Raw genomic sequence first — 65,178 nt, 5'->3', positions numbered from 1 at the left:
AAGACAACTCAGCTGCCAGCATGACTAACACAGAAACATGTCAGGTTTACTGTCAATGCCCAAGATTCCTCTGCTCCCAAGATTTCTCTGCGTTCTGTGAAGTTAGTGGGGTTTGCAGGATGTCCTAGTTAAAGTTCAGGATCTACTATATTAAAATTAAGGACGTAAACTAACTCAAAATTCAATTACCCCTTACAAAATATGTTTAGTATTGACAGTTCACAAATCAAACTCCCCTAATGCATTGCTAAGCTGCAAACATGACATCTGCATGTGCAAAACTGTAGGCTTAATTCAGAACTATCAAAAGCAAGAGCACAACAAAGTTTTTGGGCACAATAGCAGCACAACAGTAATCAGTACAGAGAAAACTGTGGAACTTACACTGTACCTTGCCTTTTTGTAAGAGAAGGAAGGCAGCTCATCTTTTCTTAGTTGAAACTCATTTCTGGAAGTGTGTAATTTTTCACTTTTAAAAATATAAATGTAAGGATTTTTTAAAAAAATAATCTTAACAATTTAACTAAAGTGTTTATGTGCTTGCTTAGTATTAAACACCTGCGTTGACTCACACATTGATGTTTTCTGGGGGTCTTACCCTAAGCAAATTGATTCCCATGACTACTCCCATTTAGGAAGCTCAGCTAAAATCCCTTTTTTTTTTTTGTTAAAAAGGAAGAGACAAATTTGTAACTGTAATTTTATTTGTGTCGGAAAATCATGACAGTAGTGCTAAGGGTCTTTCTTTTGTGTGTATTGGGCATGGTACAAGCAGTAAACTCTGTTTAAGAGAGCTGGGATTTCACATATAGATTTTTGTACTTAGTACAGGAGTGAAGTTACTGACTCCTCCCTGCTAGATTTAGAAGGTAAGAATGCCACAGAATATGAACAGGTAAAGCATACTGACCAAAGAAGGAACTGTAACTTCTACTATAATTTTACTCTGTATCCAAGGTTGCAGAAGTGCTCCCTCCCTGCAACTTTGTGGTAGCCAAAAGAAATAATGTGAATTAATTATAAATTGCAATATCTTTCAAATGAAGTAGTTCAGCCACAACCTCAAAGAAAAAAAAAAATCCTAGTGGCAGTGAACCTTCTTGAAACAATGAAGCTGTAAGAGCTGCTTGTTTGTACTAATATTTCTTGAGGCTGAAGTGAAGACATTCCTTTCTGCATTCACAAATCTCTCCCTGAAGAACACCTCTTTTAAAACAAGAAGCCACCCTCTGCTTGATGATTCAAAATTCTGAAAATAAATGGTTTTGGAGGGTACTTAAAAAAGAAAAACAAAAGAAAAGCAAAACATGCCAGCAAAATCCACATTTATCTGTTATTTGAAGACCAGATATTGCAACACTGGGAACAAAATCAAGTCTACAAAACAACTTTGCTTATAGTTCCAGACTACAAATATGAAGTTTGTGACAAATATAATTATCATTCCAGAGTTTTACTTTCTAGAACAGAGAAGTTGAATTAGGTTTTAAGAATCTTCAAGTTGTTCATAAACCTTTCAAAGAAAAGCACGAGGTGCTTGAGACTCGGAAAGTAAGAACCTACTTCAACAAAGAGCTTTGCTTCTCCAACGGTGCCTTAAAGAACTACATAGAACTGCATTGTTACATATTTGAGCAACCTTTTCTTGGCTTTTGTTCTCTTTCACATACACAGGCAAAACAAAAGCTATAAATTGAAGTACAGCCTAATGCTGTTGGGACAGCAGTTTAACACTGGACAAAAAGCTTTCCTCTACGCTGGTATTTGGCTGCATCTTCGTATTACAATTTGAACTGTAAGTGCTGCAGACAGTATATAGAGAGTATATAGTGCTGTATATAGACTACTATTTTTGACCATTCACATCTGGAAATAACTTTCTATTGTTGATATGTCTAAACTGAAATCTATCTACAATTAGTACAGCATTGTGGCAAAATTTCTCCCCCTCTTAAGTTATTCCCAAAACTGACAAAGATCAGAAAACTTTGGAAAAAAAAAGAAGCTCATCAAGTTTGATTTATCCATACACCAAAAAACAAAGAAAATATGCACAGTTTAATCCAAATTCCAGTGGGATTCTTCTCCCACCTCCCCTTTCTAGCATCGCAGCATCAGTACATAATATGAAACAAACCTAATATCTAACTCTACAATACTTTTCCAGAAGTTACATTCTCTTATGCAGAAGAGCAATATGAATTTGAGTTTACAGTGCATTTGTTTGGGCATCTTGCAAAGTCTCAAAATATTCTTTTAAGTTATGCAAGCAGACATTCATTTCGCAGAATGATTTGAGAATGAAAAAGGGCATTAGTAACAAGGTAAGGCATAAGAAAAATTTATACTGCAAGGAAACAGTCCTAACAGGACAAGTGCAATTCCATTAAATAATACTTCTATATTTCAGGACATTAACATGACTTTTTCCATAGAAAGCTCAGGCATTTAAATACTGACATACACCAATTTCAGATTAGGGTGGAAATAAAGCAGTCGCAACCTTTGTGTGCACTGAAAGCATAAGCTAACTTTACAAGCAGTAATACATGTGTATTAACACTAATTTGGAAAATTACTGCATTAGTTCTTAAAGTATGATTTACACGTTTTCATCCAAAGCTTTATGAGAAGTGTTCTGTTCCTGTACAAGTAGTCAAGCATGAACTTCTTAAGCACTGGTACACAAAGCAGTTATCATGAAGATATGTAAAAGTTTGTTCAAAACTTTCAGCAGACAGGATTCTTTTCTAGAATTGGTAACTGCTTACATAGTTCCAATCCCTGTGGGGAACCGGATGTTCACTTCCTCAGTGGGAACAGCTTCTTAAGCAGCAATCACTTAGATACGAAGAAAATTTTTTTTGTATGTTTTTTTCCTTATGCTTCATGTCCATCATTTCCTCAGCATAATTTTGCCATGCATCTTCCCTTTAACAACTGTGATACTGCTCCCTTGAAGCCTGCCTAAGTTTTCAAGGAGAAAAATACTGTTTTTTAGGTATTACATAGGTTATGATGTGTTGATTTTACAAATCTGGCCTTAGTTCTAAATATACGAGGCGGGTGGGGGGGCAGGAGGGGAAGCGTGTTTCCCTTTTTTAGCAATCTTTAGATAGTAAAGCATGGAGTTTCTAAAAATTTAACTTTCCTGGGGTTTGATGAAACTGACTACCTCAGTGCTGAGGAACTGTACACTTACTATTTCACAGAGGAACCAAGAATGCCTCAGTACAGAGCTTTCAGGACAAAGCCTGATGTTCCCTGTAATCGGCACTCTTCAGCTGGACACTTGAGATCAGACTAGGGGCCCCTCTCTGATGTTATCAAAGAATTTTCTCTCCCTCCCACCCAATACCATCTGTACAGCTGCCTGGAAAAGAAACACATTAAAGAGAACACAGATAAAAGGACAATTGGGACATAAAAGAGTTATAAGACCTGAATAAGCAGAGGTTGAAAGTGAAGGGAGGAAAAATACTGATCAGCTCATGGAGGAAGGTACCTAGTGAAAAATGAACTAGAGTATCCAGTGCTCCAGTCTCACCTACTCTAGGGACCAATCAGGATGCAGAGAGTAAAGAGATATTTATGGGTATTATCAACCACACGCTCTGGTTTCTAATGATAAACTAAAATGAATTTCAGTCTTAACTCTGACTCTGCACAGTGAAAGAGTGTATTACCTCCATTAAACAATGGTGATGACTGATTAAATTACCAGCAGGAAGGATCAGCTAGGCTCCTTAATTCACTTTGGGCAACATAAACTATCTCAAAGCTTACCGGTATTAGCTAACCTAATCTGATTGAATTTGCAGGAATGGATTAGAACAAGCTCTGATAATTCTGTGCCAGAGAAACCAGAGGTACCAAGTATTTGGGTGTGACATAAATTTTCAGCAGCACAGCCAAGATCAGGAAATCTTCCACAGTCTATGCATTCCACTTCACAGTCCAATACTGTTAACAGATATTTAAAGTCTGCAAAACTCTACAGTCAATACTGCAGGAATGCTCCTCTGCATATTTCTTTGAGACTAAACAAATATGGTTTAATCATGCAGGGGAAAAAAAAAAAAATCATATTTTCTTCCAAGCCAACTTTTTTTTTTTTAGCTATACCAAGTCAATTTTAACAATGAAGTCTCCCAGCAAAGAAGGAAAATAGTAGGCAACATATTTTTCAAGTTCCCAAAAAAGCCACTGATAGCCTGACCTTTGAAGATAGGCATTTTTCTGTTAGACTCTCCCTTACGTTAGAACTTGGAATATTCCAAGTTCAAAAATGTAAATGGAATTTCAGTCAGACATTCATCCACCCTAGCACATGGGATGCTATTAGAAGAAATATCCATGGTGTATATTTGTCATAAGACAAATTCATAATGGTTCCTTTTTGTCCTAAGATGTATGAAATCTGCACTATGCAAGAGATTTAAAATCACTATTTACTAGCACTACTAAAACACAAGACATTCAAGTAGTATATAACTGTAATGCAAGCCCTTGCATGGCAATCCAAATTTATTGAACTACTGATGCTAAGTCATACAAAATTGCACCACTTTTAATTAAGGCTTTTAGTTTACATTTGGCCACCTCAAAGCAGTTGTAACATTAGGTTGGTCAATTTAAATACTGTGGCTCCCTGTTGGATATACACACAATCTTTACACCCAAACGTTAATGCATACAAAGCAACAAGGCATTGTTAAATAAATCAGCAAAAGTTAATTACTGCAACTTAGGCCCTGTGACCAATTACACATGATTAAAATTACTTCCCACATTCACATCCACAGTACTCTTCCACCATTTAACATCTCAACCAAAACGTTACACATGTAAAACAATCACTAACAGGCAAAAGTACTAAACCTGTATATTTGGTATTGCAAATACACTTATGCATGAGCAAGCAAGGGAATTCACAGTGAGAATCTACAGCTGCAGAAGCCCGAGAATGATTTACAAAAAATTGTTAAATCATTAAAAAATCGTTTTAAAATATACACTTCTTGTTGTAGACCCCCACTGTACACACAACTATAAACATTGTTCCCTATGTAAACAAGGAAAAGGAAACATACAATAAAAGGTTGAAAAGTCTGGACATTTCCTTCCCAACAGGTATTAAAGGCCATGTCTTTAGTCAGACATTATACTGAAAGGACTCTTAAAGACTAGATCACTGTCTCCACAGGTTTTTCCTAAAATTAAAAAACTATATAGCTGTTGTGTTAATCAAAGCGCTTTTGTACAATACGATGATGATGATCCTGTATTTCTTTAAAAAAGTTACAATAAGCTACAAATACCGATGAAGCAAAGTTATCTGGAGTAGTCTATATAGGAGCTCTTTGGACTTTCTTTTATTATGCTAAAATAGTGGTGCTTTTAGGATTTACATTATTGTACTCTCCAATAGAAAGTGGGGATTGTTGAAGTATACAGTACACAGTTTTCATACATGTACAACATTGGTGGATGAACAATGTCTCTTATCAGTAATACTGGATGTAGGCTCTGGTTTTACCAGTTGCATACACTTAGAATATTTATAAGTAAAAATCTCTCGTGACACTGGAAAGTGATTAGAATGTGCAAACTGATGTAGTAGCTTTCATCCATTTCTTAAAGGGTACCACCACAGGAAAGTCCATTTAAGATGTTGGTAGGTTTAATAAAGTTGGAATGCTGGCACTGTTGAATTGGGCAACAGTTCTTCAGACCTGTAACAACAAAACAAGAGGTGAGTATTGGTAACAAGTATTTGTCATTGCTCTTTACTTAGAGATAAAGCAGGAACTAGCAAAGTTCTTAGCAAACAGAAAATAACATTATCACTTTTCTTCTACTAATATAATTGCTACTGTACACATACAAATAATACATTCTCAATTAGTAAAATTGAATTGGGATACATATGGTAATCCAGACTGAACTGTGGAAATAATATTTGACGGGTGGGACTAGTTTTGCTTACGGTATGACAGTTCCAGTGGCTTTAAAAAACAAACACATTTGGAGAATCAAAAGCCCTGTTAAGGAAACACAGCAGCCATTTCTGCCATCCTCAGCTAATGCTTTTGGAATCCTCTCAGTGTTACTTTGAACTGATTCAAGTTGTTCAAATCAAGTAAGTTTTAATATCGATACCAAAAAGAGTTAAACATGGCACTATCTGAATATTAATAAAAGTCTACGACAGTGAAATGTCCTACCAGGATCCTCCAGTATATCAAATAGGTCTACTGGATGACAGAATAATGGATATTAGCACTGAAGCAATCAAACCACCGTATGTCCAGTAAAACTGAAGGTAGAGATGAACAGGCAACTTGCATAATGTCAGATCAATCAAGAGAGACCTCAGTCCATACCAAGGCTCAGAGGTGGAAAAAGGGGAAACAATCTGCCCAAGAACAACTTGCAGAAAAAAAAAAATTCATGCTTGCTGACTAACTTCTGAAAAAGGCTTGCTAAAGAGCAGGCTGGAGTTTGCTTGAGCCTTCAGCAGCATTCTTAAAAGCATGGATTTAGTCATGTAGAACATTATCCAACTGCCAACGAGTAAGAAATTGATCTAGTAACCAATAGCTCCAGGTCAAATATTTGGAGTGTGACAACGACCAGTTCAGCATTCTCTTCCAAATGTACTAATTACAGTGCAGCCTATAAAATATCCATACAGTCCACAGAAAGAAAGCTAAATTCTTATGACATCATGCAAATAGATGCAGGAGTTCAAAGAAGGAAGTGACATTTTAGCAGGCAAACTGCAATACTTCACAGTGTCCATTCCCGATAATTGAGCTCTTGCAGTATACTCTATCAACCTTTAAAAAAGAAAGCCTTGTTTCCAAAAGTTAAAGTTTTGAAGTATCAGAACAAACATCCTTAATTTGAGCTCTACCAGCACCTTAAAGCTTGAAAAAAATTTATACTAGTGTGAACAGTGTATCTTGCGCATATTTGTAGTTCTGACTTTGGAATGGCAAAATAAAGACCATAAAAATTTCTATTATAATGTAAATCAAGAATTTTCATTGCTGTTCTACATCAACAGTTACCACAGTTGTTTAGGTTTTTTTTGTTGTTTTGTTTGTTTCTAATAGCCACAATACACAGAAAATTTTAAAAAGGTTTACCTGGCTCAGAGCTACAGTACAGCTATGTATTAAAGTAGCTGACATGATGACTTTTTGCGTGCTTTTCCAGGCACTGGAGTTTTTCTGTTAATTTGTCGCACAAGGTCATAAAAGATCTGAGAATATAAAAATCAATTGGTTACTGGAATTAAGAGGCTGCTCCCATAACCTTAAGCCTTGAATCTTCACATAGATTCTTCACATACCCAAGAATCCCTGTAAATATTTAGTTATCACAAAGCCAAAAAGTTTAATTGTATACTTAAACAGAAAGTAAACAGGTATTAATTAAGATAATTGTCTGTCAAGGCTTTTCTACTTTCAACTAAGCAAACTGGAAAGGCATCTATGATCTGCAGCTGTTTAATCTCTAGGTCAAATTTATCTGAACACACACGATATGCCACAGTGATCAACTACCAGATGCTACTACTTTGCAATTTAGCACTGAGGTTAAGAAAGAGGCCACAGCTTGCTTTTACACAAGTCATTATTTCTTTAAAAGAAAGTTCTTGTAAGTTTTAACTCCCCATTTTCATAGTAACTCAAGAACACTGCATATTCTGTAAGTCTCTTGTATTCAAATGAGAACATGCTTTTCTAGATACTTTAAAAATACTAAAGTATAGAGAATTAATTCAGCACCCTCTCTAGGTCTACAGCATGACATAAGCGTAACATCTCCTAGAAGACTAATGCACAAATGAGACACTCTCACACTTTGAAACTCCTAGAATTCTAATTAGAACATGATTTTGTTGAAAGGCTAGTTTAATACAAGTATACATACTACAATTAAACAGCATCTGTTTCATTCAGAACTGACATTGTTCCAATTATTTCTGCATTTCCTAAATCAAGGAAATCCTCATACTAAAAGCCATCCTAGCAGTTTCCTAAGCAGTGGCTGCAAAGCAAACATTCCAACAAAGGCTTTTAGTATTTGATGGAAGTAAGTTCTAGTTTATTAAACATATGACTTTTACATAGTTAAGCTGATTGATTTGTATTTAAGAAAAACGGAATAGTTTCTAGAAATTCCCAAGTAATTAAACACACAGTACTCATTTTAAAAATCAGCTGCGCTTAAAACCACCATACTAATTTGATTACATACAAGCCTTGCACAGAGAACCTTTCAACTTGACTAATGCTGCCAACGACATTTTCCAGAAGACACAATGAATTGCAGGGTTTATCATAACAGTCAAGCTGCTTCAGAAATGTACACACTAACATAGCTTCTTTTTCTAAAAAAATTTTGCATTATTTTCTTTATGCTGGCACTCCCACTGGATAAAAAGGCATGGCACACACTATGGCAAGTCCCCAAAATGCATGTGTTTAATCAGTCACCTACCTCCTGCTAAAGAAATAAGCAGCTAAATACTAAATAGGCTTTTGCCTCTCTTTCTTTACAGAGCAATTATTTCGGTGTCTTCTTCAATCAGCTGCTAATTTTGACAAAATCCTTAGGAGTTTTTGTTCTTACCGTCTCAAATAATTTAATACCAAGTAACTTAAATCAAATAGTTTTAAGGACTTAACTCTCTTAAAGGTCTTAAAAAAACCCAGTTGCCTAGCAGTACATTATCAGTTGATAGAGATTGTACCAACTACAGAATGTAACACGAAAAACGTATTTATCCCGAATTCACATGAATATAATTTGAAAACTAATTACACTAAAATTAATGTAATTTGAAAAAGTCCCAAGTCAGAGCTAAATACATGCCTTAATATAACCATCTCTCAAATTCTCACAATAGTAGGGTACAGTATTGTCCATTGTAGTGGATGTTACTTGTAATTTTGTTATTTTTTTTCTTGACAAACAGTAATGTTTGGTTACCAGACCACAGCACCCCATCCTTCTCTCCCTGCCAGCCCTCCCCTCATAGATAGTGTGCCTTACCTCGTTAACATTTATCTTTGATTTTGCAGAAGACTCTAAGAATGCACAGTTATTCCATTGCCTTGCTAGGTTCTGACCTTGTTCCTTTCCCACAACTCTTTCATCTTCCAAGTCACATTTATTGCCAACCAGAATCATAGGTACCTAAAACCAATTTAATACCAGCAAAGAATTCATTAAAATTTTGGGAATGTAAATGCACACGTAAAACCTTATCTGAATCCTTAGAGGATCCTGATCTCCAAAATAATCAAGCTGTACTATAACAGAAACTTAATTTTACAGTTGTGTAAGACTTTAATCTTCAAATCAAAGTGACTGCATTTTTTGCCTGGTGTTGGCAGGCAGTGGGAGAAATAGTTTGAGGATTCGATACACTGCCAATTGAGAAAATTTTGTACCTTCTAGAAGACCTAATGAGATTTCATTTTTAGATGTTTAAGGTACGAAGAAGTCCACTGAAGAGTCTGCTACAAGATTCTTACATGTTCAGAAATCATGGGAAAAGTGGCGTGTACTGGGTAGCATGATAAAGGATGCTATATCTCCCTCCACCATTCCTCTGCTTCCAGCATGTCCGCACTCCTTTCAAGAGCAGTTTGCTCACACAGTACTTAGTAAGCTGATGCACACAGAGGAAAGAAACATGCTAGCATGCTAGCTCATCAAAATTACTAACTACAGAAAATGCTGAATTGACTTTCGTGGCAAGAAAAGGTAATCATACAAAGTTGTGGTTTTTTTTTTTTTTTTCCTTCCTTTTACTAATTTAAGGACATAGCTAAGTTTCTCACAAATTCAAGTGCTGAAGAAAGGTTTACAACATTTTAATTCATTTAATTTCCCCCACTGAGAAAGCAAGTAAAGCCTAAACCTTAGCACAGGAAAAACTTGATGTAAATTTTGTGAGAACTAAAGTTGCAACTTGAAGGTCATTATCTTTCTCCTGACACTATGAAATGGCTTTCAAGACTGAAGGGAGTGTTCTAAAGAGAACTAAAATTCCAAGGAAATACTACCAAAGAAAGCTTATGCGAATCAGCATAAATATACCATGTAAACTAAGGTTTCAAATATTGTCACACTTATCTTGATTTTAGTGTACAAAATTAATTTGATGCTAAACAGTGCTATAACTTGGTAGGTTCTGGATGGCACAGACACATGCAGCTTGCAATACGTAAAATATTACACTTTTGAGGTACATTTGTGATAATGAGTAATAAATCACTTCTAGAAGAAATCTGCTGAACATAGGCAAGATTTGCAAATCCTTACACTTAAGTGCAAGGGGGTTTGTACTACAAGTCACAATGAACTTCCTTGAAATTGAAACATTTAATACATTCTTGTGTCTGCTGTCAGCAGAAGCATATGTATATACATGTAGTAAGGAAGGGATCAAGCTTCCATGAGCACCGTTTAAATGAGATGAGCAGTGAGCAAGAACTGTTCATTGGTTACTTTTTTTCCCAAGGAAGATTTTCTGTCTGATGGCTACAACCTACAAGGTGTTTCTGTTAAAAGCACACCTTTACTGCGGTTTCACATTTGAAATACCTTTGTTCCTTTTATTAAGGGATTAAGTATTCACTTCATAGAACTGTAGTTAAGTTTTTTTTTTTAATTAATTATAAACTGGAATGTTTTAACCTCACTTCATAGCTTTAATAATGCCAAGAGGTGCATATTGAAATTGTGTGGAAGTAGTATGACTAAATTTACTTGCAAGCACACACACAAAATATAAAAGCTATGTAACATCCAAGTTTAAAGCTTACAGTAGCTTCTTCTGTAAGAACTTAGAATTTTGTGCTTTTAAAATACCATAAACGGTACGCATATTGAAGAGAAAAAGGAAGTTGTCGGCTTTTTTTAAACCTTCATTGAGATAGTAGCTGAGGTTAAGAATAGAGTTGCTTTAGAAGTGTTTTCTGCAGTACTAGTGAACAAGGTTATACACAGTTTCAAACAGAGTATTTTAAAGGAAGAGATTAAAAAGACAATAGTCTTTATATACCACATGAGAATTTACAATTTCTTCAGTCTGCCTTAAGAGTTGCATTTCTGTATTACACATCTACTGGTTGATTTGTCTCTTCATTTAAAGCTTGGAAGCTATATGATCACAGTGTATACATTACAACATCTGTAATGAAAACTTGTAAATACAAGTATTAAGCATTTTTAGAGATCCTTACATCATCAGTGTCTTTGACTCGAAGAATCTGTTCTCTTAGATCCTGTAAATCATTAAACGTGGACTGTGCTGTAATGGAATATACTAATGCAAAACCTTGTCCATTCTTCATGTATAGGTCTCTCATTGCTGTAAACTGTTCCTGTAATTACAAAAAAAACCCAAACACACAAAAAACAGATGCTGCATTCAGTTTGCACTTTCCTTGCACAAATTGCCATATGCTTCAGGTCACAAATGGATCACAGGTACAATGCATTTGTACAACTCCCCCAAATTGACCAATATTTTACTGTTTGACTATAAACATTTAGCAAAATGAAATGTTTTTGAAGAAATCTGAAGTTTGGTACATTATCTGGTGTGGTTGAGCAACATCTAGAAATTTCCATGGTCTATACCCTGGGAAAAAGTCACAGAAACTAATTTCATAAGAGAGAAGAGGTACAGTAGAAGGTAAAGCATAATCTGTAGATTACAGAAGTTATGTTCCTCCTGAATCTCTTGTTACATACCAACTTCTTCCCATCTCTTGACCGTTCTTTAGAACACATCACAAAGTAAACGCATCCCTCTTCAGACTCCATCTTGTAGTCCTGACACTTTGCTATTTTAAATTCTACTTTAATTTCCAAGGAGATTGACTAAAGGATGGAGACACTCAATAGACTTGTCACATTTCCTAGACTTCAGTGACAACTATGATATTGCATATGAAGAACTGCTGGCGCACTGCACAGCAGCATTAGGACTTCTCCCTGTTTGAAAACTCTCACTAGTATGCCTGCGGAACGATATTTGCCTTTCTCGCATTTGTAACTCTGCTATCTTGCGACTGATCAATCACTCACCAGGTTCCTTGCCGTATGTCAGATGAAAAGTATAATATATTTCAAGAGAAGAGCCACTCCATCTTTCTGTAGTTTTACATAGCCTTACTCTAATATGGAATTTAAATTATTATTGGACCAGATTACTACAATAGTTTAGAGAACACATGCAACACTCCAAAGGTCTTGAGCTTGCACTCACTGGAATCAATGAAGGAAATTACTGCTTTAAGCAGGTTTTGGAACAAGTCAGAGCAAAACCTGACCAGTATGCAAAGGGTCAGCATAAACCCTGCGCTTTGAGTTCACATAAGCTGACTAAAGTGATACTATTTTTATCCCAATGTCAGAGTACATCTCGCACACAAAAGAAAAAGGAGATGAGAAGAAAGCACGTGTCCTCTACGGCAAAAGAAATCAAATCCAAGTAACTATCGGGCCTAAATTTTCCTCTGGGCAATACAAACTTAAAATAGCAGCACAACCTCTTTTAAAATTCTCAGTCTCATGTTTCCCCTATTATAGAGCATGAGCTTACAGGAAACTTGCAATTCATTTTCTGCTGCAATACTCAAGTTTTGTTTAAATACTAGTGTGTTAACATCTTTTAATCCAACACACTGACCACAGTTGCTGTTTAGAGAACAGGGAAGGAAATGCGTGATCATTTACATCCCTACAGCTTTTGATGGTTTTAACACTGTACATCAGTATTTAGGAAAGTTGGTTTTACATACCGTTCCTGCAGTATCTAAGATTTCAAGCATACACTGTTGTGCATCTACTTCAACTTGCTGTCAAAAAGAGAAAAATGTGGTTAGAGATTTTCCTGTGGCAACTCTCCCCTCTGAAGACACCAGGAATTGTATGATTTTATAAGCAAATTCATAATGCATAAAGCAACATAATGGCTTAAGAAGTTTATATGGATATACACTTTGAAAACAGCAGGAAGAAGCTTTTCAAGGAGCCCTAGTGACATTTTCAAAAGCAGCATCAGCAGCCAAGTACCACTTTGCAAAGTGATTAGGGATTTTTGATTATTTAAAAGGAGGCTGCTAAATTTGTAATGATGGTTATCAGCAACTAGCACAACTAATTTCTGCTTGTTTCAGGGATCATTCACAGACTGAAAGAAAAGTACAGGTGAAAGCTAGAAAGTTGGATTGGCATACTAATACTCATTTCATAGTAATTCAGATCAACAAGAGAATAAGTAGTATACAGCAAACAATAAACCAAGCAAACCACTGAAAGTGGTGTCCCCAAAACAAGCCTTTAGTGACAGTAATTAGGAAACTGATCAAGCTTAGAAAAATTAGCAAAAAAAAAAAAATCAAAAAACACCACAACCCAAAACGAGAAGGTTTAAGCAGCCAGATCAGTTTCTGTATCTATTTCAGAGTTCCTCTATCTAGTTTCTACCTAAAAAAAAGTGGCCTTGTGGGTAAAGGACATGAAAGTGCCCTCAAGCTTTTTCAAACAGGCTATCCACGTTTTTTTTTTTCCTTTCACACTACTGGTACACTTCCCTTGTTTCCATTTGCATTTAAAATTCCTAGTTGGCAGATGAGCACTCAGAAAGAACTTTGCATCCCCGATCTGCATTATCACTAGTTTAACTTTGAACTTTTATTTTGTAACTAGATCTGAGCTTGAAAGGTGGAGGAGTATTTCCACTCCTCTTACATCTCCCCCATGTCCTCTAGCGGTGGGGATTCCTTCAATAGCCACTATTTTAGAATTTATTGCTGACAAAGTTATTCAGATAATTAAGCAGCATCTATTCTCTTTATGAAGAAATATTTGGGGAGTAAACTAAGGCGCTGAGTTTCAAGACTTCAAGCTCAAATTATTTAGTTCCAGACAAACATAAAAACATTCACATACTCTCAACTTCAAATATCATAAAATTATATTTAAGATTAACAGTACAGCATTACAACTGCAAAACCAATACATTTTAAAGTTACCCAAGTCAAGCAGCAAGTTAGAATTGTAACTAGCAATGAGGGGGAAGAAAACAACTGGATAAAGTGTTATTCAGACTTAAGCTAAGACTTCAACAATCTGGCTGATTTGAAAAGAACACAGAGATATTCCTAGTCATTTCAGGATCAAACCTGAAAGAAACATTATAAGGTCTTCGCAAAAAAAAAAAAAAAAAAGGAATAAAAAAAACCCTAATTTGCAAAAGGCAAAATTTCTTGAGATGGCTTTACTTTTTCAGGCTCCATGGAAACAGCCTTTGGAAAAACTCATCCAGTAAACATCATGAATCTAGCATGACCTGAAGAATGTAAATAGATAACAGAGGAAACATGTCACTGTAGTACAGCTTGTGAATATTTTTTGGAATCATTTATTGGGCCTGACCCAGCAAAGGTCTGCACTGAACATCGGGACAGGATCCAAAATTCCTGCTCCTCTAATACAGAAAAAGTAAATGGCTGTATAGAATTTTTGGTTGCTGTTGCCTCTTTAATAAGAGTTCTAGCTTTGGCTGGAAGCCCACACGCTTAAGACACACTAGGATTTTTCCAACATATAGATTTCTATGAGGTGAAAGAAAACAAGTGTGAAATTATCATTTTTCTCTCATGAAGTCCTCTTCTGTTCAGAAGAGATTCTGGTAACTATAGGCTGCAATGGCTATTAACGCAGCCTCTTTATTCCAATTCAAATGTAGCCCAGTGCTGAAAGAAGAGGTCCTGCATTTTCTGCCCATTCACTAGGGTTTGTGCGTCTTGCCTCCCTTGTATAGACACTTTTTTTGGCCACATGGTGAGCTGCATCAGAGTACCAATGCATCTGAAAAGTAATTCAGCTAAAAAAAAGAAAAATTAAGAAATTGACACAGCTGAAAATAATCTGTTTCAGCAAATGGTTAACACTTCTGGTAGCAGTCCAGATGTAAACTATCTTAGCCTGGAATATTAATCATGCTCTCAGCTGAAATTGAAGAGTGAGCAATATGGAGATTCAAGATGATGCAAGCAGAGTCAGACCTTTCAGCCTGTCATGCTGAAGATGGGAAGAGAGAAACTAACAGGCCACTGTAAGTGTTTGTTCGTTTATGAGAGGTTTGTGTTAACTTATTAATAAAACAACAACCCATCTAAATGAAAGCATATCAAGCTATCAGTTAAATTATTAGGAATACAGTACAATGCCCCCAGTGTTCTAAAGCTGAGCGTGAAGTGGTTTTTAGCAGGTTCTCCTGGTAGCAAAGAAGCTTAGAATCTCCAACACGCAAGCCCAAATCTACCTGCAGATACTAACACAAATATAAACTGATAATAAATGTTATTTTTAAAAAGTGGTAGCGGATTTTACTTAAAAAAAAAAAAGAAAAAAAATCAACATTCCCAATTCTGACAACTGACTTAACTGACTAGCTAGTAAGTTACTATGCTCAAACACAAAAAAAGCTAGTCTTGAATTATTCCTTTTAGACAGACTTTAAGAGCACCTTCACATTTCAAATTTAAGGCACCTGGTATTACACGGCATGACCAGGTATACCCTTTATCAAGCAATGACTCAAATATTTGACAATATGTCAAAGCTTTAAGTTTCTGTAACATTACAGAGGTCTTTACATATACCTTTCTGTAGGAGTCTTCTATCGTAGGATCGTATTTTTCAACAAATATTCCTTGAACAAACTGTACAGTCTGCAACACAAAAGTTCTTGTAAGATTCTTGTTGAATAGCAACATTTTGTAAACATTGTACACAAATTACTGTTCTAGGTGTATACTCAGTTATCCATTACATTTTTGACAGCAAATTATTTGATATAACTATAAGCTGTAAGAAACAACAGGAAGTTAGATGCATATGCCTATTTGACCAAGTACTGTTAAAGGACGCAATGCTACACCTTCCTTTTTCCACTCTCACTTCAGGCATAACAATTAAAGCATGCATTGATTTAAGGTTTGTCTAACTGTTGGAATCATTATTAGTTTTTAGTTTAACAGGATACTGCTGGCTGCATGGCTTTTACATTTGCATTTAGAACTACTGCATCTTCTGCTACTTATCTGCCAGCACAGGATTTAGTAAAAAAATGACTGCCAGCATTTACTAGTCTTAGCTAGACTCAGTAGGATATTCCTCTGTACCTAGCACGTCGGACATTTTTAGCACAAGTCAAGTGAAACTTTAAGACTCAATGGCCAAGTCAGAGCAGACAGGTTCAAATCCAGAAATGCTGCAGTAAGATAAGGAATTCAGAGGTGAAGGAAAAAGTTCTTCTATAACCTAATTCGATTTGTCATTCAAGTTTTCCTTTTGGAACTGCTTTGTAAGAAAACAGCCCTTACCTGATAGAGTGGACCTCTAGACCTTACTTTACTATAAGGTACACAATTAAACTGAAAATGTAAAGCTTGCAGGTGGGCTGAGAACATCCTATAGTGAACTTTTTCAGTGCTAGTCTAGGTCAGACTAGACTTTTCTGTAACCATTTAACTAAAACGCATCAGCTCTTTGGTTTAAAAGCATCTACTTGCTGCAGCTATACACTTACCTACAGGGAAAGATGTTGAAAACATGCTAAGCATCCTGCAAACATATATTTGTATAAGTAAAAATATTAGTGCTTTAGAGACTGTTATCAAACATTAAGCAAACAACAGCCTGAAGACCTTTCTAGAAGGAGTTACCAAGCCCAGACACTGGCAACAGAGTTGACTGTGTGAGTTTCATGAAGCAGCTTGATTTCCTACACCTGTGGCTGGGTTACCCAGTAAAGCCAGAGACCTTCGTAATGCTGTGCCTATGCAGTTCACTGTGTAAGACAAGTAAAGATCTGACCAAGCACCAACCAACCCCATACAAAAATATTAGCACGTGAGAGCACAAAGGATGTGGATACACCCTGTAAAAGATATACCTATTCTAGCCAGGAACCCTCAGCAGTCAAGCAATCATTACTTAGATTTATATTCATCTGTGCATACTTAAATAAAATAAATATGGGTTAGTAGAGAGCATTTTAGATGGAGGAGGAAAAAAAAAAAAAAAAAAAAAGAGACATGAAGCCTAAGAAAATGTACTTAAACTGTGAACTGTCTCAGAGTACTTACCAGAGCAGACTTTCCAACACCTCCAGAACCAAGAACCACTAGCTTGTATTCACGCATGATGCAAGAGATAAATCACCCTCAATACCTAAAACACACAATAAATTATTCACCATTTTGATAAACAGGACACCTATTTTAGCATTACTACAGCCACTCCAACATTTCCTATCTAACAATACATGACCAGTTAAATATTGATATCAACTGATAAATGCAGGAGATATACCATTATAACCACGCATAACCTAAGTAAGATGCCACTGTAATTATTACACAATATGAAAATTATGGACAGTTATTCCAGACACAGTAACTGCTGAACGATGCTACTTTTTCATTTAGCACAAATAAAGTACCTCCAAGCTTTTCTTGCTACCAAGATTTTAACACTTAAAGAACCACCATTACTCATGTGTCATCTAGCCTAATTTCGTAGTCAAGATAGTACAGACTTGGAAACTTTTTTAAAATGGCGATTTTCATATCTCATTAAACAGTAATTTTGAGAAAAGGCAAAACCAGATTAAATATCTCTGTAATAAAGACCTCAGTATCATGATCTTGCCAAAATTTCAAAGATGTTTCAAAGAAAGTGCACAAGTATCTGGAAGAGCTGCTCACACCTATGTGCACATATCACTTTTTCAGAGCCCTCTAGATGGATTAATCTCCTTTATTTACAACAAGGAGGAATCAGGCATAGAAATTAACTTCCTCCAATTGATACACCAGTTACTTGGATTACATCCAGTGAGATGTGTTCATCTCGTAACATTTTTCAGAAACCTACAAAATCTCTTCTAGTCATACAAACAAGTCCATAGCACATCTCAGCTACAGTCACAGCAAGCACTGAGGTATTTCACAGGTTTCTCAAGATCTTTAATTCACAAGAAGTTGCTTGCACTGGGTATTTTGCAACAACAGACCAAAACCAGTATTCTCAAGAGCCATACAGATGCATAAAGAGCTTGCCGTTTTACAACCACTATATTCACAGTATTGAATAGGTTTATCGGATCAACAGCCGCTGATGTTCACCGATACAGTAACTCTAAAAACATGTTGAACTTCACAGCTACTACATCCTCTCCTCATCCATCCCCCAAACTTACTTCACAGCACAAAGGTTTTTGTAATTTCATATACATACACACATGTGTAAATGGTTTTGCTCATACAAGCTGACATGCAGTCAGTCTCCTGAAGAATCGAAAGCATCAGCATGCTGACAAAGAAAAGGAATGGGAAGCTTCTTTAGGCAACAGCATCTCTTTATTTGTATCATCATTTACTTGAAATAACATCCAAAGTTTGTATCTACTGACCAAAGTTTGATCTGTACGCAGAAAGTACAACCATGACACTACAATCCAGTTCACCAAGCAGGGTTTGATAAAAGGGCTTAGTTAATTTTTTTTTAATACAGCGGCTATTCTCAAACTATCAACTCCTAATGCAGCTACAAGAAAATGCTGCATGCTATCAGATATAGTATTTCCTCTACCTCATTACTGTTCTCTCAAAGAAATATTTAATAAATCCTTCTATAGTAAAGCTAACAGTTACTACTGATAAGAAACAATTATCCAAGAGGAGATAGAATGCATTTTCTCATTCTGAAACACTTAAATGCTAAACAAAAAGAGAAACTTGTATAAGAAAATTAAACCCATCTCTTCCCAGGAAACTAACATTTCTCAAAAAGAGCAGCAGGATCTCAGAAGCTAGTATTCCAAAAAAATGCCTGTAAGTTCGAAAGCTGTGTTTTGCTAGATATCGAACCACAGTTATGATTACTAGTTTCATGAATAACTAACTAGAGGCAACTAAAATATTATTTTGAGACCATTCCGCTCCTACAAGCTAGATCTGTTCTTCTGTTTCACACTAGCGAGTGTGTCTGCCAGATCTGCTTGCTCATCTTTGCTGAAAACCGACCCAGCAAAAAGAAATCAAGGCAACAGATTTTGGGACATGTCTTTGGGTCATACTGCTCAAGAAAACACATCTCAAGTCCTGCTAGCAACTGAGCTAACAAGACTATTACTGCTGCCCTGGGAGGAAGGTCTTGGTTCCTCTCCTGTACTGGCTCTAGCACTTATCAGATTGAGTAATGTGTTTTCTCCTCTCTCCACCCCCTCAGAAAGATGAAACCCTCCTAAGCGGACAAATAGTTTGGGGGTTGGGGGAAAGGAGGAGTGCAGGGAATCCAAGACAGGTGCTTGTACAAGGTAAGTAGCAAAAGCAAGGTAAGAAAGATGCTTCTAATCAGCCGTAATCTCACAGCATCTCTAGGAGTCGCACCATCTGTTAGGTGTTTATCACAAAATACCAAGATGATTTGCATAGAAATTAGAGCACCTCCATGTTAGCGCCCATCTTTGCCATCACTGATCAACTCCACATTGTCAGAAGAGTTGAGAAATCAAGAGGGCAGGTCCTATTTAATTTTCTTCTTGCAAACACATAAGCAACCTTTCACTTACCTAAACCATTTCTTGCAATCAGCCCTGCATTTCACCTTAAGCAAGCAACAGATATGCAAGGAGAAAGCCATAAGGAAATAACATTGACCTGATGCCCAGCGAAGCAGGTCTCTCCACAGGCTTCTGTTACCAATAACTTTTGAGACTCTTCAGTTGATTTTCACACCTAATAGAACATTTTTTCACTCCTGACTTTAAAAACTGCGTTTCCTTCCCTACATGGATTTTTTTTTTCAAACATGGACCACCAGAACCATTCACACCACAAGTTTAATCTGTTTGGCACCACTGTAAATGATCAGTTAGATCCACAAATCTGCAAGTTGTCCAGTCTTTCTACAACCAATAGGAAAAAGGATTGTCTCAAACTGTACTGAAATGCACCTTTAAAACTCATGACAAGTTAAGCCTGTAACTACATTACCTGTCATTTCTTTAAAACAAACATTCACTTATGCCTTTACTTTTGGAAGGGTGTCACTAGAATGACATAAATGTAGTAGGTGTAGGGGAAATCCCAGTACAGTAATCTGAGCAAACTGCAGCAATTTCAGTGTCTTGAAAAGAACAGTTTCAGCTGAATTTTTCAGTCTTCACTCTGAAGTTCACAACTAAATATGGAGATGTCAATAACAAAGGCTGACAGTAATTTAGAAGTAACCGAATTTAAGCGGCAGCTACCAAATACCTGTTTTTCTCTAGTGTTTTGAATACTTTGTGACCTTTTCCTTACTGAATGATCTACAATTCCTTAAAGAAAATTCCTAATCCTGAATTAAGAAGCTAACAACTTTGTTTCAGTGGCAATTCCATTTTGGCTTTCAAATAGGGATTCAGGAATTTAACGTAAACAAAGGCTTCTTTCAGCATCCAGATTTGAAAGTTCAGCCCTAAATATCCAATTGCTGTACAACACTCTGGAGCCAATTTAATTACTTTAACTGGCGGTACATAATTAAAGCATATATATACTTACACACACTATTACAGCTTGGTTAGCCAATCTTAATCTCTGAGACAGCTAAGCAAAAAACTTTAAGATCTCTGAAGACGTGACAAAGCCAGACCGTAGTACACTCAAACGTTTCTCTGACCTTGCCTCCAAACTTGGGCAATGAGCAATGTAAGTACTAATTTCCTCTTTCTAGGTGAGAACTGTTTTGGCATTTGTACAGTTACTCCTTAACCCACAGCGAGCACACAGTAATCCTTTAAATATACACACACCTATCCAGTATAGAGGCAACTCGGCATCTCTGCTCTGGTCTACCATCAGGTAGTCTGGCCATGACATCTTGGAACACAACACAGAACAACACATTCTCCAAAATGCTGTAAGAAAGCTAATTTGGACATCTCTAACACAGCACGCAGCAGAAGCGCCATCTATTGCCTGCTCCCACTTCGATCTACTACCCCACTGGCTTTGAGTAGTAGTCCTGATGTCACTTCACCTTCTCTCACTGTTTTCTAACAGAAAAGAAAAAAATAAATTCCTAGCTAGGAGCTCTCCTAAGAAAATTCTCCTGGTTACAGGTCTCTGCCTCCTTCTCAATGAAGGAACTATCAGCCCACAGAGCTAGGAGTTGCTTTAGGACACTGTGACCTACCACACTACTTAGAGTAAAAGGCTAGCACAAACTTTTTCACTGATCAGTATGCCCAGTGACTGCAAGCATGCCCCAGATTGAGTTAGGGCTCTGATCCTGCCTGAATTGGCTTTGCAGTGATTCCCAACTAGCCTGACCTGATGGTGCTCTAGCTCAAACCTATTTTTCCATATCATGTGTTGTACAGACTGCTTGCATCCTTAACTTCGATCTTGCTCTTACTTTACTTTTCAAATTGATACAACGTTTGACTCCGAACTCAGCTCCATCCACTGCCAACACATTTCCTTTTGACTCATTTATGACAAATGAGTTGGGGCAAAGGAGGAAGACAACAAAGTGTAACAGAGGAGGTATAAGTCATAAAGCACCCTTTCAGTTACCTGATAGCACTTGAAATAACAGAAACCATCAAGCTTCAAGCAAGAGATTAAAGTAACAAATTTAACTGCTGAAAAAGATGTAAATTATAAAACCTGAGATAAAACCTCAAACTTATGGTGGATTTCCTTTTCTGCCTTAAAAAGCAAAACAAAACAAATAAACCAACCACCCCCACTTCTTTAGCCATTCTAAAACAGATACTGCACTTGGTGCATGCAATCTCTTTATACAAAAAGTCTGTGCCTTGCATTTTGCATATTGTCATCCCTTTCCATCGCAGAAGAAAAAAAAAAGGTTACTGGAAGAACTCTGGAAGAATATGTAATTATGAAACCATTTGTACAGCCAAGACAGAGCTAAGTGTAGCACCTTAAGAATAATTTTCAGCAGTCTGCACTAACCAGTCATTGAAATTCTAAATTGAAATTCAGTTCTAAAGCTATCAGAAAGCAATTGTATTAACTGGAAAGGAGGAAAAAGGATCATTAGATGACATGATCTCAGTCGTTCAAATAAGGAGACAGGTTTACGTGTTTCCTCATCTTGTGAGAAATATCCACCAAATTACCCAAAAATTAGGTACAAATAAGTTTAAACTTATTCCTACCAAATAAACCAAGTAACCTATTTGAATCCCTCTTCATTTAGTGCAGCCTATTTTAAGAGAGAAATTTTGCTTTGAAGGTTGGCTACCTTGAAGGGGACAGACGTGCAAGGAGTGAGAGCAATGCCAACTTCCTTTGCTTTTTCATTTTTCTGCTCCTCCATCTTTAGGCAGCAAAATACTGTCAACTGTGGTCTCTATGCAGGTGCTAAAGAACAAGAAGACAGGAAGCATGCAAAAAATAAGGCTTTTTCCTGTCTTAATTGGAGCGGGTAGTGGCTTTGAACAGCTGAGTCAAATATTTATAAGCACAGCTATTTGACATGACTATGAACTCTGGAGATGTCTAATGCAAGATTTAGCTAGAAAGACAAAAACAAGTGAAGCTATGCTTCTTCAAGAATTAGCGTTTTCACACAAACCAGATTTTAATGCTGTCTCAAGCATACAATCTCTCGAAAGTACAGAGGTCAGTTTCAGACTGCCTCTATTAACTGCAGGTGGCACTTCAGTAATGGCCTTGCATACTTCCCCAAATGTAACAGTCCATAAAGCCATTATGTCTGTGCAGTCTCTCTCATTACTTTGTTCATATTATTTTTTCTAATTAATGCAGGTATTAATGCATTAGTGTAGTGTATTAAAGTAACTGCTTAATTCTGCCTCTGAATGGCACACTTCTTAGAGTACTTGATAAATGAGAGGAGCAAGAGCTTTATATGCACATGGACACTTTTTTCAATAAACATTCTCTTTGAAGGATGAACAGATCTTTGAATAAACTCTATTTGAACAGAAGGAAGAAAGGTTAACCAAGACAACACACTAGAACTGTATTTTAAAAGCTTCACATCTGTCAAAAACTGTGAACATGGAACTTGCTTTCAGTTTCTGCCCTCGTCAGATAAACCAGCAAGAAGTGCCTCCTGAACATTTTCTTGAACAATTTCTTTAAGTATGTCTCCAGTAAAATGCAAATCAAGGTGATGATGCTAAGGAAGTTGAGGAATAAGAAACTACTTTATCAGTGAATGAAGACACTGCACACTTAGTTGCTTGTAAAGCTTTCTAAAAAGCAACCACACAATGAAGAATTCATCAAGGTTCAAATACCGCTGGTAATCAGGCTTGATACAATATTTATGAAAGTGGGCTTTTTTTTGGCGGGGGGACGGAGGAGGTACAATTTAGTTTGCTAGTTTTCTTTCAGTTCCTTCAGTTTCAAATTTTGGTTTCTGATGCCACTTTGTTACCTGTCTGAGGAATGGGAAAGAGAATAATCCAATCTTTCCAAGTGATGTTAAACCAAACGAAGCTGTAACTGGAGCTCAGCCCTAGGCTAAAGACATGAACTAAATACAGTCACTACTTGAAGATATCCCTGAGACTGGCTTTTGTGAACTAGTTGTTCAGGTCTGGAATTAAACAAATAGTCCCTCCCAGAGGCATTATCATTTTCAGAAGGGATCATGATTATTCAACACTTTACAGACACCATGATTCTTGTTCAGACCCTGACATTCTGGTTGTATTGTGAAGTTGCAGTGTAGTCACTAAGATTTTCATAATGCTTCTGCCCCAGCATGTTTAACTCTCGAAGAGATGCTCTGTTAGAACCACCTTGGGAACAGCACTCCTAAATTAGTCTCAACTGTTTGCAGGAGGAAAAAAAGTTTCAAACACTAGAATGACAATGAAGCAAATTGACTGGTTTACCTGCTTAAAATTTGCAGTGGAGGGGAAAAAAGCCAAGAAAGAAAAACTTGCTTCTCAGAGCAGATACTGGCCCTGATATGGAACAAGATGACAATGGTCAGATATTTGGAAAAATAGCTCTAGTTCAGTCACAGGACCAACCAAGGTCACAGGATTAAGTATTCCCAGACAAGATGTTTCCCACTTCTGGCACTGGAGCAGTCTCAGAAGGCCAAACCTAAATCTCTCTAATTGTCTGTGCCATCCAGAACCCACTAAGTTTTGAGTCTCTTGGTTTAGAACCCCTTCTTCTGCGAAGCAACTAACTAGAGAGGATGTGTGCTGTTCTTAATATTCCCCAAATACTTACATGTAAAGGGAAGTCCTAAATTCTTATCCCTCAACTCCAAGGAGTTTTTTTTTTTTTGTTTTTCAGAATAATTCAATGCCTAAGCAGCACCTTGACAACAGAATCCAAAGTGAAAGTCTGTTCATTTTCACCAATTTTTAGACACTTTAGGAATTAAAGCAACTCAGATAATCCTTACTCAACAGGCTAAGTGGTATCTCTTATAAAAGAGAAATTAAAATACTTCTGAGTTGACTTTCACACTTATTTATAGAAAACATTATTCAGAAATCAATTCTGAAGAAAAGATACACTGAAAAGCTGATCAGGTCTAAATTAAAGACTTTTATACTCAAGACTCCTGGAAGTAGGGCTATTTCATTACTAATGTAGACTCTTTGGAAATGAGTCAACTCTTCAATAAACAAATGTAGAAGCTATTTTTATTTCTAGTTTTTACCTGGTTTCGATAGCTTCTTGACTTGACAAACAAGTACTTTCTTCTGGTCACTAATAGAGTAATTTTTCTTGGACAAAAATATTTCTTCAGTTATGTTCAAATATTTTTAAGTGATGCCAAAGAATCTTCAGAGGACTTTCAAAAAGCTGTCTGGGTGATTAAGCTTATCCAGTGACATGAACTCATACTAGCCATGTCAGAAAAAAAACCAAACCAAACAACAGAGGCTTGAGAACAAGTTGCTGCAGCACAAACAAGGTACTGAGGTTTAAGCTGCTCCTTGAACTGCCCACAGGGCCACCTACCCACAGAGAGAGCTTAACCAAGTGTTCCTCCTTCCTCCTACCTTGTTTAACACTGCACACAGGGATAATTTCTGCAAAGCAGTTAATGTGAGCTTACCTTGTGAGACTAGTTATGCTGTCTATAATTAGTATAGCTGAATAAAGTCTGGTTTGGTTTTTTTTTTTCCCCCTTAAGTCAAAGTTAACTCCCAGCTAGATCCTAAATCTGTACACAAGCTTAATGTATATTCTGAGGATGAAAACTCATCTGCTCGAAGGCACTGGTATCTCAAGATGGAAGCTTCCTAATCGGAGAGACTAAGCAGCACACGCAATACACTTTGCAGTAGCTCATACAAAGTGTAAAAAAGTACTTTCAAAGCAAGTGATGTAATGAACATTCTTAAGCTACTAAAAAATATGCTATGTTTCAACACTTACTGAGTTCATGTTTCAATTGTCTGCAAAAATTCAAATATGTCAATTCAATTTTGGAGTTCCTTATAAAACCTAAGCTATAGAGTCTATTTAAGCCTCAATTGGAGTTTGTAACATTTATTAAATATATGCTTATTTTTGGTGACTTTTTGCCATGGTTTTGTATTTTCTCCCTACTTCTGTAAATTAGTCACCATCCCCCATGAAAGTTGTTTGTGCATGTTCTACCAGTCAGACTTCCAGCTAAAATGATGATCTCAGAATTCCTGAAGAAACTGAACTGCAAGTGTCTTTTTTTTTTTTACACCTGCAAAGCAAATCCAGGCAAACAATACATAGAAAGAACCCCCCTCAAATTTTTAAGAATACTACAAGTATATTAAATTCAGAAAACACATAATTACCACATTATGGTACCTTGCTAGGCATAAGCTAAGCATTAAACCATATAGCAAGTTTTGAAAACTGAGACAGCAATTTACTGCTGTGAATTTACTCTACTGTCACCACAGAGAAAGATGACTATTTAGCACTAAAACTTTTTATTAACGGATTGACACATTGTGGTATATCCAACATGCTTTACCTGATATGCATCCTTCTGATTAAAAGCAGATATAATTATGCAGAGAAACAAATGCTTGTCACAGTAAATTTTATCTTTCAAGTTACAAAAACAGTTAAAAACACAAGGACTACAAGTAAGGCATGGAAATTTTCAGTCAAGATACTTCTCTTGTAAAAATGCACTCGTGCAGTTTGAAAGTCACTTCAAGAATAAACTTGCCAGTTGGCTTAGATACTCTACTTTGGAAAAAGGCAGCTTAACTTCTGTTGCAGAAACAAGACCTGGCCTCAAATTCCATGTGTTATCTGCTTAACATCTGGCAATCCTAGCTCTACTCTGATTGTGACACTGGCTGCTGAACCAGTAAAGCGTTGTATAGAGTTTCCTTCTACTGACATAAGACAATGCCCAGTTCAACTGCAATTCCAACACCACCTGTATTTTTGTCCCTCCTGTTTATCTCTCCTCTATAACCCACACATCATATACATCCCTGGCAATGCCAGAGCTTGCATACCAAGGTATCATTACTTGCACTGACTTCAGTATGAAAAGTTTGGTTTCAGTTCAGGTTTTTTTAGACTACTAACACATCATCAAGGCACAGATATAAAGATTTCCTTCATTATATGATCTTTTGTTACTGGCCATTTAAGGCTGGCTAGTGTAGGCCCTTTACATAAAAAGTATTGTTCCGTAGTACAATTTACGGTAATTCTATTACAAATCAGGTTGGTAGCCTGACAGAAGTCTTCCAAATTCCCATACGTCATTTTAATTAAGATTAGAAGTTTTATCTATTGAAAGGACACTGATTCTATGCAAACTGAGAATACTAGCCACCAGCATTCATTAACAGGAATAAAATTAGCTCTTCCATGATAAATGAACCATACCAGCCAAGTCCCAAGTAATTGTAGCTCATGTCCGTTTTGACCTCCCAATCAATTCTTCCCTAATAGAAAAACAGTATTTGAACATGAGCAGCAAGGTCAAAGCTACCCAAATTATATGTAATTTCACAATCAGTTATTTTCTTAAAGCTTGAGACATCTGTCCTGAGCTTAAGTTGGAAAAAGGCATACACAAACACCCAGCAATAACTACCATCTTCTGCCACACGGTTTTGCTACCTCTACAATAATGGAGGTGCAACCTTAACCACTTCTTTTCACGGTTAACTTTATTAGCTGAATCCACTGATGAAGGTGGGTCTGTAAAAGGTCTGAAATGCTTAATTAAAGTGGCTGAAACTTGGGCAGAACATCCTGTTCTGCTTCTGGCAGCGAGGCAGTAGCATCTTGAACCTGAGAATGGTAGGTCCTCAGGAAATGTCCAGCTCACAAACATATCTTGACTAGCAGGTAACAACTGTAGAAATTGACCTCTGCACCTCTGCCCATACGCAGACTGCAGAAGAGTCTATTTGAATCTTTTTAAGATCACTGTAGTTCTTGTCTAGACCATACTTTTTAGTTCCTCTGCTTCTTCAAAGCTTGCAATTTTCTGGAGAAATCTGTCATACCTTAAGACTCACTTTGCTGTTAAGTCAAATCAAACATGTACTTTGATAAGGTAGCAGAAGATGTCCAAAGCGTACGGAAACTTAAAGTCACCTCCAGAGGTTTGGATGGGAAGACCTTTCTAAATACAAATCAGCATGTCTGGTCTTCTAAAAGTCACCTTATTTAGACTATGAAAATCACCAAGGCATTTGAACACATCCTCAATCTTTTACTGAAGAAGAATTTTACTTCCAGCAAGTTAAATATGTGCATCTCAAAATAAGCTGTATTTTAAGCAAAGCCCAAGTGAAAGAACCACTTTTCAGTCCACCCTGACTGTTACAGTGAAGCAAGTTTATCCTTCCTGAAACCACAGTCTTGTATTTCCACATTGCTTAGGGTGCTCCAAGTTTACTCAGTGCATCCTCTGTTTATGTTCTTGGGATCTATGACTTCAACCTTCTGTTGATAAGGCTGTGAATGGCTCCTTATTTTCACTTCTATTATCACAGCAGATGCAGCATTCAGCTTGGAAAAGAGGCTTCAGTTTTCCTCTTCGAAAAGAAATTTGGTGCTGTAAGTTTTTCAAAGAAGTAGTCCACAATAAGATTAAGTAATGGAAGAATTACATTACCTGAAAATAATTTTTTTTTCTCCCCAAAGACAAATATATCAACTTGAAAATATCTGTATTTGCAAACTGCATCTTAAGATCTTGCCTCTGGCTAGAAGCAGGATGTGCTTTCAGTTAGCAAGACTGGACATTGTTCAAAAAACTGGTTACTGTAGTTAAATTAAGTTCCAAACTGATGTGCACTTAATGTTGCTTCTTCAATTTCCTGGTTAGACAGGACCCAGATTTCTAGCAGAAAAGGAAGAGGGAGCATCAGGACTTTTGTTCATCAAGCATAAAACTGTACAACCTACCTGACCTTTTCATTCTAGGCTCCACATGAAATATTATTTTCTCACTCTAATTCCTACTTAGATGGATACAGCACTTTGCTTCTGAGATTACTCTTACGAGTTTGATGAAAAGTAACACACAGATCAAAAGGATGCCAAACACTAGCACATACAGTGGCCTAAAGCACTTAATTGTAAAACCTTGTTTTCAGATACTGCTTTTGCAGAACTTCAGCTTTCACTCTTAAGTTTTCTATGCAAGGTCTCTGGCTGAATCTCAATCTAGCTTAGGGCGTTTCCTGAAATAAAAGGGTTAGGGAGATCAGAAAAAAAAAAAAACAAACAAAACAAAACACAACACAACAGGATAATTTGGGTTAAAAAAAAAAAAACAAACAAAAAACCCACCAACAAAAAAAACCCCAAACAATGGATTTGCTCAAATATAAAGAAAGGTGAAAAGGTAACAAGAAACTGTAGGAACATACAATGAGCAGAAATAGGTATCATTCAGAAACACTTGTTTCTCTCTAGTATTCAGATATAACAAGCAAGTAGAAAATTGTACACCAAAAGTAAGAACATTCAAGGATCAAGCACCCGGTTAAGACTGAGAGTTATGTATGTCTGTTTATTATATTATCACAGACTTCTCTTTACTGGCCTCCAAACTTACTCAATGTGCAGAATGATCTATATCAAGTAACAGGGTGTCTCTTCTTTGGCGAGATTCCACCTAATCTGCTACTTAAGTAAAAAAAGATATATCGGAAAAATGGAAGAGTGATTCTCCAGCATGACAGTTAGCTATTCTTGCCTCTTCTAGTGCTCCTTCTTGACATCACAGGGTTACTACACAATCTCTTATGTTCCACCAAGTGCTAAGATAACAATTTGACATCAATTTCTAGAAGTATGGCATATTCTCAAATAACCAATATCAGCAGAAGTTGGATTTTGAACACAGCATTTCACAGCACACTAAAAACACAAGTCCAAGGCATCTCAAATTGTATACTTGTATTCAGCGAATACAGTTGACATAAAACCACCTTGGAAATTCATCTTCGGACTGGTGTAATATGTGCAAGAACTCTGAAAGGGAAGTCACACTTGCCAAGAACTCATTTCTGATGCCGCTCATCATAAAATCCATAAAACACACAGCATTTTCTGTACACTTGCACCAATATAAACAATAGGCAGTAAATAACAAAAGGAGCATTCCCTGAATGGGAATAAAACCACTATGCTCACAGACTGCCTACTGCCCATCAATTCTCCATTTTAAACAAGTCAGAGGACCACAGAAAGACAGCATGATATATCCTTATACATACTAACTATATAAAAACAAATCCAGAGGTGTAAGAGTCAAGATTATGCATGCAGCATTAATTTATACACTTTATCAACCCCAAGAAAATTCTTCGACAATATTGTATGCAAAAAGCAATCACATGAAGCCAAGTGGGCTATGCTTATGGGTCATGTTGTACATTAAGCTTGCAGGACATTATCTTGTAAGGAGATTCACAGTGAAAGACCAGAGGATGGTCACTGACTGCATCTTACAACATCTAACAATTCACCTTAACTGCTTCACATTTGCAAGACTAATGAAAGAGGTTCCTGCACTATACGTCACTGGGCTGCCTCCACACTTAACTAACCACATAAGCCTGGATACACAGCCACACACAGTTCAGTCTCGACTGTAAATGTCACATCATAAACAAATAATCTAGTCCTAAATACTGTACTGCAGAGAATAAGATTCTTGGATAACTTCACTTAACTTCCATTCCATGTTTCAGTTTACCCTTCTCCACATCCAGAACATGTTACAACTTTCCACTGGTCTTCTAATGAATCACTTTTGAGGGAAGTATCAGATCAGATGTTATAGAAGTTTTATTAACTGCAAGCAAGGATTGTATATACAACTGCACAACTTATCTATCCATATTGGCTGGGTTCTGATGCAGCCCAAGCACTGTTCAGCATACTAGCTTCATCTTAAATGAAAAATACTGACCATACACTAAATCTTTCGAAAAAATAAAAGTACTTGGTCTGGCCCTGCAACTACCAAAACCACTTTGATTTCAGTAGTGCTGAAGTGCCACAGCTAGCAATGCACAGGTCCTATCTCCTGTACCTCCCCTCTCAAACTCCGTGCAGGTAACTCACATCTGCAGTTCATCTTTAATAGAGATGTGGTGGTACTCTTTTTGCTTCTTCCTGATAAATGAACAGTGCTTTAAAGACATTTCCCTTAGTTGCAGTAAAAAAAAAAAAAAAAGCACAACTGGTTAGGTTGCAGAAACAGAGACTATGAGTGGAAAAAATAAGACAAGACTTCAAAAGCTAAGACAACTAATACAGAGAAACAAAACAAACAATTGAAGGGACTATCTGTATTCACAAATTATTTTAAATTAACTGAAGAGAGGACCAGCCAACACACATTATTTGGGACACAGATAGCAAATTCATTTAAGGAAAAACTTTCACCGTCTAATTTCACATAACGTTACAAAGTAAACCACAGTAAAGGAAATATTGTTAAACTGCATCTTTTCCTTTAATCCAGATTACCTAATCAAATAACAATAAGTGTTATAATTAAAGCAAGTAACATTCACCTCAATGGCAACAAATTTTGATGCAAAGAGCACATTGTCCTCAGAGTTTCTATGAAAAAAAGACAAGAATTATAACTACAGATCCTTGCTTTAAGTTTCTCTTAAGAAAATAAACTGTTCTCCTGTTCCAGTTCCTCAATACTGTCCAGAAATGTAATGATATAAAGTTTCTCACAGCTCTACATTTAGAGTTATATTGAAAATTACGTCATGAATGAGTAACAGTGGCACACAATATCCTTTTTGCAGGAGATCTGGTCAAGTAATTCTGATTTAGGACACCTTCCTGTGTTGGAACAGCTGCAGGAATGATACAAAGTGATCTAAGAAACTAGAGGTTCCCTGAAGAGAACCTCAGGCTGGAGAGAAACATGAGATGCTGCTTCTCTACCACAGGATGCAAACACCAGTCCATTAGAAGGGCAAGGCTGGCCCATTCCAGTACTATCATCTAGCCTCCCTCCCTTGGCCAAGAATGAACTAACCATGTGTACTGTAATTGGCAGTCTCTTTTTACAGTTGCATAGCAGGGATTTACTTCAAGCAACATCAAGTATTTAGATTAATAACTAGAAAGCTGAGCGAGACAGCATACAAGATACTGTCGAATGCCTCCTCTTCTTCCTGGTTCAAGTCTAAAAAGTTCCTTCAACTTTGCACATTCCTGTAGTATCTTACAGTAACTTTCACTCCACTGCTTCAGAAGTAAAAATTACTATTAAAGCACTACTCTTGAAAAAAAAAAAAGAGCACCCTGAATAGCTACAGGGCCCCCAAATCATTTTATATTTCAGAAGCTGCCTAATAGGCAGCTTTCCAACCCAGCATTTACAGCCTTCCTCCCTTTCCTTGCTGCTAGAGGAGAGGAACACATAGTATGTCAGGTGCTCAAAACAGCATAAATAAACAGGCACACACAATAATAATTAAAAAAAAAACAAAAACCCTTTTCACTTTCAGTTGTCCAGTGTTTCCTTAGGCATTCTAAAGCTCGAGAGATGAGAGCTTCAAGCCAGAACCTACTGCTGCTTTTGAAGGCAGCCTCATTCAGCTGTTCCACGAAGAAACAGTTTGTTCCAGCAGACAAGGTCTTTGACTTTCTCCAAACAGTGCTGGCCTACTACAAGCAAACCGCCACAGCTTCATCAGAATAGTGCTTCTACTATGCCTGTCCCACTCTTCTCATGGTTGACAGGCCCTAAGGAGAAAATTATATATTAGATGCTTTAAGTGAGATACTAAAGCTCTACTGCAGACAACTGCTGAACAAATTTGAAAACTCAATCAACTTGTAAACAGGTCCCCTACTAACAGTATTCCTGTAACAAAAAAAAAACCCAAAACTTCCTTTTTCCCCACTTTACGCAAGAAGAATAAAGCGACCATCTTAACCACGTCTGAGGAGGAAAACAAAGTTTGCCTTCAGACATGAAGGTGTATTTACTATAGATACTCCTTCAATCTCTCCGAAGAAGGAGGCTGTCTAAAATATCCCTCTAACCTGACCTAGATGCAACAGAACACAGCAGAAGCCTGCCCCAACTCAGCAGGGATTCAACACACTGACATTACACAGTGCATTTCGGTCTGCTTTCGTATTTGTTCCGAGGCAAGAGTGGCAGTGCTTGCAACCACAAGCTAAACATGAACTTCTGTTGCACAGGGTATGCTTAGTGCTCTGTTTACTAGGACAGCAGTTTTGATTAAAACTCACAACAACTCGAGTTTACCCTGAAGAACACTCTCAAACATCAGTTATGTACCTGAAAGTCATCCAAGCGCTACTTAGACAGGCTTATTCATAAAGGACCTGCCTACCCTCTTACCATACACCGAGTGTCTGTTTTATCTACAAGAAATTGTTACCCTTAAGAGCACCTCTCCGTATCTAACTCCAGAGCTAGCAGAGCTCTGCGGATGACAAGATTGGCACTATAGCAGTAAGCAGCAAGTACTCAAGTACTTCCTTGACTCTTGCACTTCCCACATCCCCGATGATAGGTGGACAACTCTCTATTTTAGTTCCCAGACACATTTACTGTTAGATCACAAGTTACAGTGCAGCCTTCAGCACACTTCCTTCCTCAGCCACACAAGTAATTTATTTCTCCTTTTGTAGGCCCTCACCTAGATTCCCATCTGTTTGCCTCTGCTCCAGAAAGGCTCTCAATTAAAAAGACAGTCGTCGGTTTTACTCTGCAAAACTGGCACAGCACAAAGAGAACTGTCATGGCTTACTCCAGATTTATTTTTGATGAACTGTCCTACAGCAGAGCTTTGGAACAAACAGCACAATTTTAATTCCAGTCAGAAAACTCATCTGGTGCATGTATGTAGTAATAGAAGCAAGACACACTGTTACAGACAGTAAAAAGACTAGTGGGTCTGCCTCCCCCCCCCCCCCCCCCAAGTTCTGTTTTTACACTTCTAGTCTTTCAACCCTGATTTGCAGATTATTTTACCCCCAGGCAGACAGGTGCTCCAAGTATGATCAGTTTTGCAGCAAAAAACATAAAGGACATTTATATTGTACAGGGCAACTCAAAACTCAGTTATTTAGCTACAGATCATCATAAAGCCTTACATTACAGTTGCAAGCTCAACTTGAAGTAGTTCATACCACTACAAGAAGCATCCTTGAAAACATGCAGGTACCAAGGAATAAAACACTGCATCTAACTAGGTGGAAAGTTTATTTGCAAAGGCTTTGATGTGAACAGTCAAGGTAACCTCCACCATTCACTCAGCTCATTTTTAGCTAGAATCAAGTCTACAGGATAGACTTCGAGCAAGAATAAAAAAAAGAGATGTAATGAAGTAAGAAAGTGAAAACACTCGACTGTAGCAAGTTCGGTTTTTTTTTTCTCCAAAAGCTTGTGATTTTAACACAGAGGCAAGTAATTCAAAAGACAATAATTTGATTAATTTTGCAAGTTTTCCACAGAAGAGAAATGACTCTTTTTCCAAAGTGAAACACATTTGGTTTTGAATGGTTACTATATAAGACAATGTCACTGCTTCCTTGTCTTTCAATAATAATTTACGAAAAAGAAGAGTTTCATGTCTTCTTCTTTATAACAGTAATTTCAATGTATATTTTACTGTAGAAAGAGTACTGAAATGTCTTTGTCATACACTGTCTACACATTTCACATTGGGGCAAAGCATAGCTGTTATATGCTGGAAATACCAAATTATACTAATCAAAACATCTAGATGCAAGAACACACATAACCTGTGCCATTTTTGAGCTGGGCATCTCTGAAACAACCTCTTTCTTGGAACCAAGCTACCTTACTATCACACCCCACAGCAGTATAGAAAAAGCTAATTTTTTTTATAAGCCCTGAAAAGGATAACCCATCCCTTTACAAGGGAAAAGGGAGTAAAAGCACACTGATCTTTTTCGCAGGAAACCCAAGGTTATTATGCTCTTTTTTTGTAACCCGAGGCCAACATGAAAACACTTGGATTCGGTTTCATCCCACCCTTGGCAAACTTCGCTTTCCTTCCACCACTTTTTCACCAACACACGCAGGAGAGTAGGAGACATCTCAGGGTTTATTAGACAGGATTGGAAGCGCCAGTTCAATTCTTCCATTTGCTTGGACAGGGGTGTTGAGAGGAGACGAGCATCCCTGTCATCTCCTTTTCCTTTTTATCTTGCGATAAGTAGGAGTGGGAACTCGCTGGCCACCACGCTGCCTGCTTGTCCCACTCCGTGGCTACCCCAGGCACAAGCACGGCGGTCGGCGGGATGCCCGGTCGGCCGCACCCGGCCTGTCCCCCGCCTCCACACACCGACCGGAAAAAAAAAAAAGAGAAAAAAAAAAAAAAAAAAAAAAAAGAAAAGAAAAGGAAAAAAAAAGAAGCGAGCAGTTTCTCTCCGATGACCGGACTAGGTGGGGCTCCAGCTCGGACTTCCCGCTGACAACGACGACGGCAAGCCGGGAAAGAGGGGGGGTGGGGGGGTGGAAGATCGTCCCCCTTCCCCGCCCGCGGCTGGGCCGAGCCGGGCGTTACCCGCCCCTCCCTGCACCCAACCGGGCCCCCACGTCGCGGCCCCGAGCCCGCGGGGTTACAACTTTCCGCTTCCGTTTCAACTTCTGCTCCGGGGACCGGCGAGGGGGGGGAAGGGAAAGGGAGGGGGGGGGGGAAGTCGAAGAAGGGCTGGGCCGGGCCCTCGGCCCGGTTGGCAGCGGCTGCCCCTCAGCGCCCCGCTTCCCCCCCGCCCCCTCTCCGCGGTGTCCCCCCGCGCCTGAGGCCGGACGAGGCGGCGGCTCCCAGTTCCTCCTCCGCCATGTTTCAGGCTCCTGCCCCTTCCCTCACAGCGCGCCGCTCCTCGCCGCCGCCGCCGCTGCTGCTGCTGCTCCTCTCCCCCCCCCACTCCGCCGCCGCCGCCCCCACCGGCCCGTCCCCGCCCCGCCGCGCCACCTGTACCAGACACGCCGCTCCCCGCCTCACCGCCACAGTGGCTCGGCCCGCGCTCCTCCGCCGCGAAACCTACCGGACAGCGCCTCCCGCTCCCCGCCGACCGACCGCCCGCCGCCGCCGCCTCGCCGGCCAGAGCCCGCTCCGCTCCGCTCCCTCTCGCTGCCTGTGCCGGGGCGCGGCTTGGGGCCGTCGCCGTGACGCCGCACGCCCAGCCTCGCTCTGGCGCGGCGGGGGCGGTGCGGAGGGGAGGGGTGACCTCGCCGCTCCCCTCCCCCTGCGCAGGCGCGCTGCCGCCCCTCCCCCATTCCTCCTCCTGCCCACCCCCCAGCCCCTCGGGCCTCATGTTGGTGCGGGGCACGGACCCCCCCCCCCCCCCCCACCCCGGGCGCGGAGCGGGTGATGGTGGCGGGGGCGGAGGGAAGGGCGAGTAGGAAGGGATGGCAGCCGCTGTGGCTGCCCTGACTGGAAACCGCGCTGGGGCGGGCCGGGCCGGGCCGGGCCGACCGCCCTGCGGCTCTGCCGCCTCCCCCGGCGTGAACCCGGCCTGCCGGGAGGCCTCCCCTGCCCCCACGCAGACCCCAGCCTCGGGCCCACGCTCCTGCTTTGGACCTGGGAGGTTTTTTACTCGTGGATGGAGCATGAGCAAAATTTGCTGTTTCTAACACACTGGAAAAGTGTGTTAGAGCTGGAGTCCGGAGCCTAGGGTTGCCTTGCAGTGCCAGGCCTGTGGTCGGTACCCCGTCCCCAAGCCTGTCAGATGTTCCCAGAGACGGTTTGTGCTCCATAGCAGTGCATCCCTCAGGATAAGTCCTGCTCTTCTCAAATTCTTGCTGGGTTAATGCCGTGCCTCTCCTCAAGTTCTCCTTGTAAGGTTCAGGTAGGAGTCATAGGTTAGTTATAGCTCCAAGGTGGGTCAAAAGCACATTATGGTTGCTTGAAGTTAATTTAGAACATCAAAAGCTGGAAACATAAATACCAGCGCAGTATTTGTTGCATTTCTAAAAGGGTTTTGAGGTCCATTGATGAAGGGTGTTTTAGAAATGCAATACAGTAATATTTTTACATGGATTATTATACCTCTGGAGGTGAACAGCCTATCATTAGCCCTGCTGATACAAAGCAGGATGCCCATTGCTTGCAAATAATGACAATATTTCTTAGCCTTCCTCTTTACTCCTAAATAATGTAAGCCTCTTTTTTTTTTTTCTGAGTGTCACAAATATTTTCCAGTTACAGTTTAACTGATAAAAATAAATGAGTTTTTATGTTTCTAGGAAACACTTAGTAAGCAAATAGTTAAGATGGTCCATTCAGATAAAACTTGCGGTCCTGGTTGGGATGGAGTTAATTTCCCCCTCAGTAGCTGATGTGTTTTGGATTTCATGTGTGAAGAATGTTCATAAACACCCTGATGATATGAGTTGTTGCTAATGAGATCAAGGGCACTGTCCGGCTTTCAGGTCTCACTAATGTGCAGATGCAGGAAGCTGGGAGAGAGACAGGCAGAATAATTGACCCAAACCGGCCAAAGAGAGTATTCCATGCCATAAACGTCACATGCTCAGTACATAGATGGGTGTTGGCCAGGGGTGGCATCTTGCTCTCTGGCATCCCTCTCTCTACCTTGCAGGCTCCCTTTCGCTCCTTTTCTTGCTGCTTGGTTTCCTTTCCATGATCGCAGCTCGGGACGGGCTGCATCGGTCATTGGGACATCGCCTGGTGAGAAATCATGCATTGTTCATTTCATATATATTTTAGTATCCATGTATCTTCTTGTTGTTGTCATTTTCCTTTGCTATTCTGGTAGACTGTCTTCATCGCAATCTATGAGTTTTCCTTTCTTCCTAGTTCTCTCCCCCATCCCACTGCGGAGGGGGAGGGTGAGTGACAAACTGTGTGGTGACGAGGGCTAAACCGTAGGGCTCAGAGGCAGTCCACAGCAGAGTGTGTACAACTGTCAGGAAGTTGCAGTCAAGGAGAGTGGGTGTGGAGGAAGCACAAGCTTTCTCTTTGTAGCCCAGAGATAGAAAAGGGATTAAAAAAAAGAGAGAGATTACATTTTCCCAAGTTGCACGACGGAGAGTTCCTTGCTATAAATATTTGGAAACCATACAGCTTCAAATGAATGTGTGGGAGACGCTAGAGCTCAGAGCAAACAGAGTCAAATGACAGGAGAAATGAACGGCCCTTGGTAAGAGAAGCTTCATCTAGGCTCAAGGCATCCAGAAAGTGATGCATTTAAAAAATATTTTTCTTTTAGAGTGTTGCTCCCAAATCCCAAACGTCATAAAATCTCTTCCAAAGTCCAGGCAAATCTCTTGGTGTTATACAGCTTTAACCCTTGTGCAGTACTTTGATAATGATTCTGTGTAAGTGACAGATAATGCAAGAGAGCTCAGGTTGTGAGAAATCAAGTACATAGAAACTTGATTCTCAGCGGAGCATCCTATGTGGGGCAAAAATCATGAGGGATGTCAAAACACATAAAATACAGTCTTTCAAGTAAAAATTGTAAGAGAATCTCATGGATTTAGTAGCTGTATAGTATGTTTATTCACTAGAGAGAAAGCAAAGTTTTTGTTTCTTTAGTCTTTTCTGTCAGTAGATATTATTATTGGCTCCCAGAAATACTCATTGTACAGAGGAAAAGAACAAACAGAAAGATATATCCTCTGCCCTCACAACTTTCTTCAGTGAACTAGATTAATCACAAATAACAAGCAGTGTTCCAGGAACAGATGTCTGTCATTACCGTAATAATATTTTACAGTGTGCCTTTAATTGGCCTGTGTTTTATAGGCAGTGGGGCAAATACTGCCCTTTGCTATACAACAGAAAAACAGGGGCCTTTGGGAGTCTGAGTGAATCTCCCGTGAGCAGATCTTGACGTTTAGAGTTTCATACAGGGGAATCTGAAACTCAGTATTTTAAAAGAAGTGTATATACACGTATATACACATATGGTTTACTTAATATAGACGTGCTCGGAGATTGATCACTGTAACTAGAAGAAATAGGCAATTAGGATCCATTCTGAGCAAGAGATGGAGTGTTCCCTTTCCCCAACTCTCTCAGCCGCATACTTCGAATGTAAATTGGGCCCTTAAGTTTGGATTTTCCTATGAATCATCTAGCTAATCCTCATTGCAATTCTTAAACCAGCTTTACTCATATCAGTGTGACTGGCAAATAGAAATTGGTGTGCTTGTTAAGCATACGCACTGGGTACTCCACACAACTTGTCCTGCTCAGCTTGTGTGCCTGAGCCACTTGCTGATCGGTCACTCAAGCAACTGTGCCAGAGTGGAGGTGCCCCTGTGACAGAGCAACTCCCAAGAGAACAGGCAATACGGAAGAAATGGGGCAGATAGGGCCAAAGAGCTGTTGTATAGGAATCATAGAATAGTTTGGGTTGGAAGGGACCTTTAAAGATCATCTGTGATGAACAGGAACAACATAGACGCATCAGCTTTCCTTCGTGGGCCTGCCTGTGCCCAGCACCTACCTGGAGTTTTTAAAAGAGGGAGGTCAAATACCCATCCGCCTTCTTACCAAATTTAAAAAACAGAGAAGAGCTGCTTATGCTCATAAACCATAATGGCAGATAGACCTTTCCAAAGCACTGTACCACTTGTCCTTTGGGCTGTAACTTCTGTCTCCCAATTTACCAGTTGCCTGCCTGTACTTCAAAACCCTCCTGTTTCCATGACCAGTGCTTGGCTGGAGCTAATTCAGCCTGCTCATCACTAACAGAGTGGGCTGTCTGATAATCTCATGGCTGTTGTGAGGAACAGCTACAAGGGAACACAGGAGATCCCCTCTGATGGAAGAAGAGGAGGAAAATACTGTCAGATCTTGTGAAAAAAAAATTGTGGAATTAGTGGGGGGCAAGGGGGAGCTGATAGCTTATTTGGGGAAAACAAAGGAATATCTTTTTAAACGATGCTTTAATAAAAGCTTGACAGGGTGGCCTTTGGTCACCTCCATATAATTTTTCTAACTTTGCCTGCATTGTTTTCACTGGGGCTGCATGGGTGTTGGAGCGAAGAATGTGGCTCTGTGTGTATTGCAGTTTCATCACTGCTGAAATACAGCCATCCCCGGGACAGAATGCAGAGCTGGCTTGCGCCAGCACACTCTGAAGTTTCATGGGCGTGTGGTGCCAGGGAATGCTGTGCTGGCTGCATGCCAACTAGCTGTGAACTTTTCTAGATATTTGTCCTGAAGGGAAAAGAAATGTCATTTGGTTAATCTAGGAGGATCCCTTGCTTTCAGAGAGGAAGGAAAGTTCTTGTCTTTTCTGGTGAATGGACTGAAAGGGGTTGATTCTTAGCTTGGAGACGCAGTTGTTCCAGCAAGAGAGTGTGTACTAGATCAGAATGTGCTTTGGATCGTGAGAGCAATAAGGAGACAACATCTCCAACACTAAAGAAAAATGACTGTTATTTTTGAGACATAGATGCGTGAGATATCTGTATCATTCTTTATCCTTCAACGTGATTTTCGTTTGATATTGCCTCCATACTCAGAAGATTTAGTCATGTAGAATGGGAATACCTGCCTGCCTGAGTAGCTCCTTGAGACATTTCAGCGATGTGTCTTCTCCTGCAAACTCAGTGGAACTTCTCTGCATCTTCATATCTCTTGATACAGCTTCAGCCGAGATGTTTACACTGATAGTTATCAGTTCTACCAGTTCATCATCTTCACTTCTGACACAGTTTCCATTATGCAGTTCTGCATCTTAACCTCTCTTCATTGCATCTTCTTGATGTATTGCCATTTACTAATCAAAGTTGTTTAAATAGGCGTTTAATTACAAGCTTGACTGAAACAACTCCAATATTCTTTTTTCCCAAGTCTTTTTCACTTTCCATATGTTTACCTCATTGTTGAGGAAAATGCTCAGTCACTTCTCTGCTCCTCTTCCTCCTCCAAACTATCTTGAATTAATACTTTTTTTCTGTCTCTTAGGGATGTTCCATGACTCTTCCAGTTTGTGTGCGAGTATCTCTTAGTGAGCCAATCCTTTTTCCTGCCATTGGCCAAAATCCTATTATCTATGCTTGTATAATGTAGCCCTCCCTTTATCTTGCGACTTGTCTCCCTCCCCACCCTGTGATACCTCCTTTGAGGAGCAAAATTTGCCTTTGTTTTTCTAAGCTGGGGAAGAACAGGAAATGGACACTATTGCAATTTAAATTGTAAATTTCAGCATTTATTTACAGGGATCTCATTTTTAAATCTATTTTATCCTGTCTTGGAGACACTACTTTCATATCACTGCAGTTACTTCAGATAAAGCAGGGAATAGCTGTTTCACAACATGGCTGTTGTGAAAGCACAGTACTCTGAATCACAGAGAGATTCAAGAAAATGCCCCGAGCTCTGGAATTTAAACTCTTAAAAATAAGGATTAATTTAGTAAAAGGAAAAGCCTACTTTATTTTATCCTGTGTTCAAAAGATCTTTCAAATTGCATTGGACAACCAGCTGATCAGATAAGGAATAAGACTGTCACAGCAACATAAGTGTTTTAAAAGAGTAAATGAAGAATAATGTATCCAATTGCAACTAGAGAGGGAATGTAATTACCTGGAGCAGAATCTGTCCAGGATATGGGCGAACACTTGCCTCAAAGAAAAAAAAAGTCACATGTTTTAACAGTTTCAAAGCTTCAGGAGTTTTACTTCCCTCCTTTTTCAGGAGAACACTTTTAGAGGCACATGATGCAGAAAGAGGGTTACTACCTTCTGAATCACCAGCTCCTGTGATACCTGGGTAGTTCTTCAAAGCCTTCCATAAAAGGACTGGGTGCAGTGGCAGCTAACTGGTGATGACTTATACATTCACCATTTAAATAACATGGCAGCATAAAGTTCTAAACTAAGGCTTGGTTTCTCCCCCGTTTATAGTTCTGCACTCTTCCTGAGAATGTCCTTCACACCGTTACCAGATGTTTTAGAATAATGCCTTGAGCAGAACAGAATAGCCTCAGCGAAGACAGCACTGGGACTCCAGTGGTAGCCCCGGTCAAGTCTATGAGAAGTGGGTACTTTGGACTCTGCCTTACCAGAAGGTGAAATAATAGAATTTTGACTTGGGTAAAGAGTGTAACTGAATGTCAGTGCTAATATTTTAGCTATTGTACCTTTCTCTTGTTCTTTGATTTATTTTCTTTGTCATTGTTACTCTTTTTTAGAATTCTCATGTATATCCAGATTCGGGCTCTACTGGAGACAGAGGAAAGTTACTGTTGACTTTAATGAGCTTTACACCAGGACTTAAATTCTGCCCTTGAGGGATGTGCAACATTTAGCAATACTTGCATTTAAATATATATTCACTTCTGGTTTGTGTCAATATTAAGACAGGAGCAAGTATATTTAATGATGACAGGACTAAAAATACTCATTGTTTTTTTTTTTCTTGCTTCTCCCAGCAGCAGAATTATATCCCAATTAACATAGCAATTTACACTGAAATATAGATATGATTTTTCTTTGCTTCCTTTCATTTCTGTCCACTTCAGAATCAAGCCTTAATTAACACAGTGGGCCAAAAGCATTCACAGGGATCTCTTGAAATCAGTAGTTATGTTAGCAGTTCATTAGTTTTGGTACTCAGTTTGGTTAGAAGAACAAAATGTACAGCACAGAAAGGAGAATTTATTTCATAGCTTTGTTAGATCATTTTCTCCTAAGCTTTCTTTGTAGATACGGCCTTGTTCTGCTGTATCTTTCCTCTGGCCACGGAAGCTGTTGCTGAAACTACAGTCAGGAGAGAGGTCTTAATGGGGATTGTTAAAGTCTACACCAAGGAATACACATATTCCTTGCCTTTTAAAGCTAGCCAAAAAGCAATTTTTTTTCCCCATTAATCTTTTTTTTTTTTTGCAAAAAGATGCATTATGGGTTTTTTAGCTGAAAAAAATTTCTTTGTTTTACTTCTTTCTTAACAAGTCCATAAATGGCAAACTCCTCAAACAGACATTTCATTGAAGTGTTTGCTACTAATCCAACTGTATATTTCAGTTGGAAGGTAATATTTAGTGAATGTTTGTATCCCTCAAATAACCACTGTTAAACCAGGAAAATGGTGACAAGTGTGCTGATTTCGGATGGGTGCATATATTCAAACCATCTCCAAATACGTTGCTACATCTGCCAGAGGCCTTGGCTCACAGTCTGATCTGGAAAAGCTTTGCCATTTCTTCGTGTCATATGGGTGCTATGATAATCAGTGGCATCAGAGCTGTACGGAGACGTGTGGATGCCCTGCTCTGCCTCCTCTCGCTCCCTCTTGCCATACTCTTTGCAACTTGCTTGGTTCATTTTAGCCTGTCTTTCAGGGTGGTTGATCAGCTAGTAGGCCTCCAACCTATTTGCTCCTTTCTGCTGTGACTTTCAGAAGGACTCAGGGGTAAAATCCCTTCTTTTTCCTTAACTAGCCTGAGGTTCTGAATAGATTATTTATATAACAGATTTATTTTATGAATCTTTTTCTTTTACTACTGCTATACTATGCAGTTCTGCTGAACTTCAAATTGAAGATTTCATAATATCCTATTCCCATTAGATGTCTGTGTTGTTATATTCAATTTTTATCAATAAAAATACACGTTTGAAATGAAAATGCTGTCCTCTCCAAACCTTCTTACAAATTCAGAATTGCTCCAAGGTCCCAAGCCTTTTAACTATCTCTGTACTACACATAATCTTCTATTAAAACCTCGAGCAGCATAAAATTTATTCTAATTTGAGGTCTAGACAGTATTTAAGCATTCGGAGGAGGCTAAGTGAAGAGGAGCCCTGTGAATCACTACCAAAGATAGGGACGGAGCGGAAGCTGTAGCCCTGGTGTTGTGTTTCCTTGTGTGAAGGCGATACTCCTGTTGCCCCGGTGCTGTGTTTTACATGCTAAGGTGATACTCCACCGGCAATGCTAGTTGTGCAGCCCGTTTGTGTGCGCCGTGTGGTATTTCCAAATTCAATTCAAGTGAAAGAAGACATGGGGACATGATTTTAATTATATAACATAAAATAAAACTTCTGGGGGTTTGGGGGTTTTTTAAATGGTATTGCCACCTGAGTTGTTAGTTTTGTTCCCTGCTTTTCCGAACTCTTGCTGTATTCTATATTCTTCCTTTTCCTTCCATTCTTCCTTTTCCTTAAAAAATGAACAAATCATGGGAGTTTCAGACTCCAGTGAGGATACAGTGAATTGGAGTAATGGATTTCATGCCATCTTTCTCTAACTAATATAAATTAAATCTAAGCTTTATTATATATTGTTCCAATATTTTATAACACAGAAACTTTCCCCCTCTCCTCCCTTCTCTTCTTCTCTTTATCTTTTATCTTGCCTCCCTTTTTGCTTTAACACAGCAGTTTAAAGATTGCAAGTTAGTTCTGGGGTGGGGTTGTGTGATATAATCAACTTCGAGATAGTCTTTGCATTTCCTTTCATCCACTACAGTACTGAAATTTATGCTCTGAGATCAGCATTTACTCTTACCTTATTTCTTTATGCTCCTTCAATTATATAAAAAGACAGGACTGTAACTTTTTTTTTTTTTTCCTGAAAACACTCATAGATTAGCACCGTGTTATTTCACAATTTTGGTACATAACAGTGGATTCAGAGAAGGAGCAGTTCCTGGGAAATAAAAGTCATTTTATAGGCAGTTCTTGCGAATAGCTTATCATTTTAAGTGATTTTTTTTTTTTTTTGTCTATCTTTGGGCATTCGGTAATGGAGGAAAAGCCCTCAGGAGGGAATCCTTCCTTTTATAGAAGAAATTCTGAGGTGCTTCAGGCTTTCCCAGGTTGGCCCATGTCCTGGCTCTCCCTGTATCTGCCCTGTTCCAGGCATAACATCGTATTTTAGTTCCCAGGAAAATGCTATGCATGGTTTAGGCTGTTTGTGAAGGCTGCATGTGTGGGGATTGAAGTATATGGGCACATGGACTCCAGAAAGTGAGCAGAGCTGCCCACATTATTTAATGTACAGAGAACACTGAGCGTCATCAATTTACTGGGCCAGTGATTCTCAGCATTTTCCATCCTCGGAATTTCTGCTCATCCAGCCAGGATGTGATTAGATGGCTTTCTCAGATAGTGAGGGAGGACAGTGTCATGACTCCTTGCCACATACATACATTTATGACACCTATGTTGAAAAGCTGTGCATGTACCAGTCCAATTTACACTCTGCAGATGTATTTTTTAAACTCTCCGTAATAAGCTACCTACTCACAACAGAGTCCTAAACTGTTCTGTCATACAGATGCTCCTTACAGCTCATTTCAGGTTTGTCAGTATATTTCCAAGGCAGCTTGGCCCATAATTAGGAATCTTAAACACTACTAATAAATCTTAACCCCATTTTCTTTCAGAATATAGCAGTGGCAAAAAGCTTGCCAGCTGAACCTATATGTAATCTGTAATTTCCCTAAAGGACAGTTAAAACCATATTATATACCCAGGGTCCTGTGATTTGGTACCAGTATCACATAAACCAGATTCCACATAGTTACATGGAAATATTTCCCATTCCTTTGTAAGACGGAGAGATCAAAGTCAATTCTGCCTTCCTATATGTGCAATCACATAATACATAAGCAAATTACAACATTCATCAAATAATATGGTTAAATACATGTCTAAAGTGAAATTTAACTAATTGGTTGTTTCCTTACCCAGACATTTCATAAACACATACATGGAGGCAAATAAACAAATAAGCAATTTTTGAGACAACAGTTTCCTAATAATTTGTCCACATTTCTAATAGGTTTTGAATGACAACAGTAATAATATTTGGGAGAATGCACTGTACCTATATACATGTGAACATACAGTTAGGATTGCTCTGGGAATCCTATTTTTGAATTTCTACACTTCTTTGCAATAAAATGTTTGACCTTCATGATGTATTAACATACAGATTTTTTTTTTTTTTAATTTAATACACCGATGAAATTGGGGCAGAGAACACAGATGACTGCCTCTGAGCCCTCAGGCTCCTGATTATCTCAGGATAACTGTGCCTTCCTGGAGTTGCTCAACCACTGCATTAACAGTCTTTACTGTGAAGAAAGCAGCGTTAGATAAACATCATTCAGAAGGATATCTCTAATTGTTTGAGCCTGCAGAAATAATTTGCCCCAAGCATCAGCAACAGATAGGTGCGGTTTTCAAATCATCAAGAAATCTCTTTTGGCTAGTATCAACTCAGTGCTGTGTCATCCTCTTGTTTTAATTGACACTGAGTGTATCACTTACTCATTGTAACGTATTTGCAAATCTTGATTAAGTCACAATAGTTAAATGTCAATATATTCATAGCGGTTTTGTAGGCTAAGGCGTTACCTGCTTTTTTTGTGTGTTTGGATACCTCATCCAGAGACAGTAAAGGACATTTATTTACGTCTGGGTCTTGGCTAGTGCCAGCAATAGCTGCCAGTGGCTAAGGGTGGCACTGGGAAGATGCAGTGCTCAACAGAGGCGTCCCAGTAGGTATCTTCACTCCTTGGTTAAGCAGCTTTTTGAAACAAGCTGCCATCCTCATGCTTGCAGTCCTGACAGAGAGCTGATCTAGGGACTGAGGAGCTTCTGATCCTCACAGGGCCACCATAGAGATTCAAAACTGGCCAGTAACTCCACTGGAGCAGGGGATGTTGCAGTTGTCCTCTCTTCGTCTTGTTGTTAAAGGGTATTTCTAAGATGACCCTCAGCTTCCTATCTTCAGCGTGTGTTTGCCCCCTTTTACACATCCACCATTTTGTCCTCCTGCATATATCACTCAAAACTGCAGTTTCCCCACCTTCTGTGTGCCCTGTGTCCCTACACCTGGAGTTCACAGCTCACATAACTGCCAGCACAGAAAATGGATATAACACCCTACAGGAAGCGCCTGGCAAAGTAGAAGTGTTGGGGTGCTTGGAAACTCCAACTGGAAGGTCTGTCCCACATAAGCAAGGGTACTATTCCAGTAAATTACATCTATTTCTGCTGCGTAAAACTAGGGAAAGATTGGTTTCCTGGGACCTTATCGTATTTCCAGATTAATTGCGTCCAAATGAAATGGAAGGTGCTGATATTATACTGGCAACATGAGATGTTCCTGTTTCATTTTCTGAAAGACAAGTTCTGTTACATTTTGCCATGAATAACAAGTGGCCTGATGGAAGTTCCTGGGTGTTGGGATCTATTTGAATAGAGTAAAAATCAAAGTCATTCTATGAGGGAAAGAAAGGAAAATAAAATTTGATTGTTGATTACTATTTCTTTTCTTAATCTGTCCTCAAAAATACTTTATCACTAACAATTTGGATATTGATAGAATATTTGTAGCACTGACTTACTATCAGAATCTATGTCTAGGCTATGTTTTATATACTGCTTTTATTTAGATCTTCTTTCTTGTTTTGTCTCCAGGGAATGTAGTTTGAACTAACATAGCTCCTTTTTTTTTCTTTCTCAAATTTTTATTCCTATGTGACTCAAAATATCATACCCTATATCGCGGTATCCATCACTCCCTTGTGCAGATATGTATCAAAACACATATCTATACACTAATATTTGTTATTTATTTATACAATACACATTATTTTAACAACGTAATACCTATACTTACACATACCTATATCATATATAATTATTATTTAGGGCTATGTAATAATAATTACAGTTGTGTATAGATGTATGTGATGAGAAAGATCATAAGAGGATTGTAACATGCTAGCTATTACTAGTGGTACTTATTTGCAGAGAGAAAATTAACCAAAATAACTGTAGTGGATTACATGTGCCTGAAAAAGTAGCTGTCCTGGAATTGTCATTATACTTAAAATTCCTACCTTACTTTAATCCAGAGAAACGTTACAAGGTACAGAAAGCCCATTGTTATTACTAATAGATGCCCCACAAGTTGAGATGCATGCAGGCAGAAGTTACTGCATTTTTACAAAGACAACGCATTGCCGCAGAAAGGCGTTAACACTTCTGCTCTAACATTGTGATTTGTGAACGTTGACGGCTCCTGAAGCCTCCCCTCTTCCCAGAGCAAACACTCACAAATCTGTAGGAAGAGATAAATAGCTGGACTTCAGTCCCAGCCTGCTTCCACTCCTCTGAACGGCCCATTCAGAAGCTCTTGGCTTTACAGACATTTTATCCTGAGGCTTTTATCACTGAAAGGAAGTGGGGACGCGACTTCCCCGTTCCCACCGCCGGCTCCCCAGGTTGCGCATAGATCCACTGCCACAATAGGCTGCAGTCGCGTTTCAGCAGCAAACACAAAACAGGCCATAGCTACAACAGACAGAGAAAGAGGAATAGTAATAATAACCTCAGCCCTTCTCAGGCTGAGAGAGATCCATGAAGTGCCACTGGTATTTTGGTTGCAAGATGATGATATGTGAACTTATTTAAATGATACAAAGCAATCCATTGTAATTATACTGATTCAAATGAGAAGGATGGCAGACCAGGCACTTTTGCATCATAGATACTGGGGGGGCGGGGGGGGGTTAAGGTCTGAAAATAATTTGTTCAGTCTTTAAAAAATGTTTCCGTCAGTGCAACGTTTAGCAGTTTAACGATACCTGCATTCTATACAACACAGATTCCTCCATTTAAACAAGTCAAGGGTTTGATCTCATATTTACGACCAAGCTAAAACTTTCAGAGCTCTGAGTGCACAAGGAATGCATAATCAGTTTTTAAGACTTCAGCTCACAGCTGCCTTAAATATCCCTTAACAACATCTATTCCTAAGGCTTCCTCCCGGCTCTGAGGGAGAGGAAAAGATATTAATTAAGGGTGCTACGCCAGTTCATACCAGCCAGAGATCCAACCTAATAGTTATAGCCCACAATAGAAAGAAGAGTCTTGATGGAGATCTCCAGGATACATATGCTAATTATCCCAAAGATAATTACTGGGTGCAAGGGTAGGAGATGATGAGTACTCTTTACTCACACTGGAACCTGTGGGCCAAGTGTAAAATGGTGCTGGCTCCTTTCCTACTGGCTGATAAAGTATTAACATGAGAATCAAAGATACTCAGCGATGCAAAGGAAAAAGCCCTATACGAAAACTGCATATGTATTAACCAGCAGCTCTTTGGAGCAGAGCAGGATTTTTCAGATTTGTATTGGTAGCCCAAAGGGGTGCAAGAAACGGGCTGCTGGATTTCAGGTCATGAAAACTTTATCCCTTTCTCCTGTCCTGTCACAGTAATATAATATTTCTTCTGGGTTTCTCCAGTCCATGTGTTCTGTATTGGGCCCACGAGATTTTCCCTACGATCAGTCCAAGATGTCGATCTGCTGAAAGGATTCCTCTGGTACCTTGGCGATGTGGCCCGTTGTGGCCATCCTGCAAATTTTTTGCCCAAGCACTGCAGAAGCTTTCTTGGATGCCCTCAGTACATTTATAGCACAGGGCACTACAACAGAATGCGGCTGTGAACTTAAATTGAAGTTTACTCTGTCATCTAATACAACATTTTTGAAAGGATTTAAGAATACAAGCACGTAGGAAATGCCCTACGAGGTCAGATCAGCGATCTGTCTGGTCCTGTGTTCTGCCTTTGACACAGATGGGAGACATTGTACAGGCAGAAGAGCAAGTGAGCCCTGACACTTTCTGTAGTCCATTCCTCGTGTATACCCCCAGCATCCAGAACTGTTGTACTGGGCATGTTGGAGGGCACCTGGTGCTTTTGATACGCATTTATGGACCTGTTGTCTGTGCCTGTGCTGGAAGTTGTTCAGCTGTTGTTCAGCTGAAATCTGACTACAGGTTTGAAAATAATTGACAGCTCAGAGTAAGGTTTGCCACTAATGCTATACAATGAATAGCTGCAGTTTTATCAGCATGAAGACAGGTCATAGGAAAAGACAAAGAAATCAGTTTCTCTCTCTTGCTTCTTGGACTATATCTTTGCCCTTTAAATTTCTTGGTTCCATCTCTTATTTGTAGCACTTCATTGTGTTACTATTGCTGTTTGAGTCCTGTAAGATTCCTGATCTACACTTCTGTGCACATTTCCTTCTTTCCAATTCTCTGATTTTTTTTTTTTTGCATATTAGATTTTCACTATTTATTTTCTGTTCTTTTCTGGTTCTTGAACTCATACTGCACATCCATCTTGTAAGGCAAACAGCTTAGTGTCTTCTACCTCATTGCGTTATACTGCATTAATTTCACAAGATTTTTTCAAAGTAGTTCTCAGAAAAAAAAAAATCTGCCACCCTTCATGTTTAAACTGGGTATCCTATGTGGCTTCTTATGTGGTTTTCTCAACTGAAAGGTGTGGGAAAGCGTTTGTGAACAAGTGGTGGTGGCTTCTAATACATGGGAGAATTGAGATAGGTGCCTGCATTTCTGTTACAGTTGTCAGTAGAAACACCATGTTAGATACAGAGTTATGAGAGGAGCAAAGCCAAAATTTGGAGGCAATCTCCTGATCCCTATCTGGCACTGTAGTCTCTTTTGGACCTTTAACTGTTAGGAAGTCTCAGTGGCAAAGCGAGGAGGCACCAGATCAGATGCCTGAGGTGGTTCCAGGATTTAGTGCCACGCATCCATCCCTCACTTGTAGACAAACTGTGCTCGCTGTGAAATCAGGCTGGTGAGAGCCTCGCCCCTCCTGTCCTGCTAGGGACCATACCAGCACTTCTCCAGGGAGGACCAGGGTGATGTGCAGAGGGGGATGTGTCCAGAGACGCTGCTGTGAGAGCCATAAGTACATGGAGCTCCATCTCATTGCCTTTCTCAGTGCCCAGGAAAGTGCAAGGCACAGCAGGGAGGTTTCCCAGGCTGGGCCCCCAAAGCCAGGCGTAAGGGTGCAAGACTGGCTGGGGTAGCCCAACCAGGTCAGAGCCAGTGGCTACACAGTGTGCTGTGTGACAGTGTGTCCTTCTGCCTGGCCTTATCGTTGTGCTGCTCTGCTGCTGAGATGCAGTCAGTAGTTTTAAAGCTGCTTTAAAGCTGGCTGTTAGTGATTGTGAGGAGTGGGGGACACGGAGCTCTAACTTCAGTCCCCATCAGGTTTGCCGCTAAGTAGAGTCTGGCCATATCTACAGGTTAACAGTCCTTCAAAATGAACGTCCAGGTAAGTCAGAACCTCACTTTATTAACTGAGCTGCAGAAAACATATCTCCTTCTCTACCATGCAGTTTTAAAGAGATGTGCCAATAAATTAAAAATCACCTCCAAAATACTTTCAATTCCCCAGGAATCATATAGCACCTCCAAAGTCTGTCTTACTGTCATTCTCCCAATCTGTTTTGAACTGCTGTTGAGCAGAGGCAGAGCTCATACCTAGCAGCAGCTCTTCCAGAGTGCTACATGTGAACTGTAGATCCTCCTAGGCCTGGTGCCTGTTGTTCTCGTTGTCTTGGATTTAGTCCTCCAGGGACCTCAGCAGATTTGTCATTAAGAAGCAGATGGAGTATAAGGTGTTACCAGTACAACTGCAGGGAATTATAAAAATAAATACATCTGCACTGTAAGATAAATGAAGGTCTTAATTATTCAGAATTCATCACCTGCTTGGGACAGTATAGCATTGTGATTCATTAAAAGCTTACATTTATTATAATTTTTTTTCCAACTTTGTACATCTACATGAAGTTTCCCTATACGCCTTTCAGCCCCACAGCCTGCAAGAAGATCTGCCCTGCAGATACAGTTTTAGGGAAAGCCACAATCCTTTTATAAGCTAGATGTTATTGAAAGGTAAGGCTACACCTTGGGCACTGTTCTTGCCTAGCTTTGCAAGGTGAGGGAGATACGCAGATGGTCTCAACTCTTCAGTATCTCATCTAGTGCAGATGGAAGTTAGACCTGAGTCCTTGCTTCCTTCCAGTGAGGCAGCAGACCTGCTGCTTCATGCAGTTAAAAAAAATATCCCCTGTACAAGTCCTTCCTCTAATTTTTCACTAGGGTATCACGGGAAGGTCAGATGAAAACTGGGCCTAGAGCATTTTATCTGACTAGGTTTTTTTTGTACAGCTTCTTTCATGTAAACAGTGCAGTAAAGCACTTTGCAGAACAAAGGAGTATTTGAGAAGCCTGCTAAAGATATTGGGTTCATTAGATTCACATAAGGCCAAATTCTGTCCTTCAGGACACACCTTTCATTAGGAGTTAGATCATGCATCCGGGGAATGGAAATTATCCTTTAATGCACTCGTATCAAAGAGATTCCACTTGACAGTGTTCTCATTTCTTTCCATAATTAGAAATGCTAGCAAAAGCCCTAGAACAATAGTTGGTTTTTCCTTTGATTTATTCCATGTCTCAGGCTTATTGCTTAATGTTTTTAAAATTCTGTATGACCATTAGGAGACCCTTGTTTCTATTGGCAACTTGCAAATGGCTAACTTTGCTCTCTTGCAGAAACCAGCTCTTCAGTTTTAAACTATTTCTTGGCCTCTGCAGAACAAGAAGGAAGACGTTATTCCAGGAAGGGGCGCACATGTTGGTGTTCATGGCCCAAGGTCTGTCTCTCTGAGTCAGCTGGGCCTTCCTTGCAAAGACGTTGATGGAGAGTGGAAAGGCTTTGTTGTGTTACACAAGTGATACGGGAGGTTGGGGAGGCAGATGGTATCAGCAGGACAAAAAGAGATGAGGCAAATTTGCACATAAAAAGTCAGTAAACGTGCTAACAGCACTAGGCAGCAAGGCACCATCTAACATCCCTCAAACAGCAATTCTCCTCGTTGGAGATGGAGAAGAACGGACCGCAGAAAGTGTCTAGGCTCACATGCTCTCCATGAACACCTCCTTCCACTGTCCACATTGAAGACAGAATACTGGAGGAGATGGATCATTAGTTTGACTTAGTGGGACATTTCTGCTGCTTTTAATTAGGACCTGATATTCAAAACTTTTATTGTTTTTCAGTGAAATTTTCACAGCACTCAGATTGTAATAGCAATCATGAATCAAGTTAAATAAGCAGAAGTCATGTTTGTCCTAGTTTTTATTGCCATAGGATGCTTTTCTGTCTCATAGGTATTCACTTGCAGAATGTCACGCAACTATTGGTGTTGAAGACTGTATTTCTGAGGGGGTGCATCTAAAAGCTACTGCCTGAAGGGAGAGAGGAAGGGAGAGTGAGAGAGGTGGAAACAGATAATGTACGAGATGTGGGCTTGTTCTTTCAAAATCCAAAATGTCTGTTGCAATTTTTTAAAAATCTAGATTTTATTCCAGGTAGAAGGGTGATCAAGTCTGACATAGTGAATTTTTTCAGACTCATTCTGTTATCAATCTGATTTACCTCACTTAATCCCTTTGGAAATTGTTTCTGACCTAATTTTTTCCGCAGTGACTCTTACGGCAAGAACAAATAATAGGGGTGACCCTGTGCATTCCTGCTATATCTCTTTGTCTGTAATGTGGATTATTCTAGTTTCAGTCCACATTCATCTGTGAAGAGACAAAGATCAGTTCAAAACAGCCGATACATTCCTGCCAATCCACATTTGGCAGAACTGTAAGTGGGTAAATATTGCCAACATGTATTGATTCCTTTTTCTGCTTCAGCCGACAGACCCAAAGTTGTCTGCCAAATATTTGTTTGTTTTTTTTTTTTTGTAAATGATACCTCATATTGCCTGATGTTGCATGAGCTATATCAATTCACTGTGAGCTTCACCTGCTCTGAGAGTGTTATTTGCTCTATAGGGATTCTGCTCTTTTCAACAACAGATTTTGTGATTTCCCCTTTAATCCAAATTTAGCAGAGGAACAGACTGCTAATAGCGAGACTTTCAGTTATGGCCGTTTGCAACATCTTTTAACTTGCTGCAGCGCTGCAAGGTGGAAACCTTATAAATAGGTTTTATCTCTCTTGGACCATAAATATTTTTCGGTGTGTGCATGCGTGTGCTTGTGCGTGGGTACTTGTGCGTGAGTGTTTGTGTAACCTGATAAGATGCCTTATGGTCTATTCTGTTCATACATCTGTGTTGCTCCTGCTGCAGCCAGCGGCCAAGCTGCCCTCGCCAATCATGGTGGGTGATGGAGAATGCTCAGAATTCAACAAGTGTCCGCTGGCTCAGCTGCTTTTTTATCCCCTACAAAGGCAGGCCTGCAGTGCAGAGGAAAGCGCGCTCTGCTCTGAGCAGCAATATTCTGGGTTGCCGGTGATCTTGAGGGAGAGGCTTTTTCAGATTCAATGACAGATGGAAAAAAAAAAATGTTTCCCCAAAGAAGTTCTTTCCCTTTGCCAGAAACCAGCCTGTTTAATATAAGAACTGTGGAGCTGGATGCGGTTACATTATCCAGGTATGGAAGCTGAGAAAAGGAAATATTTTGTTGAGTTATGTTGTTCTTACAAGGATTATAAAATAATTACTTCTTCTGCTATGATGAGGTCTAATATGTCCAATGTCAATATCCTAAGCATTACAGAAACGTGGCAGAGACATACTCTGCTTCAAGAAAGACATAGACTATTTGAAGAAGACGTGGAAATTGCTGTTTTTGACATGACATTGGTGGTTATTGTGAAGACCTGTATGAATAAACAAAATCAATAATGCAAGATGAATGCCTCCCTTTAACAGCAGCCACTGCATGAAGTAGTTTTTTTAAGAATTCTTTGCCAGACTGGAAGGTGTACGGTGACTTATCAACGCTTTCACTACTAGTTCTTTTTTCTGCCATGGTCGTTAATCAACTCAAACTTTCATTTAGCTTACTGTTATAGAGAAAATCGTGCCTCTTGTATTGCATAACTGTGGTGTGATGGGGAAACTTGAAACCCTTCCTCCTCTCACCTAACTCTTCCTCAGTGTAGTGGCAGCAAAGGAAATGAGCTTAATAGCTCCTGGCCTAGCGAGTATTACCTCCATTAGCTGTTGGTGCTGAGAATAGGCCATCTAGGAGAGCAGCTGCAAAAGGCTCGAATGCCATCCCTTCACCTCACCTCACCTCACCATTTTTCTGTTTCCCATTCCCAAAAATGGGCTTGAACTAGGAATGATTTAACTCCATGATGAGATTTCTATTGATTGGATCAGTCCCTCAAATAGAAGAAATATTAATCTTCAGTTTCAAAGTATTTGTGGTTCTAAAAGTCTCTGGTTTATTTATTTATCTATCTATTTATTTATTAAATGAAGGGAAGCTGAGGCAGAAAGGAACAGTAGCATGAGGGACAGAACTTCAAGGCTTCAGCAGAGTGGTCTTCCTCTTTTTTTATGCAGGGGGACATGGAGGTTCTTGTGTGGGGTCCTTGTGATAGGATGGATGGTGCAAGCTGCAGATTGACTGTTTTGAACCAGCTTACAGCTCTGCAGTTGGAAAGCTAATGGGTAAGGAATTATTACCTGCTCTTGGATCTCAATTATGCAATCTTTGTCCCTGGTCTTCTGTGAAGCAAGAAAATTGAAGCAGAAATGAAATTTATTAGCAGGACAAGCTGCATTATGAACATGGTAAATGCTGATGTCTTATTGCAAATGAGGTATTTGCTAAATAGAAATGCTTTTAAAACAGTATAATCCTTCACTGTCCCTCCAGGACAAACAACTGGAGAGCAGTGATTGTAGAAATCATTTAGGTCATGCAAATCAAGCTCCAGCAGCAGCAGCGTTTCATGCACTGAGAAGGGGAGGCTGGACTGTCCTATTAAGAAGCCCTGTAATGACAAAACATGATTAAAATGACTTAGAAGAAATTAGCAAGTGGGGGTCAAGAAGGGCTAAGAAGGGCAAGCTGATCATGGAAATGTGTTTTTAAATGGACTAATTCCAAGGGAGTGTGTTTATCATAGTCCCGCATAAATGGCTGAACAATAATCACACCAAAATTATGTGAAAATTACAGCCCTTACAGGGTCTGAGGGTAGTTTAGTAGCTTTTTATATACAGAGCTGATTTACATCAAGTGATATAGGGGTCTAAAGTTCTCAGGTAATGTTTTTCACAAAAGATGACAATCAGCTGTCTTCTGGGCTTAAATTTAAATATCACTTGGAGAAATATCGAGTTACCCAATATTGTCCAGCGTAAGCAGAATGTAACCAAAGGTACTGCAGCTACTGCTGCCGCAGTAAGCTTTATTGTACAGGGGAGCCAGCTCTGTCATTTGCAGATCCTGGAGATGAATTTCCTTTACAGCAGCACTGGCTTGCCACTCCAGCTGAATGCAGACAGTGTAATTGCTTTCTTTAATGGAGCTAAACAATCTGGGATATTTTTTTATGTGTGGCAACACCTGGAGGAAGTGTATGAAATGCACTGTTTGGTTACAACGGGCAGTGCATGGGCCCTTCACAACTTGGAGAGCATTGACTCTTCGGTGTTACTGCACAGCAGAGCTGAGAGGTGCCTCTTTATAAGCTAATGGCTATCAACCAGATTGAACAGCAAGCTGTCTCTTGGCAAACACCAAGGAGCGTGTCTGTTCCTCCTCTCCCCTCCTTCCCAGCCACACTTTGCTTCAATTCTCAGGATTATTTCTATTTGCATCTTTTGGAGGTTTTGGTGCCGAGGGCCCAAGGGCGGTTCTGGCGTGTGCGACTCCCCAAAGTCAGTGACACCAGCCTGAAATCAGACGCTCATCTGACTGCTGACGCTCGGCTTCAGACTTGCCAGCTCCAAATTAGATTTTGAGGATTGCAGATTTTTGTTAAGCTATGAAAGCCAGGAGCTGGCTGGCTCTGGGGCTACATCAGCATGAAGGGGAAGGGACCACCAAAGCTGTCTGGCCTGGGCATGGAGTTGTAGTGGGGGAACTGACAGGCCAATTAGATCTCTACCCGACAGCACGACGAAGAGCACAGGAGCTAATTGCGTATGAGGTGTTACTGTGACAACCCACGAGGCAGCGGCACACTGAAAACAAAGTACGGAAATGTAAAGCTGAAACCAGAGCAGAAAAAAAAAAGATAAAAAACATGAAAGAAAGGGGAAAAGATACAACAGAACTAAGAGCAAATGAAAAGGTCAAAATACAATTTGAAAGGATAAGCAGAAAAAAAGAGGAGGTAGTGAGGGGGCACCAAGATAGATGCATGGTGAGAAATTAAGTGTCTGATAGCCTGAAAAATGATTAGCAAAGAAGATGCCAGGATGTGGTGCTTTCACACCAAAGACCCGAAGATATTTTGGGTGATGTTTTTTAGTCTGACTATAACCATCTCACAGTTCAGTGTTCAGCTGACTCTGAGGATGTCTCCTAGGCTCTGTCTGTAGTTAACAGAGGGAGACAAGTACCAGGAGAGGCTTGGTTGTTCTGCAGTCACTGTGGATGCGGTGGCTCCACAGATGTTTCCTGTGCTGTCAGTGATGGCTTTAATTAAATTGCAGCTCTTTTTGCCTCCTTGCCTTCTCCCTTCTCTGCACTGTGGTATGATTGGTGCTGGTGAAGCTGTTGTTGAGGGGGCATGGTAAATTGTGTTGGAAAATCCAGGAGAACTCTTGTTAGTCCACTTTGGTCCTTTGATCTGGTGGTCACAGCGTGGCCACACAGAGTTCTGCTGACCTGCTGAGGGAGTCTTGTGGGGGCAGAAATGAGTGGCTAAAAGAAATGTCGAGACCTGCTTGGGCTGTCACTGCCAGTGGAAAACTTGCCCATTTGCTATGCTGGAGGATGGTGGGTGACTCGTCCGTTGGAGATGTCATGGTGGAGAGAGGTCTGATGGCTAGCCTGGCCTGGCAGCTTCACTTCTTCATGGCCTTAATCTCTGCAACTAGCATTTTGTGTCAACTTCTTGTTGCAAACTGTGGTATATCTGGGCTGCTAAATGCCTGGCAGCAGATAGCTTCATGACAGAGGGGTCCAGGAGAGCGTGAGGGAGCTGCTCCCGAGGCATGTTGGTTGGTTGTCGTGGGCCATGGCTTTACTCGGCTGGGGGTTGTTGCACGCCGCCAGATCGCTGTGCGACTCTGAGGCCTTTCACTACATCAAATGACATTTCACATGGTAGGACTTCACTTCTATAAGGTCCCCTATATTCTCCCTGCTGCACTGATCTTCCTTTTGGGCTAAGTGCTTTGGCAGTGCAAACCACCAGTGTCAGCTACCTTTTGTATTTAAAACCTGTTCATATATAGAAATTTGCAGTAACTACTTACAGAAAGGAAATCCTGATGCAGCAGCTGTCAGAGGGCAGTGAAAATTAATAAAAACCAGTTCAGTGAAAACAGTCTTCATTTGAAACAGCTAAAATGCATGGTTGATTTAAGTATCTGTCCAGCTTGGATTAAGTAATCTATGCTGGGCACAGACCTCCAGCAGTGACTGCACTGCTAATGAGTGAAACAATTCTCTTATTATAAAATCGTTATCAGTCAATAAAATGAGCTCAAACCACAAAATAGGAGCAAAGTTCAGGGATCTGAGAATTTATAGTTTAGCCCCATCACTGAAAATGTTCGGAAATTAAAAGAAGCTCTATATAAGTTGCCATACAGTGGAACCCAATGCACAAAAAAAAAAATTCCCAAGTGCCATGGCAACATCCATGGGCTCTTCTGAAACAAAATACTGTTTCTAAGGTGAAAGAATGGGGCCTTAATCTTTGCCCACTGCTCTCCATGCCCACCTTCATCCCATAAGTATGGTTCACATAGCTGCTAATTATCTAGCAAAATGCAGACAGGGAAGACAGAGGTGAACACTTGGGTTGAAGAAAAAAAATGAGCAGTACAAAATATATCTAAATTAGGCTATAAAGACATATAGTAAGAAAAAACAGTGAGCTAGCATTATGCCTATTCACAGTTCCTTGTGAAGGGCCCATGCTGTTTCTAGACCCGAGCTGGGCTTGGCAGAGCTGTCTTAGGAGTTACCAAGAGCAGGATGGATAATCAGTGACGGCTAATTGACAGCTGACTGTTGCTGAAGTAGACAGTGAAGCTAACTGGTGATTTTTCTCAACAAAGGTTAAATCAGAGGAAGAGTTTATTACATTACACCTTTCATTTGGCTAGGCTCTGCTTCTTGAGTCTTGGCTCGGCTGATGTTTATTCAGCAACTTCTTTCCCTTCAAAGGAAGAGGTTGCTTTTAGATGGCGTCAGCAGCTCCGTGCTGGGACTCAGCTGGTCCCAGCTTCCCAGCTGGTCCTTGGGCTGCCCGGTTCTGCTTCCTGCATTGCGTCTTTCTGCCTTAAGAGCTGCAGAGGGGATCTCTAACACCTTACTTCCTTTCGTGATGGTTGAAAGAGTTGTCGCTTACTCCAATTAATTTGCTCCTAGAGGGTTGAAAAAAGGGCAGACTCAGAGAGGTCATGGTAGGGCAGAAAAGAGAAAACAAAGTGTTGGAGAGAAGAGGTTGAAGAAAGTGAAATGTTTTATGTGGAAAAGCACTGCCTGCTTTTTCTTAGACAAATTTTATACCCTAGCCACAGAATCACAGCGTATGCATGGTCACTTGGAATATGAACAGGCAGTTTATTGTGCTAAATTCAGACTGTTTGCAGCCTCAGGAAGACATTACTGCACTGGTTGATGGTGCCGTCACAGTTTCAAGGTTACCTTTGCGACCACACAGGACAGGAGCAGATACCATGGCAATTTAGGTTCTAGACCAGAGTCCTGAGGAAAGTGATCCTTGCAGATTCTAGAGCATGAAATCAGAAAATACTGAAAATAATTTAAAAAAATCAAAACCTATATAAACTACTGCTGAAAAGAGAGCAAATCTATGACTCACAGAATATAGATATATCAATTTAAGACACAGCAATGGAGTTACTTAGGATAATAGTACTTAGCTCTGTTATACAATTCTTTTATTTGTAGATCTTAAAATTCTTTATGGAAATGAAGGAAATATACTTTTGTTTTGCACATTACAGATATCAAGTGGATTGAATCACAAGGAAGCCTGATGACTATCTCATGGAGAAACACTGGGTCATTGTCCCTCTGGGTCTAGCCTGGGCCTTTTTGTATGCCAAGAATGATTTTAATCTGTAGGTTTTGTTGGAAACTGATGCATATCAGAATCTCCTGTAAGAAATCTTTGGGTCTCTGGTACATTGCCAAGGCTACGGTTTCAGGCCCAGCGTATTTAGGATACCTTGCAAACGGGCTAACCTTGTAATGCATGCTTGCAAACTCTGTAACTAGGCAACAACAACAACAAAAAAACAAACAAAAAAACCTCCGTGGTGGTTATCAAATTTGTCTTAGGAAACCCTTGTCCTGCTGTGCAACTTAAACCAAGAGATGGTGTTGCAACAGAATTACATTTTCTCTTAAATTATATTGTCTCCTAACTCATGCAACTGTATTATCCTAGTTTTACTCTGAACCACCAGTCTGCATTATATCTTCCATATCAGAGAGGCAAAAAGCTAATTTTTATAGGATTTTACCTCTTGTTACTAAATAATTCTGTTATCTGAATAGTAAAGCATTCTTGTCTAAGTACTCGCTTTTTATTTCACTGCATCTGGCTTCTCCGTTGTTAATGAATAAAAACTAAAGGAGGAAGCATAGCTTTGGGCTTTTTCTGTTCCTCTTTGTCTGTTCCAGTTTGTAGGTCCCAAGAGCCACTTGGGACTTATGGTTTTGAATATCCATAGAAGTACAAAGATCACTTGTAGTGGTCGCGGTGCTTGTTAGAAAGGTTCTGCAGATGAACCTTCGCTTGCCTCCACTAGCAAAGCCAACCTCTAGTTGCTACTTGATGTGCTGTGTCCCGGTGAACTCCAAGAAGCTTACCTGAAGTAGGTGGTGTGATGCAATGCAGTGGATGAGCTTTAGCAGAAGAGTGAAGAAATCCAACACCAGATTCCTTACAGATCTGTGTAAATATGCCAGGGCAAGACACAAAGTAGTAAGGCATCCTAATTAACAGTATGTAACCCAATATTGAGAAATAATAACTTATTCAAGGAGGTGGCTCTATATTGCTGTTGGAACCATGACTTTGAGGGTTGTACAGAAAAGTGAGTTATATCTAAAGTATAATTAAATACTCTGAACTGAGCTGAAGGTGGTAAAGGCCATAAATACCACGATTATTTGACATAGTAGATTATAAATTTTGATGATACCTATAAAGCCTCTCCCCCTCAAAAAAAGTCAAATATAGGGTAAAAACACTCTTCCCAAATATTGTCAGGAAATGCAGCAGCTTTTACACAGACTCATCTGTTTCTGCAGAAGATTCAAATGCCTCCTTGGGGAACAGCGATTCCTAGGCAAAAGTGCCAGTGTGAAACGCTCTGTGTGACTGGAGCCAGGAAGAAAAATCAGGCCTTTCATTCTGGATATATCTGAAGTCATCTGCAAACAATTCAGAGATCTATATGTCTTTCTAGAAGGAGATTAATGATTGCCCATCTTCCAGTCATCTTCCCACAGCAGCCAGGCTGTGTGGAACAAATTTTGTGCACTGAATCCTGAAAAGTTTGCTATTTGCAAAACATTTTACCATTTTCCACTTTAGAAGCATCTAAATTTAGTAATTGTACATAGCTCTGCCTCCCCAGGGGCCTGCAGTTCAAAAGTCCAGCTCTGTTTTGAGTGTAGGTTTACAGCAAACAGCACAGCACGACACAGCACGGCTGAAGAACAACCTATGTCTGTTCCTCACAGCAAAATCTTTATCCACTCAATCTGAGGGTGCAGGAGCCCAGATTAGTTGCTTGGAGGTGCGGCATTTGAAGGCATTTTCTCTCCTTCTTTCAGCATGGGCTTCACAGCAAGAGAGACACGGGAGATTGTGGTTCTCACTCCGAGGGCTGTGGCCCCGTGGCTGCTTGCAGCTCCCACCACGCATTGCCTTGCTGAGAAGCAGTCACTCAGTTGAATGGCAGCCCTCTGGTCTAGTTGCCCACCCTTCCTTTGCAAAATCCTGCTTGCTGGACTGTAGCTTGCTTACACCACTGCTGTTCACCGTCCCGCTGCTTCTGGGCCCTTGGTGTCCTCTGAGGGAAGGAGAAAGCAGATCATGCCCTCCCTAAATTGCAAAAGCAGATGTCAGGTGAAACTGGGCGTCCCAGCAGGGTGCAGAGGCTATTGCCGGCCAGGCCGTCCAAAGTTATCTCACTGCTTTGGTGTTTTCCCTCTTTCTGTCTGTATTAATATAATACAGAATCCTAAATGCTTTAGTAACACTTTTTTTTTCTTCTTCTTCTTCTTCTCAGTAGCACTAGTAACAATAAAATGATTTCCCTAGGAATGAATTCTTAAGTTATGAACTCTGTATTCGAACAAGGAGCATCTATGGAAAAAGAGAAGGCCTTTGTTTGACACAACAACCAGGCATGAAGAAAATACAGAAGTATGCTTGGACAAATTTTTCAGCTTCATTTTCTGTCAATAATCTGGTGGTAAGAGAACAGAAATTTTCTTGCTGAGTTTAGTGCTTCTGCTGTATTATTTTAGATACGCTCCATTACCTTATGGCACAAAGGATCTGTTTTTTCTCAGTATACAATATACTTCATGCTTCTGTTGTGAATTCCTTTGAATGCTGTGAGGAATTGCACAGGGAATCATCTCCTTTGGCAAGAAGGAATGGTGGAAAACAGAAGATACTACTTATGAAACTGTACGGGCATGAGTCCATCTAGCCACACTGCAGCATAAATTCAGTTCAATACTTATAAAAAACCAGTACATCTGCACAGTTCCACTATGCAACTGAGTTTAGATTACTTCTTGAGAACTCTTCTAATGGATTCAACTGTGGATGATGAAAGCCTTGCATCTGAAACCAGACTGAGGTACTTTCACTGTGTAAAAGCATATGCTACTGTTTTGTGCAGCTGTGGGGCTTTTCGTTTGTTTAAAGGTAGAGGTACATTTATCTGATTTTCTGAAGGAGAATCACATCTCCTCTCTTCATCTCAAGCTCAAAGGTCAACCCTCATTTGTCAATTAATGAAATATTTCCTGAAATATCTCCTTCACATAGCGAAACCAAGAACCTTAAACAACCATGTGGAGGAGGACAGAATGCTGAAGATCACAGAATCATTGAATCGTTTGGGTTGGAAGAGACCTTTAAAGGTCATCTTGTCCAACCCCCCTGCAAGGAGCAGGGACATCTCCAACCAGATCAGGTTGCTCAGAGCTCCATCCAACTTGGCCTTGAATGTTTCCAGGGATGGGGCATCCACCACCTCTCCAGGCAACCTGTTCCAGTGTTCTACCATCCTCACTGTAAAAAATGTCTTCCTTATATCTAGTCTAAATCTACCTCCTTCTCATTTGAAAACATTACCCCTCGTCCTATCACAACAGGCCCTATTAAAAATTTTTTCCCCATCTTTCTTATAAGCCCCTTTAAGTATTGAAAGGCCACAATCTGATCTCCCTGGAGCCTTCTCTTCTCCCCTCACAACAAAATGCTGTAGATGAGTAAAATTAGCATGGGTTCCAGAGTGACTAGACAGCTTAATGAAATATGAATCCATTGGGGGCTATTCAATGCAAAATCACCGTGTCTGGGTCAGGAATCCTCTGAACCACAAATTGCTGTGTGTTTGATAGATATTCTGGGAAAAAAAAAAACATCATGCACTTGCTCTGTTATTAAATTATTTTCTAGGCATTTACTGCTGCCCACTGTTAGAGATGGGATACTGGGCTGTGCTGATGTTCCCTGACTTGGTGATGTTTTGATGTTTTTAAAGATTTCTGCTAGTTATTTCATCTTTCTTCATAGGCAAAGTTGGAGGAAGAGAGGAAACAAATGATAACTCATAGAGGGACATGAATAGAGGTCACTAAGAGGAAAATTAAAAGAGAGGAAAGTTCCAAATATTGTCATTTCTTTATGCATTTTCCCACTCTCCTTCCCTAACATATTTATGATGTGAGGAGAGGCTAAGCCACTTTTGGATGTGTTGTGTGTAACCTGATGAATTTTAGAAGAGTGAAGAGCTTGTTGCAAGTTCTGATCTGCTTCCAGTCCAAACAGTCTGCCTCCGAGTTGAAAGAAAACAATGTGGTCAGTCTCTCTTGCTCTCTTCACATCCCTAGTGCTGCTAAATATGTAATTTGAAAAAGCACATGTAATTCTAGTCAGTCATGCCTTAGCTAACCCGTTTGGGTATAGAGTACCTGTCCCCTGCTTTCCGACTTCCAAATAACATTGTTTTCATGATTGTTTTTGTGGTATCCCTGTGTGGTCATGAAAGCTGAATCTTTCAGTTCTCATTAACTCAGTCCTGTTATTTCCACTCTCTGTCTGCTGAACGATCAGTTTTGCAGTTTCCATTTCACAAGTTAGGAGTTCCTCACTCAGCCGATTCCTGCAGTTGGGGAAGGTAAGGACAGGGACTCCAGTCTTGTTTTCACAAGTAGCCTGGACTAAGACCTAAAGGCTGGGAAACAGTTGAGACACTTAGCAGCTGTGGGTTTCTTACTGACATGCAAAGAGACTTTAAGTAAAATCTTTTTTTTGTATCTCAGATGGTCTGTCTTCAAAGCAGTCCATTCTCAGTGATCTGTAGTTTCAGGCTAAATTATATTATGATTACAGAGGCAGTTTGGATCCAGCCAGGCTTGGTAGTTTTGACAGTGTTGCACAGGCAGCCTTACCATATCTAGAGTAAGTTTGTCTCTGAGGAAGCTCAACCAGTTTTGTACATTAAAGACTGAACTATTTAATCCCACCAGACTGAAGCTTGCTCTGCACAGAGGCAGTTTGGGTGTCCAAGCACCCCATGGCTCAAGGTGGCTTTGCATGAAGCCAGCCTCAGTTTAGCAGGTCTGTCATTGAGCCTGAGGTATTAAGTCCAGTCCAGCTGGACGTGGACTAAATCCTGCAGAGCCCTGAATACATCTGCACTGCGCTTCTCAGCCAGCTCTGAGCATCCCTGCAATGTGGAGAGTGGACAAAAGGCCACACTTGTGTGGTCCTGAAGGAACCAATGTACTCCAGGAGGGCATATTAGCACTAATGTGGCACCAGCCATCCTGGCTGACTTCACAGCAAAACATTCAAATGCCTTGGCACCAAGTTGCTCAGTACCACATTGCCTGCAGTTTTCCATTAGCTGGGTTATTTCAGGCCTTTATTCCTCTCCTCCTCTCCCATAGCTCTGGATAATGGCGAGTTGGCCGCAGCATGAAAGCAACGATTTTGCCATAACTGTATGTATTATCAGACCCTGTAACTGTTACGGTTATTTAATGCGATCTTTCAGTTTTTGTCCACCCTTTTTTGGCTAGGCAGCCTGCATTTCAGGATCTTAGCCACGGAACAGAATGAAATTACCAGTTAACTCGTCCCTGTAATAAGCTGCACTTAAGAGTCCTGTCTGTGGGATATGCGGAAGGGATGGGCCAGAGAGCTGGAAATAGGACTTCAATGCATACAAAGAAGCACAATTGCCAGTACAATGTCACTGCTTAGACAGTTAAACTCTGTAGCATGCACACAAAAGAAAAAATGGAAGTCACCAGTCTTGATAAAGGTGGTTCCTACCAAAATATGCAGTGAATTATCTGTGGTTTTTTTTTTTTCCAAAAAGGAATATCAAGGCTAAACATGAAAGTGTCTTCAGATAAAAGATATAATTGTGAAGTATTACGTTAAAAATAAAATCAGCGAAATAAGTAAAGAGGACTTTGAAAATTTGTCTTCCTTTGTCTATTCTCAATCAG

General features: G+C 39.8%; 1 protein-coding gene across 1 annotated transcript; it reads right to left on the bottom strand.

Moving 5' to 3' along the window:
* Window positions 1-4,491: 4,491 nt before the first annotated feature.
* RAP1B (RAP1B, member of RAS oncogene family) lies at window positions 4,492-35,786 on the bottom strand. The gene is made up of 8 exons (XM_086748981.1): window positions 35,643-35,786; window positions 17,196-17,280; window positions 15,708-15,776; window positions 12,837-12,893; window positions 11,271-11,411; window positions 9,070-9,213; window positions 7,155-7,270; window positions 4,492-5,735 (listed from the first exon to the last, which is right to left on the bottom strand). Exons 2-7 carry the CDS (start codon window positions 17,250-17,252, stop codon window positions 7,184-7,186), a joined length of 555 nt encoding a protein of 184 aa, XP_086605107.1. The 5' UTR covers window positions 17,253-17,280; window positions 35,643-35,786; the 3' UTR covers window positions 4,492-5,735; window positions 7,155-7,183.
* Between the last annotated feature and the right edge of the window lie 29,392 nt (window positions 35,787-65,178).

This window comes from Chlamydotis macqueenii, chromosome 1, assembly GCF_036417535.1.
Source record: "Chlamydotis macqueenii isolate bChlMac1 chromosome 1, bChlMac1.mat, whole genome shotgun sequence".
NCBI classification, from domain to species: Eukaryota; Metazoa; Chordata; class Aves; order Otidiformes; family Otididae; genus Chlamydotis; species Chlamydotis macqueenii.
Note: the sequence above shows the minus strand (reverse complement) of the source record. Positions and strands in the feature narration are given on the sequence as shown.

What these genes read in the sequence shown, in the direction of transcription:
- RAP1B (XM_086748981.1), bottom strand. Translation starts at nt 17,252, where the DNA reads ATGCGTGAATACAAGCTAGTGGTTCTTGGTTCTGGAGGTGTTGGAAAG. An exon ending in TAGAAGACTCCTACAGAAAG is followed by an intron (nt 12,894 to 15,707) that starts GTATATGTAAAG and finishes TCTTTTTGACAG; the next exon opens with CAAGTTGAAGTAGATGCACA. An exon ending in CAAAGATAAATGTTAACGAG is followed by an intron (nt 7,271 to 9,069) that starts GTAAGGCACACT and finishes TTATATTCTCAG; the next exon opens with ATCTTTTATGACCTTGTGCG.